The sequence below is a fragment of the Bos taurus genome, chromosome 20 (assembly GCF_002263795.3).
Source record: "Bos taurus isolate L1 Dominette 01449 registration number 42190680 breed Hereford chromosome 20, ARS-UCD2.0, whole genome shotgun sequence".
Lineage (NCBI taxonomy): Eukaryota > Metazoa > Chordata > Mammalia > Artiodactyla > Bovidae > Bos > Bos taurus.
In genome coordinates this window covers 31,752,830-31,813,777 of record NC_037347.1, presented here as the reverse complement: position 1 = coordinate 31,813,777, position 60,948 = coordinate 31,752,830, and the positions used below count along the sequence as shown (strand labels likewise).

The following is a 60,948-nucleotide window of genomic DNA, read 5'->3' as shown; positions in this document are numbered from 1 at the left end:
ATCTGCATGCAAACAGGAGACCTGGGTTTGATCTCTGGGTCCAGAAGATCCCCTGGAGAAGGAAATGGCAACCCACTCCAGTATTTTTGCCTGGAGAACCCCATGAACTGAGGAGCCTGGTGCAAAGAGTCAAACACAATTGAGTGACTAACAAAACAACAATTATTTTGAATCATCAATTCAAAAGGCCATTTTCAATATCCCTTTGTGTTGTTACTAATGTCAAAGAAAGCCTCTTGGATAGTCAGAAGTTTCATCTCTTGTAAGATCTCTAAAAATTAAACTATGTGTGTGTTTGTGTATGTGAATTTTGTGAAATCAATACAGTAAAGAACATGAGAAGATAACATTTTCAAAACATTTTGATGAGCTATGTTTTATCATAAGACAAATTTAAAATCTTAAAATTTTATCTGTTATTTAGTCCACTTTCCTTATTTCAAAGTGAAAAAAAAAAGACTTGGGAATCCCAATCTTTCCAAGATTACCAACTGGTCAGCAGCAGGAAGAGGTTCCCCCCCACCGCCCACATATTTCCCACTTTGATCTAGTTCTGTTGCCACCATGCTATAATACCTTTCAGATAATAATGTATTATTTATCCTGTTACACTTTACATTTTTCTGCTTGCCAATTTTGTTCATAGAAAAATCAAATTAATAAATCTTCCCTCTCCCACTCAAAAAAAAAAAAGTAGACAGGGAAAAGATGGCAGTGGATACACTTTCAAATGGTTATCAATTTTTTTTAATTATAATAATTAATACTTTTAACACTTAACCTTTGGCACGAAGTACATTAAACACTTTTAAAGTACATCATTTCATTTAAACATTACAACAGCTCTATAAAGTAGGCCTTAGCCTGCAGTGTTACTCATTCAGTCCTGTCCAACTCTGCAACCCCATGCGCTGTCTCCCGCCAGGCTCCTCTGTCCATGGAATTCTCCAGACAAGAATACTGGAGCAGGTAACCATTACCTTCTCCAGACGATCTTCCGAAGTCAGGGATGGGCAGTTTCTTTATGAGCTGCTGCTAAGTCACTTTAGTCGTGTCCTACTCTGTGCGACCCCATAGACAGCAAGAAAGCCCGTAAAGTAGGCATTAACTAATGTCTGTTTTTACAAAGAGACTGAAGCAGGTAGAATTTAGAATCTGCTCACTGATCACCCCCTTGGTAAATAGAAGAGTTGGGGTTTGGATCCACTAAAACCCATGCCATTAAACACTGAGCTACTAAGACAAAAACTCTGTACAAGGGAGATCATATCCATTAACTGACTCCAGACTGCACAGACTGTATTATATCCATGATTTCATCTCCATCACCTAGCACAGTGTCTGGTACTTTTATAAGCCTGCTGCTGCTGCTGCTAAGTCGCTTCAGTCGTGTCCGACTCTGTGCGACCCCATAGACGGCAGCCCACCAGGCTCCCCCATCCCTGGGATTCTCCAGGCAAGAACACTGGAGTCGGTTGCCATTTCCTTCTCCAATGCATGAAAGTGAAAAGTGAAAGTGAAGTCGATCAGTAGTGTCCGACTCTTAGCGACCCCATGGACTGCAGCCTACCAGACTCCTCCATCCATGGGATTTTCCAGGCAAGAGTACTGGAGTGGGGTGCCATTGCCTAGTTTATGTTATTAGAATAAACATGGATTACTATTTATTCAGTAGTGGTGACTCATTAATCACAACTTAATCCAATGTGATTTATTATTTGCTCAGAAAATAATTATTGATCTGATAGTCACTACGTGTTGAATCGTATTCTAGTATCTACATGAAAATACCTAAGAAGCCCAAGGAGGTAAGGCTGGAGGTGGGGCCCTAAGGGCAGGCTCAGTGGGGACTAGGAGAAGGGCGGGCCCATTGTTGGGGGAACACGCTTCCTGAGCAGGGGACAACAGTTAGGGCCGGACCAGTACCAGGAAGAAGCTGTGCGTGGGGAGGCTGTGGAAACCGCGAGCGACAACAGGTAACGCTCCAGGCTTTTCCTCCGCGAATTCGAAGTTTCCTTTTCCACAGGTATTCTTTACTTAGCACTTCTTAACACTATCCTGGTTTGAGACAGAAGTTTGACCCAGCCACCTCTCCCACCCCAGGGGATTTTTGTCGTGCTGTAGAGTTGAGCTCCTAGGGACACCAGAATGGGAGAGGAAACCTGGAGCCCTAGGCCTCAGGACTGAGGGTGAATTCACGCAGTATGGTGAAGAGGGGGGTTGGGGAGATAACACAAACCTATCCTGGGGTGCGGAGGGCCGGCCTGAGCAGGGTGGGGGCGAGGGCAAGAAGGAAATGGGGCTGCCGCCCACTGTGGGGGTGGTTGAATTTGGGGTTGTAGAGGTCAGGAGTCAGTCCCGGCTTCTCAGCAAGAATTTGCCAATCACTGAATCAGCAGCCTGTGACCTAGTTCACCGGGTGAGAAGACCGTACCAACTGAAGAGATCTTGCTCTTGTCCCTCCTGCATTGGAGGAGAGGTAATGAAGACATCTAGAAGCAATCAGATGGCTTGGCCAGTGTGACAAAAGTGATAGCATGTGTTGCTAGCCAGTGTAATATTAGTGATGATTTTATGAGGAAAAGCACCTCAAGGCTCTCATTAGGAGGAAAGAGTTGGGAGAAATCAAGCTCAAGTAAAACAAACTTAGTTCAGGAGCCAGATTCTGAGACAAAGCTGTAGTAAAACCTTTTATTTATTTAAAATGTTAGGAACTACAGAGAAGATAGGAACTACAGAGAAGACATACAGATGGCCGGTAGACACATGAAAAGATGTAGGTCAAAGCTATAATGAGGTACCAAGTCACACTGGTCAGAATGGCCATCATTTAAAAGTCTACAAGTAACAAATGCTGAAGAGGTTGTGGAGAAAAGGGAACCCTCCTACACTCTTTGTAGGAATGTAAATTCCTACAGCAACTATGGAAAACAGTGTGGAGCTTCCTCAGAAAACTAAAAGTAGAGTTACTATATGATCTAGCAGTCCCACTCCTGGGCATATACCCAGACAAAACTGTAATTCAGATACATGCTGTGAACCCCTATGTTCATAGCAACACCATTCACAATAGCCAAAAGATGCAAACAACTTAAATGTCTATCAATAGATGAATAGATAAAGAAGATGTGGTACATATGCACAATGAAATACTACTCGGCCATAAAAAAGAATGAACTAATGCCATTTGCAGCAACATGGATGCAACTAGCAAGTATAATACTAAGTGAAATAAGTCAGAAGGAGAAATAGAAATACCATACAGTATCACTTGTATGTGGAATCTAAAATATGGCATAAATGAACCTATCTACAAAAAAGAAACAGACTTGTAGGCATAGAGAACAGACTTGTGTTTGCCAAGAGGGAGGAGGGTAGGGGAGAGAAAGACTAGGAGTTTGGGATTAGCAGATGCAAACTGTTATATGTAGAAAAGACAAAGAACAAAGTTCTATTGTATAGCACAGGAAACTATATTCAATATCCTGTGATAAACCATAATGGAAAAGAATATATGTACATAACTGAGTCACTTTGTTGCATAGCAGAGCATGACTCAACATTGTAAATCATCTGTACTTCAATAAAAAAAAATTTTAAGTTAGAAATTAAGGAAAAAGTTATGAGGAAAGATTTTTCATCATTACTTCAGATTATCCTATAAATTAAACAAAAATATATATTGTGATGATTTCTAAATTTTGCCCCCAAAGGAATTTTACTGCATTTAAATATTTTAATAGCATCATGGGATGCTATTACAGTTAGTCTTCTGTCTTAAGGAACAAGTTTTAACTATTTTAGAGTTTTACTACTATATGTGATACAGAGGATAATAATTCAGTAAACTGAAAATACACAGCTAAAATTCAAACTTAAAACCACTAATAGTTGTTAATGCAGTATAAAATAAAAAGAGGAAGGAAATGGGGTTTCTTTATAAAGTAACAAATTGTCAAACAATGTCTATGTTTTGGAGTACCTCATTTTAAACAATATGTCCCCAAAATTACTTTGAGTAATTACTTTAGGAATTTTACTTACCTTTTACTTTGGACTACTTATCACTGCCACTGTCACACACCAGGCATTTGCACATGCCCTGTTGGAACCAGAAATCAAATTGCCAACATCAGCTGGATCATGGAAAAAGGAAGAGAGTTCCAGAAAAACATCTATTTCTGCTTTATGGACTATGCCAAAGCCTTTGACTGTGTGGATGACAATAAACTGTGGAAAATTCTGAAAAAGATGGGAATACCAGACCACCTGACCTGCCTCTTGAGAAACTTATATGCATGTCAGGAAGCAACAGTTACAACTGGACATGGAACAACAGACTGGTTCCAAATAGGAAAAGGAGTTCGTCAAGGCTGCTTATTTAACTTCTATGCAGAGGACATCATGAGAAACGCTGGGCTGGAAGAAGCACAAGCTGGAATGAAGATTGCCGGGAGAAATATCAATAACCTCAGATATGCAGATGACACCACCCTTATGGCAGAAAGTGAAGAGGAACTCAAAAGCCTCTTGATGAAAGTGAAAGAGGAGAGTGAAAAAGTTGGCTTAAAGCTCAACGTTCAGAAAACGAAGATCATGGCATCCGGTCCCATCACTTCATGGGAAATAGATGGGGAAACAGTGGAAACAGTGGCTGACTTTATTTTTGGGGGCTCCAAAATCACTGCAGATGGTGATTGCATGAAATTAAAAGACACTTACTCCTTGGAAGGAAAGTTATGACCAACCTAGATAGCATATTGAAAAGCAGAGACATTACTTTGCCAACAAAGGTCCGTCTAGTCAAGGCTATGGTTTTTCCAGTGGTCATGTATGGATGTGAAAATTGGACTGGGAAGAAAGCTGAGTGCCGAAGAATTGATGCTTTTGAACTGTGGTGTTGGAGAAGACTCTTGAGAGTCCCTTGGACTTCAAGGAGATCCAACAAAAGTCCATTCTGAAGGAGATCAGTCCTGGGTGTTCTTTGGAAGGAATGATGCTAAAGCTGAAACTCCCATACTTTGGCCACCTCAGGCAAAGAGTTGACTCATTGGAAAAGACCCTGATGCTGGGAGGGATTTGGGGCAGAAGGAGAAGGGGATGACAGAAGATGAGATGGCTGGGTGGCATCACCAAACTCAATGAGTTTGAGTGAACTTCGGGAGTTGGTGATGGACAGGGAGGCCAATTCATGGGGTCGCAAAGACTCAGACACGACTGAGCGACTGAACTGAACTGTCCTCAATCTAGAATACTGAAATGTCACATTTTTATTTTCTCCTTCGTGTTTGCTAGGGAAAAGTCTAAAGACAAGTATCTCATACATTTAGATTGTTTTAATCGTGATTCTTCTAGCTATTCTCACACCCTCGTATGTAAATACTTGCTGTTTTGCAAAAGTCAGTTTCCATCCTAACTAGATGAGCTTACCTCTGGAATTCTGCAGAATGTCTTATGACTGATTCCATAGAACTGAAACTGGAACTCTTATTCTTAACTTCAGCAGTTAGTTGGTTATACCCCAAAGTACTCTTATGTAAAATAATAGAAATACTTAGTGCTTGCTTTAAGCATATTAATTTCCTTATGTTCATTATTTACCAAACAGGTTGCCAGCCAAAAAAAATAAGAAAATTAATTGTATATGTCTACTCAGGCTGCTGCTATAACAAAATACTACAGGCTCAGTGGCTTAAACAACAGAAATTTATTTTCTCATAGTTCTGGAAGCTGAGAAGTCCAAAATTGAGGTGACATCAGTGTTGATCCTCGTGAAGACTCTCTCCTTGGGTTTCAGAGAGCCACCACCTCATTGTGTGCTCACAGGGCCTGTCCTCAGTGTGAATGTGTGGAGAGAGAACAAAATCACTCTCTTCCTCTTCTTATGAGGCCACAGTCTTATCAGATTAGGGCCACACCTTTATGATTTCATTCAACTTTAATATTCTCCTAAATATTCTATATACAAATATAGTCACAGTTGGATTTAGAGCTTCAACATGCAAATTTTGAAGGAGACATAATTCAATTCCTAGCAACAAGCAGACTACCAAGAAATTCTGCAAAAATTATTTGTGGCATGATAGTTAAATATTTTTAACACTTTAAATTGAGAATACATACAAGTGTCAGTCAGTCGTGTCCAACTCTTTGCAACCCCGTGGACTGTAGCATGCCAGGCTTCTCTGTCCATGGAATTCTCCAGGCAAGAATACTGGAAATGAGTAGCTATATTTAAAAGCCATGTATCAGACTTAGTAATGCATCAGATTTTAAATGCAGTCATATTGATGGCAAAGAGCTGAGTGATGAATGGTGACATAATTTTTGTGTAATAGGGACAAATAATTTCTACATATGCACATATCATTGCACTAATTATAGATTTGTTTAGAGAAAACTTGGCTGGAGTGGCTGTGTAGAAGAGTAGAGAAGCCTTAATTCATTTGATCGTTGTTAATAATGGGGGTATAATAAAAATTCTCTTGAGTGCAATGGAGCTCAAGTATGTGCTCTATGAGTGGAATACAGGAACTTTAGTATTTGAACTATTATCATTATTATAGTGCTTTGTATTTTGTTTGTTTGTTTTAACACTATCTACTCTTCACTAGTTTAGATATGAATCAAAACAGCGAAGGATGTATGAAAAAGATTAGCAGTGTGAATCTTGACAAACTTATAAATGACTTTTCACAGATAGAAAAGGTATGTAAAGATATCCAACAATTGTAGAATATAAGGGAAAGTGTAACAGATTTTGTCAATGGAGGGAGTTAGGAAAAAAAAAAAAAAAATATATATATATATATATATATATATATAAAGAAGCAAGATAAAAATAATGGAAATGTATTTTTTAAGCCCCTTCTCTCTCATTTTTAAAATCTGTATTTAGAATGTATGTAGTTGTAACTCATTAATACTAGTATCAAAATGTTTTGGGGGCAAGGGAGCAAACAATTGATATACTTTTGCTAAAGTTAAAGGGGAAATACATATGTATATACCCTGGATGTCCATAAACTCAAGAATGGTTTAGTAAGGATTGAAGTAGATTCAATCTTCAATCTCTTACTCTTATGACTAATTTCCTTTTTAGTCTTTCCTGTTCTATCTGTTCCCTTTTCTCTTTTGCCTAAAAGCAGACCTGTTTGAAGTCCCCCTCCCAAACTCTACACAAATTATATGTCAGACCATATCCCCAAGTATATACTAGGCTTTTTGTCTCCTCTGCCTGGGAGAGGAGTAGGAATATCTGTTGAGAAATGTAAGTGGATAAATCAGATTTGGGAAGTGGATTTGTGAAATAGGAATAGGAGGAAGAATAATCCCTACCTCTATTTTCTCTCTTTTTCTTATCATCCTTCTCTATTCCTTCTTTTCCTCTGTACAATGTAGTATTGCCCTCTTAAAAAACTTTTCATGATGATGGGTATTTTCATATAATGAGCTTTTTTCCAACAATGGACTTGTGTTTTTTTAACCAAGTGATTCTGACCAAAGTAAGAGAGGAGAGAGAAAGAAATAACACTTTGGTGGGAGAAGAACTGGTACAAAGCATTTGGAGCTTAACTTGGGATTATCTCTCATATTCTTAGATATTTTAAATTAGAAATATTGTTCTTTTTTAATGTCATAATGGTATTGTGATTGTACTTTTGAGTCATCTCTTAGAGAAGCATGTAAATGATAATATTTATCAATGAAATAATATAGTGTCAAGGAGTTGCTTTGAGATAAATTCAGAAGCAATGAGAATAGAGAATGGGTAGAAGTACAGATTATACAGGATAGGTTATGAGTTGATGATTTTTGAAGGTGTTTGAAGGGTACATGGCAGTTATTACATTATTCAGAAAGATATATGTTTGAGAATATTTATTCATTGACTGTAATAGCAAAAAATGGGAACAGCACAAATTTTCCTCAATAGGGAACTATTTAAATAAATTAAATTCATGAATGAAACTCAATGCAGCTGTTAAAAAGAATGAGGTAAGACTTTTACATGCTTATATGCCATCATCTCTGAGAAAGCAGTACTAAGTGGAAAATCCAAGGTGCAGAACAGAGTATAATGTGACCCTTTCCTATAGTTGTTTAGTCATAAAATATTTTGGAAATATTTATAAGGAATGGTTAGTTTTAGGAGTGGAGGTTGAATAGTTGGAAAGAAGGGAGTTCAAATTAGGTCATATTTTTACTTTTTATAACTTTTTATAACTATTCACCTATTCTAACTTTTTATTATGTTACTCTTTAAAGATAAATTAGGAAATTGACTTATTTAAAAATGTGTGCCAAACTTAATTATTAGACTTTCAGGTATTAAATGGTTTATACTTTCATATTCTTAGGTTAAAAAAAAATCAAAATAGCGGCATTGATTTGGTAATAAAATGTATTCTGTTTCTTCTGTAGAAAATGATAGAATCCAGTGGGAAGAACAATATCCTGGATATGCAGTTGGAAAAAGCTAACTGTTTATTAAGAGTAATGCAAACAAAAGAGGTCGCAATGAAACAAGGTTAGTTCTTTGCTACCTGTAGAAACAATCATTCTAATGAGTGTGCTTTTTGCTATAACAGTAATTTTACATTTGTAAAATATTTTTAATTCACATAGAACTTTTCAGATTATCATTTCATTTTGTCCTTAATATAGCCCTGAAAGACTATATAGATAGGACTGATGTTATTATTCCACTTTGATAATGAAGAAACATAAACAAAGGAGGGTGATCTATCTGCATCCAGTCAGCTAAGAAATGACAAATCCAAGGCTCAGTCCAGGCCTTCAAACACATGGAAGAAGTACAGTTGAATTCCTGCCTCACAGTTACACCAGAAGAAACTTCAGATGGGTCAAAAATTTTAGTGTTAGAAAGATGCTGTCCTAGTCCCACTCGCTTCTCAGACATCCATGCCACGTGCTCTGCTCAGCTCCCAGCTGCCACCATCCCTTCTTGTGTCTACTCTGCCCCTTCTCTGTGCACCCGTTAGCCCTCAGGGAGCGTGGGAGCCTGGGCACCCAGCCTGGCATGGTGCTACTCGTTGAGAAAGTGGCATTGCTCTGCAGCACAAAGGTCTGGGACTACACTCAGTTGAACAAGCTACCTGACAACTTCTCCCCAGGCCTGGTAGTGCTGGTCTTCCCATGCAACTCATTCCTGGCATCAGGAGAACGCTAGGTACAAAGAGAGCCTGAGTTCCCTCAAGTTCAGAGACTTTTCCAGAAGTGTATGGTGAGTGGCACGCAGATGCATCTGCTCTGCACCTTCCTGTGGAAGGCCTTGCCCTGGCCCCCTGACAACCACTGTTTTCAACAGATTCCAAGCTCATCAGTTGATCTCTGTGTGCTGCAGCCATGTTGCCTGGAACTTGGAGAAGTTCCCGGAAGGTGCATCTGTGCCCAACATGGAAACACTGCTGTCCTACGAACCCAGCTATGCCTAGGGCTCCCCTCCTACTTCTGCTGTTTGCCAATCACAGTGATACACTCTGTGTGGGTTTCATCCATATTTCCTCTAAACCTGCATGGAGAAACCACCTGATGACCAGGAAAATCCCCCTAGATGAATGTTAGTCCTGTCCATCCCAGCCTCCCCTTTCGTGGACCAAGCCTCCTTACTAATAAAGTGCTGGGCATCAGGAAAAGAAAAAAAGAAGCCATATACATACACTTCCTTGTTATGTCAACTGAGAGGGTACATAATCCATAGCAACAAGCAAAACTAGCACCAAGTTTCTAATACTATCTTATTACAAAAGGAACCAGGACTTCTTGAAGAAATGGCTGGTTCTAAGACTGGGGCAAGAAATATATAAGTCGAAAGCATCTTGTAGTACCAGGAAATAAAGTACTCAAAAAGGAAAAAACTGCATAATAATGGGGTATGTCAAAGATACAGGACTCAAGTGAAAAAGTACTCAATGACCAAAGCTGAAACAATTTGAGCAACAAAATAAAATAGTATTAGATTAAAACCCCAGGTATATCCATGAGTACATATTCATAAAAATAAATGAATAAATAAATATATGGGGTGAAGAGATAAATCTCTGCAGAATTCCAAATAGCGTATGTAAATGACTTGGCCTCAAGGAAATATAACACGGCACTCATCAGGTGTGGGCTGTGTACAATGATTTTTTTCACTATCAGATCAGATCAGATAAGTCGCTCAGTCATGTCCAATTCTTTGTGACCCCATGAATCGCAGCACGCCAGGCCTCCCTGTCCATCACCAACTCCCGGAGTTCACTCAGACTCACGTCCATCGAGTCAGTGACGCCATCCAGCCATCTCATCCTCTGTCGTCCCCTTCTCCTCCTGACCCCAATCCCTCCCAGCATCAGAGTCTTTTCCAATGAGTCAACTCTCTGCGTGAGGTGGCCAAAGTATTGGAGTTTCAGCTTTAGCATCATTCTTTCCAAAGAAATCCCAGGGCTGATCTCCTTTAGAATGGACTGGTTGGATCTCCTTGCAGTCCAAGGGACTCTCAAGAGTCTTCTCCAACACCACAGTTCAAAAGCATCAATTCTTCGGTGCCCAGCCTTCTTCACAGTCCAACTCTCACATCCATACATGACCACAGGAAAAACCATAGCCTTGACTAGACAAACCTTTGTTGGCAAAGTAATGTCTCTGCTTTTCAATATGCTATCTAGGTTGGTCATAACCTTCCTTCCAAGGAGTAAGCGTCTTTTAATTTCATGGCTGCAGTCACCATCTGTAGTGATTTTGGAGCCCAGAAAAATAAAGTCTGACACTGTTTCACTGTTTCCCCATCTATTTCCCATGAAGTGGTGGGACCGGATGCCATGATCTTCGTTTTTTGAACGTTGAACTTTAAGCCAACTTTTTCACTCTCCACTTTCACTTTCATCAAGAGGCTTTTGAGTTCCTCTTCACTTTCTGCGATAAGGGTGGTGTCATCTGCATATCTGAGGTTATTGATATTTCTCCCAGCAATCTTGAGTCCAGCTTGTGTTTCTTCCAGTCCAGCGTTTCTCATAATGTACTCTGCATATAAGTTAAATAAACGGTGACAATATACAGCCTTGACAAACTCCTTTTCCTATTTGGAACCAGTCTGTTGTTCCATGTCCAGTTCTAACTGTTGCTTCCTGACCTGCATACAAATTTCTCAAGAGACAGATCAGGTGGTCTGGTATTCCCATCTCTTTCAGAATTTCCCACAGTTTATTGTGATCCACACAGTCAAAGGCTTTGGCATAGTCAATAAAGCAGAAATAGATGTTTTTCTGGAACTGTCTTGCTTTTTCCATGATCCAGCGGATGTTGGCAATTTGATCTCTGGTTCCTCTGCCTTTTCTAAAACCAGCTTGAACATCAGGAAGTTCACAGTTCATATATTGCTGAAGCCTGGCTTGGAGAATTTTGAGCATTACTTTACTAGCGTGTGAGATGAGTGCGATTGTGTGGTAGTTGGAGCATTCTTTGGCATTGCCTTTCTTTGGGATTGGAATGAAAACTGACCTTTTCCAGTCCTATAGTGAAACATATACTGAATGGAAAAGGGGTTGATAAAGAGTAATTATATAGTGGGGAAATCTGACGTACACAACTTAAGGCACGAAATCAAGGTCAGCTTGATGTCATGTTGATAGTAGGTACCTGTGCTATGATGTGATGAAAATGGCACTTTACTTCTATGTTTTTTCTCCCTCTAACCTCATCTCATCATGAGATAAGCATCATATTCACATAGAGGGATATCTACAAAAGACCTGGCCAGTAGTTTGAAAAACTTAAGTGCATCAAAAACAAGAAAGCTCTGAGAAACTGTCACAGCAAAGGGGACCTGAAGAAGACACGACAACTAAATGTAATGTGGTATTGTGGATGGAATCAGAGAATAGAGAAAGGATATTAGGTAAAAATTAAGAAAATCAGAGTAAAGTATGCATGCGTGCTAAGTCGCTTCAGTCGTGTCTGACTCTGTGCAACCCTATAGACTGCAGCCCACCAGGCTCCTCTGTCATAAAGAGTCTCCAGGCAAGAATGCTGGAGTAGGTTACCATTTCCTTCTCCAGGGGATCTTCCTGACCATTGGCAGGCAGTTTCTTTACCACCTGTACCATCTGGGAAGCCCAAGTAAAATATAGATTTTAGTTAATAATAATGTATCAACATTGGTTCATTAATTGTAACAAACATACTGTACTAAAGTAAGATATTAATAATAGGGGAAACTTAGCTTAGGATATTTCACAACTCTCTGTAGCATCTTCCCAAGTTTTCTGTACATCTGTGCTCAGTCGTGCCCGACTCTTTGCAACCCTATGGGCTGTAGCCCGCTAAGCTACTCTGTCCATGGGATTTTCCAGGCAAGAATACTGGAGCAGATTGCCGTTTCATACTCCAAAGGATCTTCCCAACCCAGGGATCAAACCAGCATCTCTTATGACTCCTGCATTGGCAGGCAGATTAGCACCACCTGGGAAGCCCATCTATACATCTAAAACTTTTCTGAATAATAAAGTTAATTAAAGGTCAGAAAGTGAAGCCACAATAGAAGAGAATATAGGGAGTTTTGTTTTTATGTTTTTAAGACTGAAGAAAGCTTTTCCAAGTGTGACACCTATCAGTGGATATCTGGTTAAATAAATTACGGTATATTTTGTAATGAACTACTATATAACTGACAAAAAGAATGAAGTATCTTTATATGATATAGCATCAGTTCAGTTCAGTCGCTCAGTCATGTCCGACTCCTTGCGATCCCATGAACTGCAGCATGCCAGTCCTCCCTGTCCATCAACAACTCCCGGAGTTCACTCAAACTCACGTGCATCGAGTCAGTGATGCCATCCAGCCATCTCATCCTCTGTCGTCCCCTTCTCCTCTTGACCCCAATCCCTCCCAGCATCAGTCTTTTCCAATGAGTCAACTCGTCGCATGAGGTGGCCAAAGTACTGGAGCTTCAGCTTTAGCATCATTCCTTCCAAAGAACACCCAGGACTGATCTCCTTCAGAATGGACTGGTTGGATCTCCTTGCAGTCCAAGGGACTCTCAAGAGTCTTCTCCAACACCACAGTTCAAAAGCATCAATTCTTCGGTGCTCAGCTTTCTTCACAGTCCAACTCTCACATCCATACATGACCACTGGAAAACCATAGCCTTGTCTAGATGGACCTTTCTTGGCAAAGTAATATCTCTGCTTTTGAATATGCTATCTAGGTTGGTCATAACTTTCAATCTCCCACGTATAGTAAATGAAAATAATAATGTACACAGCAGAGTATTATCATTTTTAAAAAATATATTTTAACGCACAAACACCCTCCCCCCTGTATATTTGTAGATCCCTGGAAAGATAAACAGTGCCCTAGTAACAGTGTTTGCTTTGAGGGGAGGGAAACTGGTTAGTTTTGGGGCAGAGATTGTCAAGATATTCACTTATCACTAAACTTGTGTCTCATGTGTGTATATTATTTGAAAAACATAATCAAATACTTCCTTAAAAATTAGTTATACTTATTCTAAATCTAATGACCTTTTTCTGAATAATACACAATAGAAGTGAAAGAACAAGTGAGAATGATCTCTTAGAAAGCAAAGTGCGTACTAATTCACTTAGGAAGGGCAAACCATGTATGTGACTGGACTTGTTCAAAAGTAAATCGTGATATCTTTATATTTTCTTCTCTTGATATCAGATAAACAATGCCTTTGCCAGCTCAAGATGGTAACAATATTGATATTGAAGATCAAGTACTATAAAAAAAAGCCTTTTCATGCACATTTTATTTAATATTTCCAACTGATTTATGATATAGATATTAATACCTAAATTGCTTATAATGGTAGAGCCTAAATTTGACCTTAAAACAATCACTGATTTACTAAATTATACAATATAAGTGATAGCTTAATGTTCTGAGCTCTAGTTTTTAAGAATTGGATAGGATAGTTCTTCAAATTGTACTGTAAAGTCCAACAGAAATGATGCGTAGGAGAAGTTTTGCAAAGAGAATTAAAAGCTATTATTCTAAAATAATGAATGATCTTCTATTTTATGGGGCTTCCGTGGTGGCTCACATTTAGTAAAGAATCCGCATGCAATGCAAGAGACCCAGGTAAAATTCCTTACTGAGCCAGTTTCTGTTTTAAAAAATGTGTTTAGAGAGCCACCTTGTGTTCTAAATTTAAAAATACACAGTTTGGAAACATTCGGTATACTTTCAGTTTCAGGGTTCTGTTTTCAATTTGCTAATTACTGAGATAACATACTTTAAAGGCAATGGCACCCCACTCCAGTACTCTTGCCTGGAAAATCCCATGGACGGAGGAGCCTGGTGGGCTGCAGTCCATGGGGTCGTAAAGAGTCGGACATGACTGAAGTGACTTAGCATAGCATAGCATAGCATGCATGCTGGATTCGTGCTTCTAAAGGTGCAAGGACAAGTGATGGCAGGATCTGTGCCTCCATTTTTAATTGCAGCAGCTAATACAGTAATATACATGAAGTAGGTAATGTCAGTTGTCATTTAACCATCATTCTGTTACTAGGACTCAGCAACAGAACAAAATGAAGGATGGTGGGAACTTTGAGTTGGCGATAGGGGAGGTAGAGTGGGAAAAAGGAGGAGTAGAACCTTGTACTTGCATAAAGCTTTTAACTTCTACCGAATACTTTCATTTCTATTAATGTAGTTGAAGTACATGGAGACTGAGTTATAGGACCTCTAACTGAAAATGGGAAGTTTTGAACTCTCCCCTCACAGCATTGGTTCTCTCATTTAGTTAATAAATACAAAAACTATTGAAAACTTATGAAATAGTCATCACATTATGCCGAGGTCCAGCCCCGGCTGATCCAGGGTATTCGAAGGAGAGACGGCTTAGGTGACCTATTTATTTATTTATTTATTTATCAAAGATATAAAGAGTAATAGAATGAGGATAGCTCCGTAGGAAAATTCAGTGGAGAAAAGAAGCTGAGTAGCTTGGTTTACGCGGAAAATCAATATAACCCGTGACACCAGGTTAGCTCTGACCACGGAGGCCGCAGGCGCCCTCTCGAATAGCGGAAGGTGCCCCACCTTAGACACCTTCTCAAGTGGGTCTTAGAAGCCCAGGCAAATAAATGGTCGCAGAGGATATCCATGCTCCAGATGGAGACTCAGCTGGAAGTTAAGGGGAAGAATGACATGGGGAGACCAAGCGTTGGTGAGCAAGGCCCGTAGCTGTATTTTTAACAGGGGCTTATATACCCTAAGTTACACGTAGAGGATAATAGGGGATGCAAAGTCAGCAGTTTTTGATCCTTATCAAAAACCAGGGTTTCTTTCCTGCAAATTTATCGTATACAAATGGTTTAGGTGATTTACATCATCTTCTGGCCAGAAGGCTTATTAACATTTTATGACTCTTGACAAGGACTTATCAACAAAGACTTATTTTCTCTAAGAGTAATTATTTTAAGGTTTGGCGCCATCTTCCGAAGATAAAATTGCATTCCTATAGGGCGGATGTGTAATGGGTTTACAACAAAGGAAAGAATTTATTACCTTAAGGGTCTAAAGTTACTAACACCAAGGCCACTACTTATTTTTTCTACATACAAACTATATTAATTAATACACATTCAAGGATACAATACAGGGGATGTGGAAACTTGGCAACAAGCATTGGCTCATCAATGAAATCTTTTACTAGTTTTATTCTGACAGTTTCTAACTCTCTGAGAGGCTCTAAACTGTTTGAATATCTTAAGCTTCCCGTGCCTCTCGAGGCTGGAAGACTGTAAACAATCGTATGCATAGCTGTAGGAGTCCGGGTAAACTTGTCAGGCGAGTTAGAGAGCTATCTGAGGGGTTTGGATTTAAACACTCCTAGTTGCCCAGGAACTTTATTAATTGGAGCTGTAAGTTAACTCTTTGACAGAGAGAGCGAGATGGTGGTGGGGGACAGCCCCCAGTAAAGTCAGAGGTGAGAGCACAAAGCAATAAAGTAGGCAGACTCTGGTTTTTTGGGGGGTAGATGCTCGAGAATATCCGCGGGGACTCCTGAGGCTCGATCCCACCTTTGTGTATGCCGAGCCTCCTTCCTCATGACCTTTGTCATGAGTGGAATGTCTCTCGGGCTCCTGGCAACATTAGAAGTAAGGATTATCAAAATAAATATCTTTACCTGAAAGAGTTCACTGTCTAGTGGGAGAAACCATCTAACTAAAATGTAATGTGAACAATGGATAAAAGTAATATATACAAATTGTGGGACACAGAGGAGAGAAACAGTAACAATGTTAAATATCTGTGAATGAACTTAGAAAGTATATTTTTTCATTTGGTTGTCAGAACAACCTAATATAGGAGAAAAGTACATTACCCAGAGCGTCATAGTTACAAAGTAAAGAAGAAAAAAACTCTAATCCAGTTCTTTTGATTCCAAATTTCATGGTTTCATCAGCATGTTATACAATTCCTGAGGAAGTCTTGAATTAAGAGCACAGGATTTAAAATGTGAAAAACCTGTGTTCAAACCTAGACCTACCATGTACTGTGGAATCTTTGTTAAGTTACCAGATATCTATGGGTGACTTCCTCCTTTTGTGAGATCCAGATAATGATGCCAATTTCTCAGCATCAGTTTGAATACTGATTATAATGTTTATAATGTACTTAATGTAATGCCTGACAGGGTAAATATTCAATAATGTACTTTAATGTACCTAGACAACTTTTTACTGTTAGATAAAAGTATGTCACACTAATGCACAGTGGCTGAATATCCACTGTAGGTCTCTAAAACTGAAAGAAAGAGAATAAGGTTCAATGTTTAATAACCATTAAGCCAAGCACATAAGAACAAAATTGCCTAATCTTTCTTTTTAAAAATACTGTTACTCTTTGTGAAGTTTTCATCATTATATATTTAGCTACTATAATTGTAAACTTAAACTGGTGCAACCTGGGTTTCTCAAACTTATAGTAAAAATGTGATAGCAATAACTATCACTAAGTCTTTCTCTGGCTCTATTCCTGCCCTCTTTCCAGGGCCTCTCACCTATTCAGATTAGTCTGAAGAAGTGATCCTACGCCGATCTTCTTGGTATATTAAAGTAGTTAGAATCATTGGCGTTAGTGCTGGACTGCTTGAGATCATGTTGTAGCTCTACCATCTACTACTTTTAAGTGTGAGTTTGGACAATTTGCTAAACTTCTATGTGTCAATTTCCTGATATGTAAAAATGAGGCAAATACTAGAATCAATGTCATAGAGTTAAAAGGGTTAAATGAATAGTTGCAAAGCATTTAAAATAGCAGTGTGTTATTATTCTCATACCACTGTTTCTCCATTTACTCCTTACCGTTATAATGCCTGTCAATCAAATCACTTAAAAAATATTTAGGAAATGACTATTATGGACCACAACTCTTCTAAGTACTAGGGAGAAATGTTAAACAAGACAGAAGATAGCCCCTGCTATCCTGAAGCTTACAGCCAAGGGCTGCTTAAAGTTACAGAAGTCTCCACCACTGTTGCCCTGCTTCAAATGTTTAGCTGTTGCCGGTGATACCAAGAATATACATACTGAAAGCTTATTTGCACATTTCAGGCTTGATTGCACAGAATTCTCCCATTATTCAAGAAGACATTGGCACCAAAGTTGCTGATGCCTTGTAACCCAACACATTGAGTTTTTACTCTTTGTCGCTACTCCCTTGTCCTAGGACTCAGGCAAGAGGACAGGTTAGAGGACAATGAGGAAGAAAAGCCTTATCTTCTCCCAAATGACACTTGTTCACCAGCTCTGACTCTCTATCTTTGAATAAAACTTCATTTTCCTTGACTCTCTTTCCTTGGAATGTTCTGACTCTCTTTCCTTGGAATGTTTTTATGGAAAAGCCACTTGGGTACGTGCCTCACAGTTCTCCAGACATATCCAAATGTGCCTTATTTCTAGGGTAGCTGTTGCTAAAGGCACATAGAGGGAATCCCTACTTTACTGGGTTTTTCATGCCTTAGAAAACTCATAACTAAATCATGGAGTGCATTTGACTTAAAGACTGATTTAAAAAGTGTTTATTACAGATGGCTAACAAGCACATGAAAAGATATTTAACATCACTCATTATTAAGAGAAATACAAATCAAAACTACAATGAGATACCACCTCACACCAGTCAGAATGGCCATCATAAAAAAATCTACCAATAAATGCTGGAGAGGGTGTGGAGAAGAGGGAACACTCTTGCATTGCTGGTGGGAATATAAACTGATACAACCACTATGGAAGATGGTATGGAGATTCCTTAAAGAGCTAGGAATAAAACCACCGTATGATCCAGCAATCCCACTCCTAGGCATACACCCTAAGGAAAAAAAAATTGAAAAAGACACATGTACCCCAATGTTCATTGCAGCACTATTTACAATAGCTAGAACATGGAAGCAACCTAGATGTTCGTCTACAGATGAAAGGATAAAGAAGCTGTGGTACATGTATACAGTGGAATACTACTCAGTCATAAAAAGGAACGCATTTGAGTCAGTTCTAATGAGGTGGACAAACCTAGTGCCTATCATACAAAGTAAGTCAGAAAGAGAAAAGAGAAATATTGTATATTGACACATATATATATGGAATCTAAAAAGATGGCTTTGATGAATTTATTTTTAGGGCAGCAATGGAGAAACAGAGATAGAGAACAAACCTACGGACATAGAGGAGGGGAGGATTGAGAAGGGGAGGTGTGTGGAGAGGATAAAATGGAAATTTACAATACCATATGTAAAATAGATAGCCAATGGGAATTTGCTGTCTGACTCGGGGAACTCAAACAAGGGCTCTGTGACAGGCTGAAGGGTGGTAAGGGGAGGGAGATGGGAGGGAGGCTTGGGAGGGAGGGGATGTGTGTACCAATGGCTGGTCCTTATTGATGTATGACAGAAAACCACAAAATTCTATAAAGCAATTACCCTTCAATGTAAAAAAAAAAAGTGTATTATATAACTTATTTTGAGATACCTGGTTGCTTTATTAAGTCTCATAATTGTCAATTAAATATTATTTTAAGTATTTTTTAACTTTGAGATAATAATTCCAAAAAGAAAGTAAATATTCAAATAGATTTGTCTTTTATGTTTTAGAATGTGCTACTCTTCATGATATGATAAAAGGGCTACAGCATACCATTGAATATCAACATAATTTGAAGGGTAAGTTAGAAAAAAAGTAAAATCTAAAAAAAAAGGTTGTATTTAAGCATCTTTAAGAATAGAAAGTTTTTACATTGCTGACAGTAATCTTCTCTTAATCTGATCTTGTTAAATTTATCAGCTAAGAGCAGGATTCCTTACTACTCAATAATATCTTCCTAAATTATTGTAAAATAAGAAATGTCATGCTGAATAGAACAATTCAGTCATATTCTGACAAAAACATCAGGGTTTTATAGTTGATTATAATAATTCTCTTTATTACTTTAGAAAGGTTAGAAGTATATTTATTCCCAGTAGTATTCTTGGTCTTTAATAACCTTGTGTTCAGTTTTAAAGGATGGGTATTATGAGTAATTACTTCATGAGTATTCTGTTCAAACCTCAGAGATAGTTTAGTTTACTATTTAATTTCTGTCATTGAGTAAGGTTTTTATTTGTGTAAATTAAGCCAACATCTTCAGCCACCATTGAGAAAACAAGGCAACCAAGTGTTTTGTCTTGCTTTAATTTAGCTACAGTGCAATGTTAGTGGCATTTTCCTCTACTATAATTAATTAATTAATAAAAGTCACTCAGTCATGTCCCACTCTTTGCGACCCCATCACCATACAGTCCATGGAATTCTCCAGGCCAAAATACTGGAGTGGGTAGCCTTTCCCTTCTCCAGGGGATCTTCCCAACCCAGGGATTGAACCCAGGTCTGCCGCATTGCAGGTAGATTCTTTACCAGCTGAGCCACAAGGGAAGCCCAAGAATACTGGAGTGGGTAGCTTATCCCTTCTCCTAGGGTCTTCCTCCACTATATTAGAGTTTAAACTAAATTGCCTCCAAGATCTCATAAAACTGACACCAAACAATAAGAATTTTTTATCTTAGTCCTCTGCTTTTCTCATAATGAAACTACTTTACATATATAGGGGAGATACAATACTGACCTTTTATGGTATTTATTTGATGTGTTATTCCTTATAGTCTTTTAAGAACTACTATTAGTTTTTACTTTTCCCCCATTGGTTTACCTTAAAATATTTCCTCAAGTGTTAATGAAACAAATATAGGAATTGGATCAGAAGACTTCACACTTAAACTGCCGAACAGCTTCTGCAGTACATAAAGGATTCATTTCCATGTTGATACACCACTAAGAGCTGTTCTGGAGATCAAGAAGGGTAGTAGATAGGGAGCCATATCATCTCCAATATCTTTTTTTAAATTTTTTCCTGCAGATGTCTGATCACGGTATGTCCCATAGGTTTTTGCTTGGCTTAGTTCTAGCATCCTGCTCATTTTTTCCCAGTATTTGATCCCTATCCCACACCTGGTTTGGGCTTTCATTTTTCCATCTCAGTGCCAAGGGCTCAGAAAAACCTTTCCTTTCTCTGACTAAATATGACACCTAGCTGCATTTTTTTTAATGTATCTGTTCATAATCCTTTACAGGATTCAACTTTTTCCAGGAGTTTAACCCTTTCTAGGATTTTGTTCAAATAAAACATCTACCAGAGATTAACATTAAATACTTTGAAGTTCCAGAAAGTTGATTATAATTATAAACATGTTAAACATATTGCTTTATAAGAGGTTATCAAATATCTACCATAGTCAAGAATATTATATTTTCACAGATATGGTAGTACAGATCTTTTAATAATCCATTTCTGAAAAATGGATATCCTATGCTGCCTCTCAGGAAGAAATAGTGATTCACTGATTTCATTTGTCCAGTGCTCCTACAGGTTTTGCCCAACATGATAGATGTGAACTACCTATCTTTCTTCTCTTTGATCTGTTTGATTCTCAAGATTGTATGGATAATTTGCTTATCAAGGTTACAGTGGTTGTAAATGTCTGCCTCCCCAGAAACTATTTCCTTTTCTTAATATAAACCTGACTTTTTTTCTAAGATTCATTCTTAATCCACGTGATCATATGCCTCGGGAGAAGCTAGTTACACCCCAATTCCAAGGGAGGGCTTCTGAAATATTTTCCTCTCTCCCAAAAAACTGTTATTCTGGTTGTTGTTAAGTCTGCATATAATGCCTGAAATTGTTGCAGACTGTTTGCTTTCAACCTGAAAGTGATGACAGCATTGAGGAGAGCAGCAAGAAAAGACTAGAAGGATATGGTGTCTTGACTGCATTATTGAGTTACTGAATCAGTTGCCCTCTAAGCTGAAGAGTTTCTTCAGCCACTATGAGAGAAATGATAACCTCCCTTTACTCTCATCCATCAGTCTTTTCAGTAGGTGCTTATGGGCTGTGTAAAAGATGATCCATTGAGATGCAGAAAGAAAACAACACAATTCCTATTAATGCTTATTTTTTATTAAAAGTAGTCAGTCATGTACTGGAGAAGGAAATGGCAACCCACTCCAGTACTCTTGCCTGGAAAATCCCATGGGCGGAGGAGCCTGGTAGGCTACAGTCATGGGATCGTGAAGAGTCAGACACGACTGAGCCACTTCACTTTCACTTTTCACTTTTATGCATTAGAGAAGGAAATGGCAACCCACTCCAGTGTTCTTGCCTGGAGAATCCCAGGGACGGGGGAGCCTGGTGGGCTGCCGTCTATGGGGTCGCACAGAGTCGGACACGACTGAAGCAACTTAACAGCAGCAGCAGCAGCTACTTACAATCAAAATAATCCTTTCAAACTGGACAGTAGCTTTAAGAAATAAAATATGTTTGACAATAATACTAATAATGCAAGCACAAATCAGCAATAAAAAAGTAGCAAAAAAGTAGCAGAGCTGTCACTTCTACCCTTGTACAAGTTCAGAAACATTAAAAAGTTTAATGAAAAACTATCATAACTGATGAAATGTCAGCCAATGGTGGCCAAGTGTCACTGCCTTTGAAAAAATTAATCTATAGCAGGACTGTTTACAAATGAATATTTAGAAATGGTTCCATCATTAAGTGATTGGGGGCCAAAAATGTGTCAACTTTAAACATTCTTACATGCGTATTAAACTTGGCATAGAAAGCTAAATTCAATTAAAAATTCTTCAAACAATGATCTAACAATGATTCTCAACCCTTTGTTAAATGTTTGTTTTCAAAAATCTTTTGAGAGGCTTATAACAACATCAAGGAAGATGGATTTGACAGAATTTCAAAAACAAATCACTTTTGCCTAATCAGTGTTTGGGACTGAAAAATGAGTACAGTAGGCCCTTCATATCTGCAGGTCCTGCATCCATGGATTCAACCAACCCAGACTGAAAATACTTGAAAAAAATTTCAGAAAGTTTCAAAAAAGCAAAACTTGAATTTGCTAAGGGCTAGTAATGGCACCCCACTCCAGTACTTTTGCCTGGAAACTCCCATGGACGGAGGAGCCTGGTAGGCTGCAGTCCATGGGGTCGCGAAGAGTCAGACATGACTGAGAGACTTCACTTTCACTTTCCACTTTCACGCATTGGAGAAGGAAATGGCAACCCACTCCAGCGTTCTTGCCTGGAGAATCCCAAGGATGGAGGAGCCTGGTAGGCTGCTGTCTATGGGGTTGCACAGAGTTGGACACGACTGAAGCGACTTAGCAGCAGCAGTAACTATTAATGGCAGAAAGCAAAGAGGAATAAAGAGCCTCTTGATGAAGGTGAAAGAAGACAGTTAAAAAGCTGACTTAAAACTCAATATTAAAAAAACTAAGATCATGGCATCCAGTTCCATCCCTTCATGGCAAAAAGAAGGGGAAAACGTGGAGGCAGTGACAGATTTCCTCGACTGCTTCTTGGCAGGAAATCTATGACCAACCTAGAAAGTGTATTAAAAAGCAGAGACATCACTTTGCTGACAAAGGTCCATCTAGTCAAAGCTTTGGTTTTTCCAGTAGTCATGTACTGATGTGAGAGCTGGACCATAAAGAAGGCAGAGCACCAAAGAATTGATGCTTTCAAACTGTGGTGCTAGAGACGACTCTTGAGAGTCCCTTGGACAGCAAAGAGATCAAACCAGTCAATCCTAAAGGAAATCAGGACTAAATATTCATTGGAAGGATTGATGCTGAAGCTCCAATGATTTGGCCACCTGATATGAACAGCTTACACTTTGGAAAAGACCCTGATGTTGGTAAAGATTGAAGGCAGGAAAAGAGGGCAACAGAGGATGAGATGATTGGAGGACATCACTGATTCAATGGATGGGAACTTGGGCAAAGTCCACGAGATGGTGAAGGACAGGAAGGCCTGTCATGCTGCAGTCCATGGGGTTGCCAAGAATTGGACATGACTTGGTGAATGGACAACAACAAAAGTAACTATTTACATTGTATTTATAACTATTAACATAGCATTTACATTGTATTAGGTGTTATAAGTAATCTAGAGATTAAAAAAAATATTAAAAAGATATACAGGATGTGCATAAATTATATGCTAATACTACACCATTTTATGTAAGGGGCTTGAGTATCCATGAATTTTGGTACCCACAGCAGTCCTGGAACTAATCTCCAATGGAAACCTAAGGATGACTGTGTTGTGATTTAGTAAGTACAGCCAGTAATGCATTTGAACCCGCAAATCCAAGTATCAAGACAGCCTGAATATTAAAAAAATTTTCATAATCAAAGAGTTAAATCAACATTGTAAAAGCTACTGATGCATTTCCAGTGGCATTATCTCACTAAAATTTATCAACAATAATAGTGATTCAATAAAAAGTTTTATAACAGTGCTTTAAATAATATTAGAATAAATTAACATTTTTTTCCTCTTTAGTTCACCTTCTTAACTTCTACTTGTATCCTTTTTAAGAATTATATACAGTAAGAAAGTGATATATATATATATAATTTATAAATAGACAAGAATTGGGGTGTACATTCTCATTATTTTTATTAACAGGGCACACAATTATGAGAGTTTGGAGACTATTAGTTTAGAACTTCACTTTATCTGTTTGTCACTACTTTTTAGATTTTGTGATTTTGTTATTTATGTTGGCCCACCTATTCCCTCCTAATATTTACCAGTTACATGTGAGACAGTGGATGATCCCTCTTACCATTCCCTGATGGCTCAGTGGTAAAGAATCTGGCTGCCGATGCAGGAAACTCGGGTTTGATCCCTAGGTCAGGACGATCCCCTGGAGAAAGAATGGCGCAACCCACTCCAGTATTCTTGCCTAGAGAATCCTATGGACAGAGGAGCCTGGTGGGCTATAGTCCATGGGGTTGCAAAGAGTTGGACATGACTTAGCAACTAAACAACAACAAACCATTTATGGCAATAGCATTGGAATTTCATAACTTAAGGGAAAACTTGAGTCTCTCATTCTCATGAGTGATTGGATGATTAAGTTAAATATATTTTCTGAGATGTTCTCATTGTCAAGGACCAAAGAAGCTCTTCATTTATTACTGCTAACCTGACACAGAGAAGGAAAGTCATGAAACAATATTTAATGACATCTGTTATGCTGGAGACATCTATCAGGCTGGAGAAAGGCAAGGGCCCATTGTGTAGATTATGCAAAAGTGTTGGCAGCCTTTTATACTATGAGCCTTTGTTTTCTTGCTGCTTCATTACCCCAAAGAATGAATTCATTCTATCTTTGAAATAATATGTATTTGGAGTTCAGGATATGAACATAAAACAGAGTATGATTCATCCAATATATCATAAATGATAGGAATATTTTTATATTGTTTCTTATATTATTGTAAAAGTATTATTCTATATTCTACTTTAGGAGAATCTCAGTAATTCACTATATGAGAGATAGTGACATTATACCTGTTAACTTATCATCAGTGGTTATTACTGCCCAGACAAAGGAAACAAGATTCAGAGCCTTTTTTCCACTAGAGGAGAATTATTGCGATATAACCAGCCCTAGATCAATTGAATTTCAGGCATTTAAACACATGAGCAGTGAAAAGAGAAAAAAATAGAGACGTGAAATCAGCCGAATATTCAGAGCACCTCCAAAATCAGTAGAATTCAAACATATTTGCCAATTTTCTCTAAATAATTTATTACAACTTAATATTGCTTTTTTCCTGTCTGAACTGAGCCTGAATAACTTAAATTTATTTGAGCCCTTATACTCTAAAAGAGTGGATTTTAAGGAAGACATTGTTATGGACAGTGCAGCTTTACTGTACAAAATTGTTCTAAACAAAATGATGTAGTCAAAACTGATCACTGATCAGAATGTTTTGAAAAGAGCAAAAGCATATATTCAGTGTTATTCTATAAAAGAATTGTATGAGAAACTAAGCTAATCCATGATCAACTACTACTTAAGAAAAAAAATAATGCTTACATGAAAATTAGTTTGAATAATGTAGAAATACTTCTTTCAATGTAATTGTGAGAAAGACCTTCTTAAAATAATCAGACTTGTTCAGTTCAGTCGCTCAGTCGTGTCCAGCTCTTTGGGACCCCATGAATCGCCGCACGCCAGGCCTCCCTGTCCATCACCAAATCCCGGAGTTCACCCAGACTCACGTCCATCGAGTCAGTGATGCCATCCAGCCATCTCATCCTCGTCCCCTTCTCCTCCTGCCCCCAATCCCTCCCAGCATCAGAGTCTTTTCCAATGAGTCAACTCTTTGCATGAGGTGGCCAAACTACTGGAGTTTCAGCTTTAGCATCATTCCTTCCAAAGAAATCCCAGGACTGATCTCCTTCAGAATGGACTGGTTGGATCTCCTTTCAGTCCAAGGGACTCTCAAGAGTCTTCTCCAACACCACAGTTCAAAAGCATCAATTCTTCAGAGCTTATAGTATATCTTTTGAAGAATGCTATCATATTTATATAAAAATCTTTTAAGTATGGGGAAATGACTTCTTATGAATATGTACTGTAGAATCTTCATTATTTAAAAATTGCCACCTTCCAAGAGAGATTTCCTAAAGGAACATTAAAAGGAAGGTAAAGAACAAAACCTATAAATAATTTTGGCCACCAACATAATTTTCAGGGCACAGTGCAAAGTGAAAACATGGAGTCCATGTTCAAAAATTAGGGAAAAAAATAACATTAAAGGTTCTGAAATATAAAGCTTCTTCCTTTCTTTTGTGATCTCTCAGTTGTCAGGATATTTTATTTGTTGTTTAATATCACTCAATGAAAAATGCTTTTAATTTTAATTATGAGCATGAATTTTACTATTTACCTTTCTATTGTACAAACTAGTTTTAAATTCAAAGAACACAACTCATATGTGGAAGTACAGAAGTACACAATTAATACTTCATAGTTTATACATGTATATCTGTTTCATTCTTACCAGAATAGAGAAAATGCTACACAAAACTACCTCAACCATTTTTCATTCATTTTAATTCTTGAGACATGCACATTCTACCAACACTCTCTACCTTCTGCTTACTGATGAATAAAAAAAAGACTGAAATGAAAAATAACTATGAATTTCCCTATTTTTCCTTTTGTTCCATGTCATCATTTTTTGTCTGGCTAATAGAGAGAAGTAACAGAAGTAGTAAGAAAGGATATGATAGAGTTGCTTGGTCATTCATGTTTCTTAGAAGACCATTTCCTTCTTTCTGGATTTAAAGCAAAATCTAGCTCAGGTTAGACAGCAATTCCTTGTCAAATATCAGGACCAGGTGGACTCTACAGTGATCAAGATGCTATTTGAGTTTATCTCTGCTCCAGCCAGTGCAGCAAGAGCCTTATACCTTAAGGAAGTAGAGATATGTGTTTGAAAATCTAATGTAAAATCTGGGAAGATGATGAAAAAGAGCTGTGCCAACAATAATAATATAACATGGATTATAATAATAATATAACATGGATTATACTACAGATGAAAGCCAACAAAAAGCCAACTGGGGAGCACTATAAAATATTAAGGAGGTTAGCTGTTTCTTCAGTAGATGACTTTAATTCATAGGTAAGTTATGTGCCTCTGTTTAGCATAATTATAGATATGCCAAAGCTAGATACTAACATAACATTTAGATGGGTTGATCAATATTTCTTGCAGAGGGAAGACTTAACATCATTAAAATGTCATTTTCCTGAATTTAATATACACATTTCATGTAGTTTAAATTAAAATATTAAATTTAGGGGTAAAGGAGAAGATTGCATAAGCTAATCTTACAGTTCATTTGACAGAAGAAACAAATAAACAAAAACAGAAAGTATGAAAAATAAGAAGAACGTAAGGGAGGAGGACTTCCACTACCAGAAAATAGCATGCTCTGAAGCCATTGCAATGAAATCAATATGGTATTGGCATAGAAAGTGAAAAATACATCCATGGAAAGAATGATCTAGATTCTAGAGACAGGCCCCAGTATTTGCTAACTTAATGATTGATGCAAGGAATATTTCAATCTATTGAAAAAGAATGATATTTTAAAGTATGGTACTGACACAACTATCTTACCATCTGGAAAGTTTTCCAACCATATCAAAAATAAATTCCAGATGGATTAAAAAAAAAACACTTTAGTACAAAAAAGAACAATAGAAACTTAAAATCCAGGAAAAGCATACAACCTGGAGCTGAGGGATATCATCTTAACCAATCTGAGAACCTCAGTTACTATATAAAGAAAAAAAGACCCAACACACCTTCTTAACAACAATGCAACCAAAGTACAAACAACAACAATGCAAAAAGAACCCTACATGTTATGTGTAAAACAAAAGTCAAAAAGCAAATAATTTATTTGAAATAAAAGTGTTTTCAAATACCAACGTAGTTTATATCTACAATACAAAGAGTTCTACAAATTAATCAGCAGGAACAAAGAGAATTTTTAAATGGCACCTTTAATGTCTGGCTCAGGTACAGATCCTTGCTCTGTTTCAAACCCTCACCACACACTAAATCAGGACTGACTTTTTCCTGATCTAAGTATATGATTTTCCTTAAAACACCTAGTGGTTAACAAGAGTGAATATAGAAAAATGTGAAGCACCCTCCTTCTCCATCATGCCTTGTCAAGAGAAGAGTTTTGATTTAAAAAAAAATGTCAAAATTATGATAGGTATGAAATAATAGGGCAAATTGAAGATGCAAAACTGTATTTTACTTAAATTCATTTTTTCCTAAGTTTTCCTTAATAGGGCATTATATAACTATGGTTCTCAATAATATTGTTCAAAGATTAAACCTTCCTTTCCTTCTAGTTTAGCTTAGCTTACTATATCAACTCATCTTCTTTTTAAAAGTATTTATTTATTTGGCCACACCAAGTCTTAGTTGCAGTGTATGGGATCTAGTTCCCTGACCAGGGATCGACCTCTGACTCCCTGCATTGAAAGGTCAGAGTCTTAGCCACTGGACCCCCAGGGAAGCCCCTCATCTTTTTTGTACAGTAGTTTTGTTTCCCTCACCTATCCTAAAATACAAACTATACTAATCCTCAAATACAGACCAATCCAGCCATATACTTGCTTGACTCACAGTGCTATAGGCATAGGCACTGAAGGCTATTGGTAAACATAAATTGCAAAGTCATTTTGAGTCCCAGTTTCACATATACCCTTAATTTATCCAGGCTTTTAAATTTTTCATTCTTTAAGTCCCCAACTTTAAATATTTCTTTCTCATTAAACCTACTTTACTTTCTATTTCATAGAAAAAGCTGTCAGACATAAACTACCTGATTTCCTGTCACCCACTATCCCTTCTTCCCACTGCACTTCCTCCAGTGTATTCATACACAGACATATCCTTTCTTCTTCCTCCTTAGCTTTGAAGGAAAAAAATCCTTCTTCCTATCCAAAGTTATCTTTCCACTTAACTCTCATCTCTCATCACCTCTCTCTTCTGGGATGTTGCATCTTCTACTGTCCCTTCCTTTCTCATTTCCCTCTTTCTATTGGTCATTCCTCTCAGCTTTTAAACAACTCAGATCTCTCCCATATTTTCAATAAACACAACAAAGTGTCCTTGATTTTGTATTTATTCCCTCCAATTACTCTCACTCTTTCCTTTTGCAATGGAATCTCAAGGGAATAGTGTGCACTCACTATCTCTGTTTCCTTAGCTTCATCTAGTTTTTGGGCTTCCCTGATAGCGCAGTTGGTAAAGAATCCGCCTGCAATGCAGGAGACCCCTGTTCGATTCCTAGGTCTGGAAGATCCACTGGAGAAGGGATAGGCTACCCACTCCAATATGCTTGGGCTTCCCTTGTGGTTCAGCTGGTAAAGTGTCCACCTGCAATGTGGGAGACCTGGGTTCAATCCCTGGGTTGGGAAGATCCCCTGGAGAAGGGAAAGGCTACCCACTCCAGTATTCTGGGCTGGATTAGTCATACACGGACTATACAGTCCATGGGGTTGCAAAGAGTCAGACATGACTGAGCTACTTTCATTTCCACTTCACTTTTCATCTAGTCTTCAACTTAGAACAATTGGGCATCTCCCAAAGATTTCAGATTCAAATTTCTCTCATTTCACCTTTTTATTGCATTTACTGCCATGGATTATAACCCCCATAAACTCTCTTCTCTTAGTAACACCCTCTCCTGCATCTCTGGACACTTCTTAGTCTCCTTTATAGGATAGTTTTCCTTTAGCCACCTCTAAATGTTTCTCAGCCTACAAGAAATATTCTCCTGGATATCTCAAGCATTTCAAATTTGGCATGATAAAGATAGAGATCCGTCATTCTAAATCCTAAAAATCTTCCCCTTTAAAATCTTCCCTAATTGATTAACAGTTTTCATCCACTCAAATCAGAAACCTAGAAGGCAAAGGTTCCCCTTTTGCTTTTGCCGCTGCTATCCAATCAGCATTAAGTTTCCTGATAATTCTATTGTCTATATAGTTATCTTTATTTTCCATTGTCTCTTACTGCCAGTGACCTACTTTAGGCTCCCATTATTTCTTACTTGATCTGTTACTGATGTATGGACATCCTCTGGGTTCAACCCCTTCCCTATTCATCTTCTGCACTGCCAGATAATCTTTTTGAACATGTAACTAATAATTTCATTTCACTGTTCAGAATTCTTTGGTGAGTCTATAACCTATAAAATAAAATTCAAAGTTTTTCATCTAGAATCTGTCTACTTCCTATAAAGTTACTTCCCCAATCTATTTAACACATTCTCCTTATAAATTTACACTCCAACAATACTGTACTTGAATTGTAATTTTCCCAAATGTGCTATATTGATTCAAGCCCAAAGTCTTCTGGATATTTTTCTGTATCTCTCTCCAACTTACTATTTAAGTCTCAGATCAAGTGCTCCCTCTTCTACAAACCTTTTCCTGACTTAGAACTGACCTAAGCTTTTCTTCCATATCACCCCACCATATTTCAGACACACTGCCATTACCAAACAGTTATCACAGCATTATCATAACTGCTTACACATCTATCTGTCTTACCACTAGGCTGTAAGTTCTTTGAAGAGCAATAATTTTTTTGTTTCAGCATTCCCAATGTCATTCACAGAGCCTAATGTGTAGTAGATTTTGTATTCACATGTTTAATACATACATGAACGAAAACTTGATGGGTTAAAAATATTCCCATATTAATTGAAAAGTTCTATATATTATAATACTCTTCATTGACTTTTACACAGGTGAAAATGAACAACTAAAAAGAAATGCTGATCTTATGAAAGAAAAGTTTAAAATGCATGAACAGGTGAGTTTATGTGTCTTTATATTCTATCAAATACCTGTGGAGCATTGTCTTCCCAAATTAGGAGGGGGGGAGTCATTTTTAATTAATCTAGGCAGCCAAAAAGATACAAGTTTTGCAGACCCTCAGTGTTTTACAAACTAATGTAATAGTATATTGCTTGCATTACTTTCTTTCAAACAAAAAGGGATGCAACAATTTTGCCATTTATTTAAAAAGTTATCTTAGAGTTTTTACTCTTCAGTATACTCTTAATTAGCACTTTATAAAAGCTTTTTTGTGATAAAGTGAATGCCTTCAGTATTTTATGATTTGAGTGATCTATTGAAATTTTATGGCACCATCCAAATGAAGAGAGCATTTTATGTGGGTCCCCAATTTTCTCCCAAGAGCCAGCATACACTCTGCTACTTTTTCTTATCTCCTATAAAAAGAGCATCATGATAATAATTATAGAACATAAAACCTAGTGCCTAGAACATAAAATATCCTCAATGAATATAAGTTCCCACCCCTCTGCCCTTTGGGAGGTTTATTATGCTTGTTTTTTCTCATCTCCCAAGAGCCAATATGTCAAACTCTGGCAGATCTAAGATTTCCAAAACTCAGCTTAGATCTGTATCCACCTTAGAACTTCAACTTGAAGGATGATCTCTGTTTCAATCTGGTTCTTAAAGAGCCTTTGAAGAAACACAAGCTAATTCTGTAAACATGCTGGGGCTTCTAGGTAATACTCGGGAGTAATGAATGGTATCTCATGTACTCTTGGAAAATTTAGCTTCTCATCACCAATTTTGAAATAATTTAAATATCCCTGGGTTATATCCCATTCTTTATATTTCCTTTATATCTTTACTTTATTTTTCCATCCCTTTCATATCTTTCCTCTACATTTCAACAATAAATGTAGTCAGGGTGTAATTGGAACAGAAAGGGAGAAAACTTTTGCCTCCTCTTCTAAAATGTCAGATTGTAGAATACTTCTTTGTCTAAAATAATATGAATTTTCAGAGGGGTGGGAATGACAGAAAAAACACCGTAACCCAAGATTCTGAGCTTATTAACTGCTGTCCAAAGCAAACTAAAGATTACCTCAACCTAATGAACATTCTCTAGTACAACACCTCCAGGCACATCCAAGACATACGGAGAACCACTCCCTAGAAATAAACTTTGGAGTTACTTACCAGCCATATTTATGAGACTGGAAGATTGGTAACTTGTATGTGAAGAATGCTTAAGTTTTATAAGAAGATATAACCAGAAGCTGTCCCTTGGAATTTAAAGTTCTCAAGAAAGCAAATGAAAAGAAGGCAATCAACAAGAACCTGTTGGAATTTTGTCCCCTTAAAAAGAAGAAAGGATTGGACTCTTTGGGGCTGTTACAGATTATACTAGAGGAGAAGAACCCAGTGAGATACAGCCTGGTACCAGCCCAGACGTTTAAGATAGGCTTCATGCCTCGAGACTACAGTGAAAATTCTCAATCTTACCAAACTAACGGCAGCATGTCAGGTGGGAAAATCAATGGAGAATGAAAAGACATGTAGATTTGTCTCCTAGAGTTTCCCAGAGCAACAACTGCTTAGTGCACCAATTTGAGTCAGGAGTCATTTATGAAAGCCATTGTGTAGTTGTCCATCTAGAAATCTAGATTCAAGCATAGGAAAAATATCACAGTCTATGAGATTGACCCCTTCAGTCACCTACCTAACTTTAATCAAAGGCAATGGTTGGATAGGTTCAGCCATTCCTGTAAGTTTTCTGGCAAACTAAGTAACACAAGTAGGAATCCTGACTGTATCCTCTTGAATTTAAGGAAATTTTTAATTATATATATAAATTAATCTTTATTTTTAATTATAGCTGCTTAAACCAGTGGATCTTGACTTTTTTTCATCTCCTCAAATACCTGAATATACTGAATATCTATTAAAACCCATGAACCCTGATAAAAAAGTGCTCAAAAGGGCACGTGCATGCATACAATTTCAGGAAGTTAACAGACCCTTGAAAACCCTTTATCTGGGTCTAGGGTAAGAACCTCTAACTAATAATTCTTATTAGCATTCTCATTCATTGAATACATATCAAGGGATATACACCAGGAGATAGGAATACAACAGTGAGTAAAAACAAAGTCCCTGCTTTTACAGTGCTTAACACACATGCGTGCCCAGTCATGTCCAACTCTTTGCAACCCCATAGACTATAGTCCACCAGGCTCCTCTGTCCATGGGATTTTGGCAAGAATCGTGAGTGGGTTGCCGTTTCCTACTCCAGGGGATCTTCCTGACCCAGGGATCAAACTCTCATTACTTGCATCTCCTGCATTGACAGGTAGATTCTTTACTACTGGTGCCACCTGGGAAGCCTTACCATGTTTATTAGAAGATTTTTCTGGGCCTCCTGCCTGCATCATTGTCTCTTTCTTACTATCCCACTTCACTTTTATTCTTCCTTCTTTCCTTTACTCCTCTCCATCTAGAAATATACCTCTGGAAAAACTGAAAATTTAATCTCTCTGGTGGATTTCTCTTTCCACACTTCTCTCAACACCTCTCTCTAGGGACTTCCCTGGTGGTACAGTACATAAGAGTCCACCTGACAGTACAGGGGACGTGAGTTTGATCCTTGATCTGGGCGGATTCCACATGCCACAGAGCAGCTGAGCCCATGCACCACAACTACTGAAGCCCATGTGCCTAGAGCCTGTGCTCTGCAACAAGAGAAACCACCACAGTGAGAAGCCCAGGCACCCCACCTAGAGAGTAGCCCCTGCTCTCTGCAACTAGAGAAAGCCCTTGTACAACAATGAAGACCCAACACAACCGAAAAAATAAAATAAATACTTTTTTTAAATGCTACTCTCCTTATGAGCATAATAAATCACTTCTCTGCTTCAACAACCTATAAAACTAACCTCAGGAGGCTGTTGACCACTTCTCAGATCCCAAATTCATCCTTCTTTAGCCTCCTCATAAAGCTGACCCTTACCATAGATAATGCTTAACCTCCTTCTGGAAATTAGGGATGTTTATATAATTGTCAGAAATGGAAAATTCAGGCTACATTCAAAGAGATTGACCCTATGTTAAGGTAAGTTTGCTGCTGCTGCTAAGTCGCTTCAGTCGTGTCTGACTTTGTGCGACCCCATAGACAGCAGCCCACCAGGCTCCCCCGTCCCTGGGTTTCTCCAGGCAAGAACACTGGAGTGGGTTGCCATTTCCTTCTCCAATGCATGAAAGTGAAAAGTGAAAGTGAAGTTGCTCGCTGGCTATCAAATGATACATAAAGTTGGCTCTACAATATACTTTGGCTTTTTTGAAATATTTTAATGTTCATGCCATTTCTGCACACACTTAAAATATTTTGAGCATCTATGATAAGTTATGGATATGGTGATGAGAATTCAGGAGGCAAAGATAAAAATCATTGTGTCTAGATGATCTATCTACTTGAACAAGAAATTGGTCCTTCTCAAAGTTTAGCATTCAAACAACGAACAATATCTTTCCTCTCTAGATATAATTATATATCAAAAATTAATATAAACTTTGAAAATTTCATCTAATCAAAAGATGTGAACACATACTTAAATTGAACAATGAATATATGTTTTAATCTATAGGAACATAGGAATAATATTGCCAAACTTATGAGTGAAATGAAAATCAAAGAGGAGGGACATAAGATTGAAAAAACAAAACTTTATCAAGATATGCAGAAAAAAGGTAAGTTTTTATTTTTAATTTACTGAATTCTAAGATACCATATATGCCAGAAAATTTGGAAAACTCAGCAGTGGCCACAGGACTGGAAAAGGTCAGTTTTCATTCCAATCCCAAAGAAAGGCAATGCCAAAGAATGCTCAAACTACTGCACAATTGCAGTCATCTCACACGCTAGTAAAGTAATGCTCAAAATTCTCCAAGCCAGGCTTCAGCAGTATGTGAACCATGAACTTCCAGATGTTCAAGCTGGTTTTAGAAAAGGCACAGGAACCAGAGATCAAAGTGCCAACATCCGCTGGATCATGGAAAAAGCAAGAGAGTTCCAGAAAAACATCTATTTCTGCTTTATTGACTATGTCAAAGCCTTTGACTGTGTGGGTCACTGTGGAAAATTCTGAAAGAGATGGGAATACCAGACCACCTGATCTGCCTCTTGAGAAACCTGTATGCAGGTCAGGAAGCACCAGTTAGAACTGGACATGGAACAACAGACTGGTTCCAAATAGGAAAAGGAGTACGTCAAGGCTGTATATTGTCACCCTGCTTATTTAACTTCTATGCAGGGTACATCATGAGAAACGCTGGGCTGGAAGAAGCGCAAGCTGGAATCAAGATTGCCAGGAGAAATATCAATAACCTCAGATATGCAGATGACACCACCTTTATGGCAGAAAGTGAAGAGGAACTCAAAAGCCTCTTGATGAAAGTGAAAGAGGAGAGTGAAAAAGTTGGCTTAAAGCTCAACATTCAGAAAACAAAGATCATGGCATCTAGTCCTGTCACTTCATGGGAAATAGATGGGGAAACAGTGGAAACAGTGTCAGACTTTATTTTTGGGGGCTCCAAAATCACTGCAGATGGTGACTGCAGCCATGAAATTAAAAGACGCTTACTCCTTGGAAGGAAAGTTATGACCAACCTAGATAGCATATTCAAAAGCAGCGACATTACTTTGCCAATAAAGGTCCATCTAGTCAAGGCTATGGTTTTTCCAGTGGTCATGTATGGATGTGAGAGTTGGACTGTGAAGAAAGCTGAGCACCGAAGAATTGATGCTTTTGAACTGTGGTGTTGGAGAAGACTCTTGAGAGTCCCTTGGACTGCAAGGAGATCCATCCAGTCCATTCTAAAGGAGATCAGTCCTGGGTGTTCATTGGAAGGACTGATGCTGAAGCTGAAACTCCAGTACTTTGGCCACCTGATGCAAAGAGTTGACTCATTGGAAAAGACCCTGATGCTGGGAGGGATTAGGGGCAGGAGGAGAAGGGGACAACAGAGGATGAGATGGCTGGATGGCATCACCGACTCGATGGACCTGAGTTTGAGTGAACTCCAGGAGTTGGTGATGGACAGGGAGGCCTGGCGTGCTGCAATTCATGGGGTCGCAGAGAGTCGGACACGACTGAGCGACTGAACTGCAGATACCATAAAAAAACTTACATGCATATATAATTTTTTTCAGTAATTACCAGTATTCTTGAGTAAACACTGCCTTTACACATCTCAATTTAGGTTTGTTGCTTTCTTTATATTTATGTGATATAAATTACATTTATAAATTGGACTCATGGAGTTTGAATTTAACATTTATGTGAGATAGTTAATATTATTGTAAAATTAATATAAAATGTAAGTTAGCTTTGATATTTATATACTCATCATATTGAATATAATTTCACTAAGAAATTATATTCACTATTCACTAAGAATGAAATGTAATTTCTCTAAGAAATTATATTCAATATTCAATAAGAATGAAATATTCTTCCTTTAGCAAAGTAGGTCTCATGAACTAATGTTGAGAGTTAACTGGTTTCATAAAGGTATTTAAAAGTTTCTTAACAAGCCTAGATGCACACCGTATGCAAAAATTAACTTGAATAATAGATCTGAATGTAAACCTATATCTATAAAACAGCCAGAAGAAAGCATAGCAGATAATCTTTGTGACCCTGAGTTAGCCACAGTTTCTTACAAAGAAACACAAAGCACAAACAATAAAGGAAAAAATTCTAAATTGAACATCAAAAACTATTAACTTCTGTCCTTCAACACAAAAGAAAATGAAAAGACAGGCTACAGACCAGTAGATAATACTTACAAACGCATAACTGATAAAGAACTTATGTTCAAAAATCTATAAGGAACTCTTAATTCAATAATAAGTCAAACAACCCAATAAGGAAAGGAACAAAATACTTGGACACAAATAATATATACAGATGAAAATAAACACATGAAAACATATTCAACATAATTGGTTTGTAGAAAAATGCAAATTAAAACCACAGTGAGATACCACATTGCACCTTCTGTTGTTGTTCAGTCATGTCCGACTCTCTGCGACCCCATGGACTCAAAACCTCAGTGCCAAGTGTTGGTGAGGGTATGGAGCATTGGAATTCTCATACATTACCAGTGGGACTGTAAAATTACACAACCACTTTAGAAAAGAGTTTTGCTGTTTCTTTGGGTTCTCTGAGAAGCAGATGCCTAGATAGAATTAGACATTCAAGAGATTTGTAAAGGAAAACATTTGTGAAGATAGGGAGGGAACTGGGGGAGATGGGTTAGCTGTTACAGGTTGAACCGATGTGAAAAAGAGAAGGAAGAAAGGTGTGCTGGACAGGAGAAGTCAGTCTGTGACACATTTATAAGAAAAAAGTCAGCAAAGTTGGGCCAAAGTTGCCCATCAACCAAGTTCTACAACTCTCAGGAACAACTCTGCCTTAGTATCCATGCCAAGTTCAGTCAGTGGCTAGGAGCAGCTCTTGGGAATCGTGACCTCAGCATAAACATGGTCATGAAAAGCAATGAGTCAGTTACGGTCCCTGAAGTTGGAGATCTGAAAGATGCATTTTCATGGGCACAACAGTTCCCTCCTTATGCTACACGTACCTCCTTCTCCATTGGAGTTCAGGCAGCAGGTTCTCCATACTTCTATGGACGTTTCTTCCTCAGGAGAAACCTAGAAGAGGGGTTGTTGAAGTGTTCTTCCTCCTAGGGACCTAATTGTGTATTTTCAGCCAGCAGGTTCTAGGTCAAAACCTTGGTTCAGGTTAGGGAACTGAGCAAAAAATAATTTTTAATGGGGCCATGTGCCCTCAGCCTCCTGTTCCTCCATTCTTATTTCTTTTGTACTTGTTAAGCAGCATTTACTGCTCATCTGTTAACTAACTCTATGATTCTCAAAAATACCCCTTTGGCTGCTTTCTGACCTTTCTGGTCATTATAGTAATTGTGGCCTCCTGGCTTCTGGCAGTTAAACACCATCATCTGGCTTCTATAACTTGGTGGGGGAAGGGGGACACCATTCATGAATATTAATGAGCCCAACTTTATAACCTCTTACTGGCAGCCCTAGCTTGCAGATAAGAGTGAAAGTTGAACTTCTTGGTGATGCTGGTTTGTCTCTCACCAGCACATTCCCTGTGGCTTGATTAATAGTGTGCCTTCTGTGTCCTCCTAAGGAACATAATCCTTTGGTGCGTTTTCTTGCCTCACAAGATACATCTACTCAAGCATGCCAACTTTTGAGAGCCTCCTTATACCTTTCTCGCTAGCTGTCAGGGCATCTCAGGTGTTGCCACTTCACTCTGTTTTGGCCAGTGCTTTCTCTAGAGGTCTAAGGCTACTCCAACAGAATTTGCCCCATATCCTGGGTCCTTGCTAGGGTATTATGTCCCCTGACCCTAAAGAGTATCTTCAAGTCTATTAATTCTTGCTTACCTAAGTCTTAATTTCTGTCGTCTTCTATCCAGCACCCTCAAAAGTGCCTTCTCAAAGGTATTCACATGGCTCTTCCCAATACAACCTAGCTAATTCTTGCAGCTCTTTGGGGTATATTCACTTTCCCCACTTACCAGCCCCGGTACTCCCCCAGCCAGGTGATACTGAGCTTTAACCCTAGTTATTAGCCTAGCCACCAAAAGAAGAGGCTGGGGCAGTTTTGGAGAAGAGCCTCTGTAGCATCTTTCATCAGTTAAGCTAAGGGCTAGCTCTTCCTAGGAAAAGGTAGGTCACTTCTGCCAATTCTGAGCATTTAGGGGAGCTGTCAAAGCAGTTTCCTCATAGGCATTGATCCAGATACCCCTGTCCTATTTTTTAGGATATTAGGTGTTTCCAACCAGGATTTAGCATGGCACACCTGTTTCTGCTGAGCATTTAAACCTCTCTGGAGTTCTGCAACTTTAATGATTAGATTCTGTTGCTCAGCTGTGCCTGCGCTTCCACTAGAGTTTGTAAGAGCCTGTCTATGGGCTTCCAAAGAGACCCTCTGACTCTCACACCTGTTCTTTAAATCTTTACCTTCTAACAGCTCTGTTTCTTATTATCCCAATGCAGGTAGATGTAAGAGACGTGGGTTCGATCCCTGGGTTGGGAAGATCCCCCAGAGGAAGGCACAGCAACTCTCCTCCAGTATTCTTGCCTGGAGAATCCCAGAGACAGAGGACCCTGGTGGTCTATGGGGTCACAAAGAGTCAGATACAACTGAACCAGCTGAGCATACACACACAGGAAGTCAATTTAATTTAGCGATAAATAACTCTCCTGTCTTTGTGGGCTTTGTTTCTCATCTTTCAAATGTCTGAACTATTATACCTACAAGGCATTCACCTCCACCAGGACATTTTCCCAGATAACTGCTGATAAAACCTTCAGTGGGCTTCCCTGGTGGCTCAGTGGTAAAGAATCCGCCTACCAATGCAGGAGAGGTGGGTTCAGTCCCTAGGCTGGGATGATCCTCTGGAGAAGGAGATGGCTACCTAACTCAAGTATTCTTGCCTGGGAAATCCCATGGACAGAGGAGCCTAGCAGGCTACACTCCACAGGGTCACAAAAGATTTGGACATAACTTAACGACTAAACAACAACAACAAAATCTTGAGTAATCAGACCCCTGTGGTGTACTAGGAACTCCCAGTCCTCCACATACCACTGATGATGGCGTCCTCTTCCTCACAAAGTGGTAAGTGCCCATCCTAACTGTTTCTTGTGCTGATTCAGATCCTCCAAGGAACCACCGAGATGGGAGTAGAAACTCAGAAATTTACTGGACAAAAATGCCTATGAAGGGAAATAGTGAGGGAGCCAGAACAAGCTGGTATAGCTCTAGTCATCCTGTGATGTGAAGCCCTCTATACATAGGAACCCAGGCTTTGTGTGTCTCTTTAACCAATAAATCTCCTATTCTCCAGGCATTCAGAGAACATTATTCTCTAGATATTTAAGAGTACAAATTAGTTTACTTATTCAAAAGCATTCAATGGGCAGCCCTTTTGTTTCAATCATTTTTAAGGGACTTGTTAAAAATATATAAAAGCTACCCTGCACATAAACAGTTTCTAAAATACATTTTTATTAATAAATTGTACTTTCTTGTCATTTTTTAAAATACAAAAAAGTAATCTTCTAAGATTTTTGAAATGTTACGGTGAATTTTTTTTATTCAGTCAAATTAAGCGAAGAAAAGAATAAAGAACTGATAGAGAAAAAGGAGTTGGAAATTTCCGAGTTAAATGCAAAGTTAAGAACTCAAGAAAGGGAAAAACAAAATGAAATGATCAAACTACAGCTAGAGGTAAGTGTTTAAGGCTCTGCTGAATTTGAGGATGCATCCCTTAGACTAGGCCATTCTTTGTCATCACAGTGAGATAAATTTCAGGATTAGAAACAAGCCTGTGAGACAGTTTCACACATGCTTATTCTTCATCCATAGCATGCAGTGCTCAAACCCTGCACAGCTGTTACACTGCCTTTCAGCACTTGGCCTCACGGTGGGACTCCAGTCGTTCAAAAGGTGCTGATTTCCACAGAGGGTCCTATCTCCTCTGCCTGCAGAGACAGCTCAAAGATTACCTACATTTGACAGCTGAGTCAATGCAGCCAAAAGGACTACTGTTCTAGCAGTAGGGAGAGTGTTTCTAATCCTTAACGTTACTCTCTTCTCAGCAGTAATTGTGAAACCCTGATGAACCAACTGGAAGTTTTTCATTTACAATAAATAACTATTTTTTTCCTAATAAATGTGTAGAAAGATAGATGGTGAAGAATCTGCCTGCAATGCAGGAAACCTGGGTTCAGTCCCTCGGTTGGGAAGATACCCTGGAGAAGGGAACGACTACCCACTGCAGTATTCCGACCTGGAGAATCCCATGGACTATACAGTCTATAGGGTCACAAAGAGCCGGACACGACTGAGCGACTTTTACTTGCTATTCATCTTCATTGTAACTATCCATTCTCTCCCCAAACCAGAACACGATCTCACTGAGTTTATTCTTAGTTCACACTATAAACTCAACCTGAAGGAAAAATAATTGAAGATTTTGCAAAAAAAACATGACCTGTAAGAATGGCCCATGAGAATTTTTTTAACCTGATACAGCTTAATGTCAAACCAGCAAGCATTCAAACTAAATCAGTAAAATCATATCCAAATTCTACTATTTAGCCTCACAGTTTCTATAGAAGGGTATTTAAATGTTTTCCCATGACTGTTGATTACACTACATTTTCTTTACAAAATACACTCATAGCAACATGAAAGTATTTTTATCTACCTTTAAGTTCATGAGATTCTCAACCCTAGTTAACTAGATTCTTAACCCTACATGATAGAATCAATGGATGTCTTGAGGAAAAATGCTCCTGACCCCAGCCCAGAATCTCTAAGGTAGTATCCAGGTATTCGGTTCTTTAAAAAACCTGCCCAGATAATTTTATTTTTATTTTTTATTTTTTCCAGATAATTTTAAAGTGCAGCTGGGGTCAATCTTGTTTGGGTAATCCTTGTTCTGAAGACTTTTCTATCTTCTGTTATACAGTGAATACAATTGAACTACAGATGATACATCTAAGAATATAGTGGATTATATTTATAGAAACAATTGTTTCATTTAACTAGAATGTTCTCAACTTTCTTTTTAAACTTGATTCAGTTTGATGCCAAGCTAGCAAGAGTTCAAACTAAAACAAAATCATATCCAGATTCTACTGTTTCACCACACAGTATCTACAAAAGGGTACGTGAGTTTTTCTTCCATGATTGTTGCTCAAAAAATTCTTAATGTGTTTCCATAAAAGTTATATTTAAAACAATATACTTAGCAGTTTTCCTGAAAATATATTTATCCCACTATGAGACATTAAATTTTTAATAATCTTTGTAAGTCACTTTCAATTTAAACTAGTAAATCTTAGTAGTAAATTAAAACATTAGACAAGTCCTTTGACTCTTTGGACTATCTCAGGAATTCCACAGTGTATTTTGAACTAAAGCTGACTTACTATTCTGAAGTTGTTTAGATACTCAGATAGCATATTTCTTCTTGTTCAACAAATAGTGCTAATGTGTGTTTTTTGTCCTTACACCAGTTTTACCCTGTTAATGCCTACATAAACAAAATTATAGACCTTTTAAAATATGGTATCTTTTTAAATACCTTCTTCTACTTAAACCAGAAGCATCGTTTTTGCTGTTTTGTTGTTCCTTGTATTAATACTTAGTTGTATTATTTATGAACTGCAATAACAAAATTGTTCTGCTCCATTTAGAAACTTCAACATCTTCAGGAAGAAAAAGACAAGGAGATTGCAGTTCTTCGTAATACCGTTCGTGATTTAGAACAACGCCTCTCTGTCAGCAAAGATTCTCAAGTTAAACTTGTTGGCAAAGATCCTCGCTTTAAACGTAGACGGTTTTGAGTAGATTCATTAGTTGCTATTTAATTTCTTTAAAAGCAGTTGAAAATTAATTTTGATTGTCAATATAACATACTACCTAAGTAATAACAACAATGAAAACAAAAAGCTTTAAACTTTTTTATTGAATTTAAACATCCACATTTTTGCCAGTCCTGTTCTACATTTCTGCTTAACAGTATTGACCATAAAAAAAATTCAGGTTTATAGGACCTGGTTTGCCTATTGAACCATCATTGACTATGGAAATACTTTCTAAGCAATCAAGAGTTAGACAACATTCTTTTATCTTTTCCCATCTATCTTTCAAGATTGGCAAAAAAACAAGATATAAAGGCTTCATTCATATATGATAGTAAAAATCAAGATATGAGTCTTAGATATAGAAAAGTATAAATGAATATCTAAAATGTAATCATAGCAAAGTATTCATGTGTATTTCTGGGTCTGAAAAGACAGAATTCACTTCTTGCTTTAAAGGTTTAATCTGTTAAAAACCTAAGATTAAAAAGACGAAGATAACATTGTTTTGAGAAATAAGAAAGTGGAGAACATGTCTTTGTTGTTCTTCCTCCATTCTTAGTTGCCAACCATCCAACAGAAACCCCTAGGTTATAGTTTACGTTTCTGTTCTCATTAACGCAAGTAGAATACTGGAAAAAGAAAAAGAAAGACATGCTAACCAAACGCTGCAACCACCTCTCAGCTGAATAAAAATATGGTTTGGGTCAAAATTTCTTTGACTTAAATTTTATGGAAGTCAATTTCTCCATGTTTGCACAAATCCAATTCCTATTTTTGGATCACTGTTAATTAGGTACCTTATACAAATGCTGGAAATGCAATTGTGTAGATTGACTTGGGGAATATATCCAATTTCATATATTTAATTTGAAGGTCATTTTCACATTTTGGCCTTATTTTTTCAGCTTCACTTGGTGCTGGCTTCTGTGGGGTTGAGCTGCTGACCTGCTGCCTGTCAGGCAGCTGGAGGCAAACGTCACTGTCAAGATTCAATGACATTCTCCTCCGCCAAAAGGCCCTGTCAGCTACACAAAGAGGGGAGCTTTTCTGTACACTGTCAGGTGATTGCAGACCCTGTTTTTTCAAATACCAGATGTCGACAGTGGCAACAGCAGCTACTCAAAGCAGATTCTGAATCTTTGGGAAACTGTCAGAGTAACTGATTTATGCATCTCTTTCGTCAGAGCTTCTTTTGTGGAAGAGAAGGTTGTAAACTTTCACTTCCTACTGGTGTATCACAGTTATCTGAGTGACCCTGTCTTTGGGGACCCTTGTGCCTGTGGTGGTGGTGATGAAGACCTGAAGGAGGGGGATTCTCAGGGGTATCTGGTGTGTCTGGTTTTGGAGACTCTGAAAGATGAGCATTTTCATGAAGCTGATGCCCATGATGGGGATGGGGGTGGGGGTGGGGATGGGGATGGGGGTGGGGGTGGGGGTGGGAGTGGGGGTGGGGGTGGTGATGTCGCTGTGAAGCCTCAGCTGTTTTCTCCTTGGTAGCCAGAAATACATTTTTACAGACGTCTTCATCTTCCAGTGCCTGGAATACATTTTATAAATCATTTAACAAATTTATAGATTTAGCAAGAATGCATGAAAAAATGAATTCTGGAGTTAACATATATGAAAGTCAAACTGCTTAATTAGATTTGAACTGGTTTTGTGTTTCCAGCATCATATTAATAAGAGAAAAAAAAATTTATCTCAGCCTCAACGCCTAGACTTTTTATTAAATTTGGTTCCCATCCATACCTAATTATAAAGTGCTTCTTGTACAAAGTTTGCATTTAACTAAAGAATCTTCAAACATTTTGCAAATAAATCAATGTAAATGTTTTGAAAATAGATTTTTAAAAATGTAAGTTAAAGCTTTAACAATTAAGCTTCTATACTAGTTAAATCAACAGCAGAATTCAAATTTTCCTTTCCTTATTAAAAGCATTTCCTAAATTTTTAAGAATTCTGAGGAAGAATAAAACCACTATATTTATATCTGCAGAAGCAAAACTAAACTAACTGGTTAAAAGAACTTAGATCGACTGCAGTAAAATCAAACAACTATCAAATCCTAAAATCAGTTTACCAAACGGAACCTTTCACACCAGTGTCAACAAAGCATTGAATATAATATTATTTTCTGAAACAAACTAATTCCTCTGATAACTCAAAAGAGCCAATAAAATTAACTCTGCTAATATTTATAATTACTATTACTATTTATAATTACTAGGCATTTTCCAAATTTCAAAATACTGAAACAAATCCCAAAATAGGAATCAACATAGCTAACATTCATCAGGCACTGAATATAAGTTAGACACTGAGTTAGTACTTTACTTGCTTTACTTCAGTCTCATCTGTAAAAGCAGTAAAATAACCCTCACAGTATTATGCAGATTAAAATGTGAAGAATGACACAACTAAATTAATTAAACTGTTGGTTTTCTTATTAACTTAAGTGAGTCATTAGAATGTGAATGGCTTTCTTTAGAGTTGGGAAAAATCTAAAGGAAGCAGAGCTCATAAATAAAAATTTTAAATTATTTTTGAACCTGAGTTCAAATTTTGCCAACTTGGCTCTGTCAAGGAAACATTGTTTGGAGTTATTTTCCTTCTCAATCTGAGAGGAAAAGAAGTTTATTTAACATAAGAAGTTTAGTTAATATAAGTTAAAATCAATTCTCTAAGTATCTTTTTTATAAATCATACATACATATAGTGTTTCTCATAACAAGGAATAAATATTCTAGTGGTTGTGAAGAAGTAAAAAATAAATAAAGTTATTAATTTTAAAAATAAAATGATTTTTTAAAAAGTATCAGTAATTCCAAGTGCATTGTGTAACAGCGTCACAGAAAAGCTGACAGTCTTACATTCTTGGTGAATTAAGTAGTTATCTGGGCCTGTTCCACTTCAGGTAATGCCATGGATAATCTTTGCTATCACTATGTACTTACATGAGCACATTCATAATATTGCAATAGTGTATTTTATGTTGGCTGAATTCTTTAAGCACTTAAAGTCATGCAGTATCATTTGGTGGTAATTATAATACGTTGCTGCATTGATTTTTGTTCTCTAAACTCCTCCTAGATAAAAGCAATATGAATCTTGAAAAGATGTTTTAAAGTGTATGTTACATAACAGGAAGTGTAGGTAATTATAAAAATGACTATTGTAGTTTATTTCTAGTATATCAAAAGAAATGCTGATTTAGCTAATTAGTCATGAAACACTAACTTAGATAGCTCTTTAAAGATTTCCTCTTCAAAGAAAAATAATTGAGAAAAATACCTTGAGAGAGCAGTTTCCACATTTATCTTCACAGTAAACAGTCTTAATGGAATCTTCTACATATGTGAAAGTTAGGAAGGAATAAGGCAAACCAAGATGATATACAAGGCGGCCACATCTGAAAAATATAATAGCCATTACAATACTTTGGCTTAAAACTCAATATTCAAAAAAACTAAGATCATGGCATCTGGTCCCATCACTTCATGGCAAATAGATGAGGGAACAATGAAACAGTGACAGACGCTATTTTGGGAGGCGCCAGAATCACTGCAGATGGTGACTGCAGCCATGAAATTCAAAGATGCTTGCTCCTTGGAAGAAAAGTTATGACCAACCTAGACAGCATATTAAAAAGCAGAGACATTACTTTGCTGACAAAGGTCTGTCTAGTCAAAATGTGAAAGTTGGACTATAAAGAAAGCTGAGCGCCAAAGAATTGATACTTTTGAACTGTGGTGTTGGAGAAGACTCTTGAGAGTCCCTTGGACTGTAAGATCAAACCAGTCAATCCTAAAGGAAATCAGTCCTGAATATTCATTGGAAGGACTGATGCTGAAGCTCCAATACTTTGGCCACCTGATGCAAAGAACTGTCACAAAGAGTTGAACACAACTGAGTGACTAAACTGAAGTGAACAATATTTTCAGTGTCATGATCCTACTCATGCACCATCTGGCATGAGACTGTAGGTTTAATGGTCTTATAACTGTTTTAAGACCCTTTCATAACTTTAGTAAATTTCCCTGAAGGGGATCTCAAGCTTCCTGGCACTGCATACCAGGTCAGGTCATGAAAAGACTATAGTGAGTCTGATATGGTTGCCAGGTGGGAGGGATAGTAAAGGAGTTTGGGATGGACATGTACACACTGCCATAAAGTGGATAACCAGCAAGGAGCTACTGTATAGCACGTGGAACTCTGCTCAATGTTATGTGCAGCCTGAATGGGAGGGGAGCTTGGGGAAGAATAGATACATGTGTATGTATGGCTGAGTCCCTTCACCGTTCACCTGTAACTACCACAACATTGTTAATCAGCTGTACCCCAATACAAAATAAAAAGTTTCAAAGAAAAAAAAAAAAAGACTACAGTGAGTCCGATACTAGCATTGTGAAAAATGAAATAGATATATGTCACAATAAATAAAGTCAAAATTATGTGGTTATTTTGATTTGGTCAAATACAATTTTGTAATTGGCTCATAAATTCTATCAAAGTTCAAACCACTGACCTCATAAATCAGGTCTGCAAATCACATGATCTTTTCATAACTGCTAAGGCAGCACAAATTCCACACAATAAGAAATCACAGCATAATGAGAAAGATCCTCAAGTCTTGGCCAGTAGCCCACTGATTTAAATAAGAATCTGATGCAGCAAAAATTTCAGCACAATGAAAGAAATGGAAATACACTTGGCATTTTCAGAAACGGTGGAGTTTAAATGTCCTTCTTGCCCCCATTTTATCCTGTATATACAATTTTATATGAATATCAAAAGGTTAAACTTTGCGACAGATTAAATTAGAAGCTCGCAGTCCTGAAAGAATAACATGTAATATTAAAAACACTTAGAGTAAGACCAAGTAGGTCTCAGACCTAGGCAGAGTCTGGCTTACCATCCCTGAAGAGCCAAAAAACAAACAAACCAGCACCAACTAGAAATGATGATAGCAAATAATGTATGCATTGAAGTTCTTTCATAATACAAACATTTTATTCATTCATGGAATCAAAAGCAGATTCATACAGATTATGCCTAAATGATTAACATACTTTATAGTTAAGAAATGCAGATATATAACCTTAAAATGTATTAATAGTAATTTTAGAGATAAGCCAGTAGTCTGCAAAGTACGGTTATTCGTCTGCAACATTTTTAAGTGAGAATTGTACGAAAGGTACAAATTGATTTTTCTTTTTATTTAATCAGAATGCTAATGTACAGAGGGAAGAAAGTATAGTCAATTTTCCTTATTTCCCTATTGGAGTGGTGAATTCTTTTGTGTAAAAGGAAGTCATCTGGCAAAACCAAACATTCTAATGGGCTCACTTTGAGTATTTGGTAACAAGATGAAAGCAGATGTCTTGTTTTAAATCACTTATTACCTTAACTATGAAGCAGGTATACTGTAATGTGGGGGTGGGTGTGCATGCACGTGTGTATAAAGGTGGGGACACACCTGTCATATATGAGGAAGTCATCTTTGTTTCCATTTAAGAGAGTCCAGACATCTGGTTGGTTTTCTTCTTGTTGGTAAACAGGAATATGTTCTGAAACCTTATTTTTAAGATGCACATATTTTAATCGAGAAGAGATTCCTTGATGATTAACAACAACATAGGAGATGTTAGAATATCCTTCTTTCTCCAGTTTTACTCGCAGGTCCTCCAATCTAACATATTTGGAAAAAATACAAAAAAAGGAATAATTAGTGACTTCTCCCTTTCTCCTCTATTTTCCTACATGAAACTCTTTTGTTATTTTTTACTTACTCAGACCTCTTTTTTATATTTTTTTAAAAAACTAAAACTTGTATTTTTCTAATTATTTATTGAACTCTTTATACTCAGTAAAAACTATACGCCAAGTGCTTGCACAAACAGTCCATATGGTCCTCAAAGGAATCCTATGAAGTGTGTATCTTTTTAATCCATCTCCCACTTACAGAGAAATTGTACCCAATAAGTATTTGGCAAATAACCCAACAAATATATATATTTATAAATTCATTACATGACTCAAGACCTTTGGTGGCAAGTATAGTGTTTGTTCTACTCTGGCAAAGCTCTCATATCTACTTCCTTTATTGAAATAACTAATCCATTTGCAGGAGTACAATTTAAAACATTTTCCTTACACAAGTAATATTTAGTAGGCTACTACAAAATATAGGTACACAAAAAGAAAAAAAAAATTACATAGCTCCAGGAAAGCCACTGTAAACATCCCCCTAGTCTTCTCTCTTCTAACATGTTCTAGGCCAACAAATATAGTTTTTTTTTAATGCAATTTAGTAAATATATCTTTTCTATTTTTATTGTTTCATGCATGTTATCTATTGAATAGCTATCCCCCTAAGAAATTGTAGACCACAGAAAGACTACCTTACCTAGATGCCTGCAGAATGCACAGGTATCAGCTGGCTTGAAGAAGAGCAACCACAGTCACTGAACCGTAGGAGTTCAGCATAGGGTCTTGATCCTTTATGCTCCAGGGTGGAGGTTGCTTACAATAGGAGCTTTGGCCCTGGCTCTCTGTCCCTCCGGTTAGGAGGAGGCAGAGAGCCAGAGCCAGCCCCAGGCCTCTCCACATGGCTGGGGTTGTCCTGTAAAAGAGAAAACCTTTCTGTCATCTTCACAGTTGTAACAAGGAATCTCTATAAACCAGCAGGTATAATTCTACTTTCTACAAATACCTAGCCAGTGGATTCTGTCTCTGTGTTGTTGGGTTCTTTGTATTGGGCATCTTAGCACCAAATCTCCCTGTAAAGGGGAAAGATCAGCCTGAGTCAGGGAAGCTGCCTAAGCACCTCTCAACTATCTGGCTTAGCGAGATACTTGAATAAGCCTGCTATGAAGATTAGCCTGAACAGGCAGTCCAGTGCTTCTCTAGTAGAAGATATATGTCCAGGAGAAAATACATGTCTAGGGAAATTCTGAGAATATGGCCTCTACAGCCAAGTAACATTCTGTAGACATGATTTGATTTTTGAGACACAAGTTCTGACTGCTTCTTTCTTTTCTCTACCAGTCTAAGCACATGAAGGGTACATAGGGAATTCTGCATAGAAATGAAAAGACATCATGGGAAGAGAACTTAGGAAGAAAGGAGGTGGCAGTGAGGGAAGTCTGCCAACATGAGATTCAGATGTTATTGCCAGCCAAAATATTGCTATTATAGCCAAGACCAATACGGACCAATGATAAGACACCTGGCCAAGAAGAAATACTACAAATCACTGGGCCTTGTACCATTTAAGATTCACTGAAATCTACACTCTTATGAGTCTACTTATTGGCTACCACTACTTTCAGGAAGTTCCTGTGACTAGATGGCATGTTCTTGGGTAAAAAAAAATGACCCCTCTGAGTAGGGAAGTTAAATAACATGATGAGAAATATTCCCAAAACAAGGGCCAGAGCTCTCTGCAGAGAGGTACAAATAAAACACATGAACTGTAGATAGGTGGTGGAAAAAAGAACATATTCAGCAGAGAAAGAAAAATCCATACATTTAATTTTTAATTTCAGACACACCAAGTGAATCAGGTCATCAAGATAAGCATGCTTATTTTGATATGAAGGTCGGTGGGAGACAGATCAAGGCAAAATTCCAGAACTAGGAAGTCGGCACATGTTTAGACACTGATCTATGATTAAAAAGTAAAAGTACTTTGGGGACGGGGTGGTTGGGGGAGAGGAGGCAGCTAATGATAAATTACCTAGAGTGAGCCCAGAGTTAAGAGGGGAGCAGAGAAGCTAAAATCAGACTGATATGGGCTCTATTGCACTAGTAGCTGTGGATAGAACTTTTAAAAACCTGATTACAACTATATGACCATTATCTCTTTTTGCAGCTGAGAAAACTGGCTAAGTGTGAGTTTAGGCAGCTTGCCCAAGTCCCACACAGGTACTAAGTCACAGGGAAACTGAATTCAAACCAGTTCTACCGATTCCAACACATGACCTCTTACCTACAGCAATATATTGACTCTTTTCAGATAGGTCACCTTTAGTAACTACAGTAGCCAGAATTTCGGGGTTTTAATTTATTTATTTATTTGCAGTATAACTGCTTTACAATGTTATGTTCGTTTTTGTGCTTTCCATCACATACAACAGCATGAATCAGCTGTATGTACAATATACCCCCTCCCTCGTAAGCCTCCCTCTCTTTCCTCCACCCCACCCCTTTAGGTTAGGACAGAGGGGATTGAGTTTTTTATGCCCTAAAATGACAAAGAAAACATCAAAATTATTCAGGCTTTTTTTGTTTCTTACTAGAATGACTAGATTTTCCCCACTTTATAGAATATAAATTCAGTAGTTACAGACCCTTCAGCATAAACTCGGCACCTGGCACCCTCACTCTGCACAGCATTCCAACTAGCTGAAGAGTGAATATAAATGAAAAGGTTATTTCACTCAGTTTTTTGATGAAAAAATAACTAAAGCCATTGGCAGAGGGTAGTGGATTACAGAGTTCACACTTCCAGATTTTCCCATCACTATAATCAAGAAGCTGTTAACTTTGTTTTCTTAAAATCACTTTTTACATAAACTTTTGATTGATTGCAGCTGTCAGACAACTACATAAAATAATGAGGATAAATAAAATTAGATTTACTGAAAGGTCTTATGGCTCAGATGGTAAAGAGCCTGCCTGCAATGCAGGAGACAGGGGTTCAATCCCTTCAATCTTGGGAAGATCTCCTGGAGAAGGAAATGGCAACCCACTCCAGTAATCTTGCCTGGAAAATCCCATGGACGGAGGAGCCTGGCAGGTACAGTCCGTGGGGTCACAAAGAGTCGGACACTATTGAGAAACTTCACTTAATGCAGTAACAATTAAAATGTAGTTGTGAATTTCACTAATCTCATCACTTTACAATCACAAGCCTGGATTCTTGACCACAAACAGACCTATATTTGTTTAAAATTCCCCATTTAAAGGCAAAATATGCAGAAACATTTTCCACCCTCTTCCCCTACCCTGCATCCTCAGACCCACTTCTGAGGGTCCCCTTCTCATTCTCCTAAAAGCACCAATAACCACTGATTTTGACATGGGTTTTAACTCTTTCAAGAATGACTATTCTCCACAGTGAACCAAACCTGCTTTCTCTTTTTTTACCTTGAAATTGTTCACAATATCCCTGGACATTTCTACAGCACCCTCTACACAGACCAGATCTCAGTCTCTGCTCCTCAAACCCACCAGCTGTTTTGCCATTAGAGCTCTCACTTTGCATTTCAGTGGGAAATACTTAAGCTTGAACACACAGTATTGCCTATATAACAACACAACTTTTTGCAGAGGAAAAGTATTCCACTTCTCCAGCCTCCTCTGCCCCTATCTTTATCCTCCACTGTGCAGAAGGCAGGGCAAAAATCAGCTAGAACTGATAATGTCCCCACTACACTTTGTGTTCAGACTCTTGTGTTCTTTATTTTCTTTACCCATCTCTTTTTTTCAAATCTCTTCTAAGGACAAAAACATTTTATCAAGACCCGAAAATCAAATCATTTACCAAACTCTCAAAGAATCAAGTTTGGAAAACACAAAGTTCCTACTTACACAACCCCTTCCGACCAGCTTGCTTCCTTTCTCTTTGCTCAGCTGGGCGGCTCCACAAAGCCACAGAGAGAAACTCGGATATTTATAGTCCTGTTGTTTACCTCACCCCCTGAGCGAAAGTCAGAAGTTTAATGCATGCTCAGCCTGTGACCTTGCAAGGAGAGATCAGCCCTGAACTGATTATTACCATCAACTTTTAAAAGTAACAAGCGCTGGCATGCATAAAATGGGGGGAATTTGGGGTAATTACTGGTATATTCCCTATCGTTTTTAGTCACCCTGTTTGCTAGGATTTAATGGTACAGTCGGGGGCGGGAGGAAGAGCTAAGAATAAAGAAGGCTTCCAAGTTACGTTCTTCTCCAAACAAACTATAATAGGGAAAAATATTTGCTAAGCCAGTGAGGTAAGCTGTCACTTTAAAAAAAGAAAAATAATTTTTTTTTTCTTTAACGTTGTAGTGGTCAGGTGATAGCCCAACCCAAACCGTGTGAGCTTTGTTAAGTCTCCTGCTGTTAAGGACCTGCTTGGGTTATTTTGCGGCTTTAAAACTTGAATCTCTGGGATCTCACAGGACTTCTGCTCTTTTTTTTTTTTTTTTTTTTTTAATCATTTAAGGGAAGGAATAAGGAAACAGAACTTCTGCCTGAGAGAAACGAGGCTTCAGTTTTCTCATCACGGAAGTCCCACTCCCTGGAAGACATATGTATCCCATAGAAGTTCTTAAGAATCTACTGTAAAATCGTTACCAATTTAAGTACCATGCAAATAAGTTAACTGTGATAGTAGCTGCATATGGAAAAGAATATGGACATTTCAAAGTATACAAATATATTGAGAATTACCACCCTTTCAGACAGTGATACACTCTTTCTATTAACTGCTGCCAATGAGCACATCCATGACAGGTAAGGCAAGTGGCAATTGCGCCAAGAGATGCCGGCCCTGGATAGTGATGATTTTCAGGTGAGCCTTGCTTTCCCTACCAGTGCGCTTTGTCCAAGTGAACCCCTATGGATTGGTGAGCTGGGTACTGCTTTACAAGGTGCAGAGAGTGCAAAGAGGCTCAGATGTGATCTTTTCTGTAAGGAAACAAATTATCAAAGTAGAAGCTTTGCGTTTGAAAGCCAAATTCTATTTACTCACACCAAGCAGTAACCTTAATCTTTCAGGGTCCCTTTGAGAATCCAGTAAAATGCTTAGTTTCTCCTCGGGGGCGGGGGGAAATGCACATATACATCCTTGTTTTTAAAAGAATCTTTTGGGGGAAAAAAATTTCGAAATAAAACAGATAATTCCCCCTGTGGTTCATTTGCTTAAGAAATTTAAATAGTCATGTTGGGTCTTTCTGCAACAGAGTATTAAGTATATTACCATCACCTCCTTCCTTTACATGTGGCTTAGCATTTGCCTCCTGTACCAAAGAATTCCCTGCAAGCATGCAACTGGCTCCAAAGCCAAGCACCCAGGACTGTGTGTGTCCAGGCGACTGTATGCCTAAAACCCCCAAATGGCCAAAGGAGATGATGGGGAGTTTGCAGTATTTGAAGGGAATCCAGGCTTTTTTAACTGAAGTATAGTTAACTTATTGTGTTAGTTTCAGACATACAGCAAAGTGTTTCAGATATAGTTTTTAGATTATTTTTCATTATAGATTATTACAAGGCATTGAATATAGTTCCCAATGTTGCCCAATAAATCCTTGCTGCTGCTGCTGCTACTAAGTCGCTTCAGTCGTATCCGACTGTGTGCGACCCCATAGACGGCAGCCCACCAGGCTCCCCCGTCCCTGGGATTCTCCAGGCAAGAATACTGGAGTGGGTTGCCATTTCCTTCTCCAATGCATGAAAGTGAAAAGTGAAAGTGAAGTCGCTCAGTCGTCTCTGACTCCTAGCGACCCCATGAACTGCAGCCTACCAGGCTCCTCCATCCATGGGATTTTCCAGGCAAGAGTACTGGAGTGGGGTGCCATTTATGTATAGTAGCTTGTATTTGCTAATCCCATACTCCTCTAATTTACTACTTCCCCGTTTCCCTGTTGGTAACCGTAAGTTTGTTTTCTATGTCTGTGAATCTGTTTCTGTTTTGTATATAGATTAATTTGTATTTTTTTAGATTCTACATATAAGTGATATCATATAATATTTGTCTGATTTCATTTAGTATGATAATCTCTAGATCCATCCGTGTTGCTGCAAATGGCAATATTTCATTTTTTCTTTTGGCTGAGTAATATTCCACTGTATATATGTACCACATCTTCTTAAACTGGTTATCTGTTGATGGGCACATAGCTTGCGTCCCTGTCTTAGCTATTATAAATAGTTCTGCTATGAACAGTAGGGTGCATGTATCTTTCCAAGTTAAGAGTTTCCACCTTTTCTGATGCATGCCTAGGAGTAGGGTTGCTAGATTATATGGTAGCTCTAGTTTAGTTTTTTAAGGACCCTCCATACTGTTTTCCATAGTGGCTATACCAATCTACATTCCCACTACAGGGTAGGAGGGTTTGAAGGGAATCCATTTTTAGTAGCCTCTTCTGTGCTGGGCAATCTAGGTCTAGTCAGGTTCTTAAAAAAGCAAAGGTTTTGAACAGACTTTTAGTGAGTATTAAATTATATTAAATCAAACAAAATCAAACATTTATTAGGGGCTTATGCCAGACACAATGTTGAGTTCCTTGTTCTGAAGGACTTCAAAATCTAACAGAATTGACAGACTTACGTAAGCAGTGAAAAGACACTAGAAAGTGTGACGATATCTAGAATGCCTGTAAGCACAAGGTTCTGTTGGAACCCTGGAAATGAAAAGAGCAGCATTGTAATGCAGCCTGGAGACAGGGCCAACAGGACAGTTAGCACGAGTTCAACAGGCACTTCATCTTAGGCTTCTCACTCTACTTCCAAAGTGCCCAGTAACACTGATCATAGGACTGTCTAGAAAATTACTTTGTTTCAATTTTTAACGAATGATTAAAATCTCCTGATAGCTTGTTCCAGGTACCACCGTACAGTGAACATTAAGATGACTGACTGTATCCCATCAAGCTGAACTTCATCCTAATGATCTCATCTCCCATAACTTCCAGCCCTGGAGCCAAGATTCTATCTTTCTTCATACTTTCTCATTCTTCCATATCCTTATCATTTTTCCTCAGAATGTTTATGTAAATGTGTAAACTATGTTTTTAATAAGCATTCTCAACTTTTTAATGTGTCTTGGGTGATTTTCATGGAGAATAGGGCCCTAAGAATCTGAGTTCATTATAGACTTGAAAGAGGACTATGAACTGTGATTTTAGAAATCAGTTAGCTGTAGCAGGTGATAATATGACATTAGCATTTAACATTTGTAAGACACTGATGTCTCAAATAATTAACAAGGGAGTGTCATAACCATATGAAGGAACTATATAAAATATTAACCCCCTTAGCTTGGTTGTCAGATGGTGTTTTAAAAGCAAAGGTAAATGAAGATTTTTTTCGCAATATTTTGAGAAATGGAACCCTTTGACCTAAATTCTTTTTCCTCCCTTTTCAAATACATGAAGGTGCCCTATACCTCATGTTATGCATTATACCCAATATAATACTTTTTGAACATCCATGTTGAAAGGTAAGTGACTGAGTATGCAAGGGTTGTCCAGGAAAAAACAAGATGCTTTCAAAGTAAAAAAAGCAAAATAAGAACAATGGCCAGAGGAAGGCATGGACCAGAAGCTTAGATTAGATAAGGAGTAATATAAACCTTTGAGATTCATGTGAGCTGAAATAAGCTTTGAAGGGAGCTCTTCAGGCTCAGAAGTTTGACAGATCTGAGAACTGTTTGCTATATCAAACATGAATGCAATTGAGGGAGTGACTGCATAGAGTGCCAAATTTCATGCAGGACTGAGCACATTCAGAGAGTAACAGACAACAGAAGAATTTCTGTTTGAAATAGGCTGTTATTAATTTTTTTTTAATTTAAAAGCTTGTGTAAAACAGCCAGCACCAGCAGCTCCTCAGAGGACACGGCATCAACATACAAGAAGCAAGGGGACATCAAATAGCCCCTTGATGACACATAAAGAAGGAAAAATGATTTTCCCTCTCCCCTTCTAGGTTCGTGGCTGAGACCCCCTATGTAATACAAGGTACAGTAACAAGAGAAAACGAACAGATGTTTGATGACAAGTGTTGTTGTTGTTGTTGTTGTTGTTGTTGTTGTTGTTCAGTCGCTCAGTCATGTCCGACTCTTTGCAACCCGTGAACTGCAGCATGCCAGGCTTCCCAGTCCCTCACCATCTGCCAGAGCTTGCTCAAACTCATGTCCATTGAGTCGGTGATGTCATTCAACCATCTCATCCTCTGTCAGCCCCTTCTCCTTCTGCCTTCAATCTTTTCCATCATCAGGGTCTTTTCCAATGAGTCAGTTTTCACATCAGGTGGCCAAAGTATTGCAACGTCAGCTTCAGCATCCGTCTTTTCCTCGAATATTCAGGATTGATTTCCTTTAGGATTGACTGGTTGGATCTCCTTGCAGTCCAAGGGACTCTGAAGAGTCTTCTCCAACACCACAGGTCAAAAACATCAATTCTTCAGCGCTCAGCCTTCCTTATGGTTCAACTCTCACATCCATATATGGAAAAACCATACCTTTGACTAAATGGACCTTTGTCAACAAAGTAATGTCTCTGCTTTTTAACATGCAGACTTTTTAATATGTAGAGGTTAATATATAGGTTTGTCATAGCTTTTCTTTGAAGGAGCAAGAGTCTTATAATTTCATGGCTGCAATCACCATCTGCAGTGATTTTGGAGCCCCCCAAAATAAAGTATCTCACTCTTTCCATTGTTTCCCCATCTATTTGCTATGAAGTGATGGGACCAGATGCCATGATCTTAGTTTTTTGAATGTTGAGTTTTAAGCCAGGTTTTTCACTCTCCTCTTTCACCTTCATCAAGAGGCTCTTTAGTTGCTCTTTGTTTTCTGCCATAAGGGTGGTGTCATCTCCATATCTGAGGTTATTGATATTTCCCCTGGCAATCTTGATTCCAGCTTGTGCTTCACCCAGCTCAGCATTTCTCATGATGTACTCTTCTTAGAAGTTAAATAAGCAGGGTGACAGTATACAGGTTTGATGTACTCCTTTCCCAATCCGAAACCAGTCCATTGTTCAATGTCCAGTTCTCACTGTTGCTTCTTAACCTGTATTCAGGTTTCTCAGGAGGCAGGTAAGATGGTCTTGTATTCCCATCTCTTTAAGAATTTTCCACAGTTTCTTTTGATCCCCACAGTCAAAGGCTTTAGTGTAGTCAATGAAGATGAAGTAGATGTTTTTCTGGAATTCTCTTGCTTTTTCTGTGATCCAGCAGATATTGGCAATTTGATCTCTGGTGCCTCTGCCTTTTCTAAATCTAGCATGAACATCTGGAAGTTCTCAGTTCATGTACTGTTGAAGCCTAGTTTGGAGAATTTTGAGTATTACTTTGCTTGCATGTGAAATGAGTGCAATTATGTGGTAGTTTGAAAATTCTTTATCATTGTGCTTCTTTGGGATTGGAATGAAAACTGACTTTTTCCAGTCCTGTGGCCACTGCTGAGTTTCCCAAATTTGCTGGCATATTGAGTGCAGCCCTTTAGGAACATCATCTTTTAGGATTTGAAATAGCTCAGCTGGAATTCCATCACCACTAGCTTTATTTGTAGTGATGCTTCCTAAGGCCCACTTGACTTCACATTCCAGAATGTCTGGCTCTAGGTGAGTGATCACACCATCATGGTTATCTAGGTCATGAAGATCTTTTTGTATAGTTCTTCCGTGTATTATTGCCACCTCTTCTTAATATCTTCTGCCTCTGTTAGGTCCATACCATTTCTGTCCTTTATTATGTCCATCTTTGCATGAAATTTTCCCTTGGTATCTCTAATTTTCTTGAAGAGATCTCTAGTCTTTCCCATTCTATAGTTTTCCTCTGTTTCTTTGCATTGAACACTTAGGAAGGCTTTCTTCTCTTTCCTCGCTATTCGTTGGAACTCTGCGTTCGGATGGGTATATCTTTCCTTTTCTCCTTTGTCTTTCACTTCTCTTCTTTTCTCAGCTATTTCAAAGGCCTCCTCAAACAACCATTTTGCCTTTTTGCATTTCTTTTTCTTGGGGATGGTTTGGATCACTGCCTCCTGTACAATGTTAGGAACCTCTGTTCATAGTTCTTCAGGCACTCTGTCTATCAGATCTAATCCCTTGAATCTGTTTGTCACTTCCACTGTATAACTGTAAGGGATTTGATTTAGGTCATCCTGAATGGCCTAGTGGTTTTCTCTACTTTCTTCAATCTAAGTCTTAATTTGGCAATAAGGAGTTCATTATCTGAGCCACAGTCAGCTCCCTGTCTTGTTTTTGCTGACTATATAGAGCTTCTCCATCTTCGGCTACAAAGAATATAATCAATCTGATTTTAGTATTGACTGTCTGGTGATGTCCATGTGTAGAGTCTTCTCTTGTGCTGTTGGAAGAGGGTGTTTGCTATGACCAGTGTATTCTCTTGGCAAAACTCTGTTAGCCTTTGCCTTGCTTCATTTTGTACTCCAAGGCGAAACTTGCCTGTTACTCCAGGTATCTCTTGGCTTCCTCCTTTTGCATTTCAGTCCCCTATGATGAAAAGGATATCTTTTTTTGGTGTAGTTCTAGAAGGTTTTGTAGGTCTTCACAGAACCGTTCAACCCCAGCGTCTTTGACATTAGTGGCTGGGGCACAGACTTGGATTACTGTGATATAGAATGGTTTGCCTTCAATAACAAGTGTACCTCCTGAAAAATGGGAGAGACCCAGGAAAACTGAGTAACTCCCAGAAATGGCCCACATCACCACCTTAAATGCCATCCTAAGCTAAAGACAAAAGAAGGTGTTGGGAGCTGGTTATGAGAGGCTACTGGGGAAAGCACAGTAAACAAAAGGTAAGGTTATTACACAGATTTAGGTCATTGTCTTCTCCACTGATAAGTTTCTAGAGATTTGGTCATTCTCCTCTTCCTGTATCAGAGGCAGAGATACTCTTACAGATGGAGTTTTCCCTTATAAATGTAAATATCCCTTATAAAAGGATAACTTCTATTCCATTTTCAGAGCTTCTCCTGTGTCTATACACACACATGCTCAGTCATGTCCGACTCTTGAGACCACATGGACTAGCATGCCAGGTTCCACTGTCCATGGAATATTCCAGGCAAGAATACTAGCGTGGGTCACCATTTTCTTCTCCAGAGGATCTTCCTGACCCAGGGATCAAACCCACATCTCTTGGCATCTCTCGTACTGGCAAGCAGGTTCTTTACCACTGTGCCACCAAAAACAAGGTGGAAGGAAGTTCTAGGAAGCCCCACTATGTCTGCAGTTTCTCCAAAATAGTAGCCCAAAGTAACTTTTACTCCAAAGAGATATAAGAGTAATTCTTATTGCCAATGCAGTTCAAGTGATTATTCATTCCCTCACATATCCTAGACATGGAAAACAGAAGTCAGTCTGATGAGTTCCTTCTCAAAACTAATAATGCCTTAGACTAGCCACCAAGAGCCCTTTATGCCCATTTTCTTTGAAACTTAAAGAGATTTTTAGTGTGTGTCTGTCATGCTAACCAGTTTACAAAGAGGCCAGATTTATACAGTTGAAACATTTTCTCTAGAATTACTGCCATCATCTTAATTAAATGGATATTTCAAGAAAACCTACTTTCATTTTCTGGAAGTCTTAATTTGCCACTACCATGTGTAAAACAGATAGCTAGTGGGAAGCTGCTGCATAGCACAGGGAGCTCAGCTTGGTGCTCTGTGATGACCTAAGAGAGGTGGGATGGTTTAGGCGGGAGGATCAAGAGGGAGGGGATATATGTATCATATAGCTGATTCACGATGCAGTACAGCAGAAATTAACACAACACTGTAAAGTAATTATACTTTGAATATAAAAGAATAAAAAAATATAGTTCAACTTTTCAAAAAAAGAAATATGGTCTTAATTTGTATCCCATACTGGTGGAAAAGAATATATATGCTCGGTATAAATAATTATAGTCATTCTCTATATAATTGTTTCACAACTATTTGTAATTTAATAATATATCATGGGCATCTTCCCAAGCCATAGACATCTTTTTCTGTCAATATGTACAAAGTTACCTCATTCTTTTTAAAAATTGCACATTATTTCATTCTATGAATAATCCATAATATGTATTCTATTTTAATGTAAGCTTTGCTTCCAGCTTTCAAAATGTAATTGATTATGTGTATATATTTATATCTTTATGAGTGGTATATAATTTCTGCTTGAAGTAAAATTGCTGGTAAAACTGAATACATATTTCAAATTTCAAATGATACTACCAAATTGACCTTTCAAGCATACCAAATTATATTATCACTCAGACGTACACAGCAGTACTTATTTCCATTATCAAATTGTTGTTTAATTTGAGTTTATATCATTATTTTCAAGTTTATTGATTGTGTTAGTTCATTAGGGCTGCCATCGCAAAGTTCTACACATTGGGCGGCTTAAATAACAGAAATTTATTTCCTCACAGTTCTGGAGGCTAGAAGTTCAAGATCAAGGGCTGGTTTTGTTTGGCTCCTAGATGGCCATGTTCTCTCTGTGTCTCCACGTGGTCTTCCTCTGCATGTGCCTCTGTCCTAATAGCCTTTTCTTATGAGGACACCAGTCATATTTCATTAGAATCATCCATATGACCTCATTTTACCTTAACCACTTTTTTCAACAAACTGAAAAACTCTTCAAGAGATGGGAATACCAGACTACCTTAACTGTCTCCTGAGAAACATGTGTGTGGGTCAAGAAGCAACAATTAGACCTGGACATGGAGCAACTGACTGGTTCAAAATTGGGAAAAGAATATGCCAAGACTGTATATTATCACTCTGTTTATTTAACTTCTATGCAGAGTACATCATGCAAAATGGCAGGCTAGATAAATCACAAGCTGGAATCAAGATTGCCAGGAGAAATATCAATGACTTCAGATATGCAGATGACACTAATCTAATGGAAGAAAGTGAAGAGGGACTAAAGAGCCTTTTGATAAGGGTGAAAGAAGAGAGTGAAA

General features: G+C 38.0%; 2 protein-coding genes and 1 non-coding gene across 7 annotated transcripts; 1 reads left to right on the top strand and 2 right to left on the bottom strand.

Annotated features, from left to right (window-relative positions):
- Nucleotides 1-1,886: 1,886 nt before the first annotated feature.
- Nucleotides 1,887-42,903, top strand: CCDC152 (coiled-coil domain containing 152). 5 transcript variants are annotated; one of them, XM_005221562.5, is made up of 9 exons: nt 1,887-1,976; nt 6,615-6,708; nt 8,425-8,530; nt 19,130-19,198; nt 30,732-30,796; nt 34,425-34,527; nt 39,981-40,108; nt 41,469-41,552; nt 42,085-42,903. In XM_005221562.5, exons 2-9 carry the CDS (start codon nt 6,622-6,624, stop codon nt 42,232-42,234), a joined length of 792 nt encoding a protein of 263 aa, XP_005221619.1. In that variant the 5' UTR covers nt 1,887-1,976; nt 6,615-6,621; the 3' UTR covers nt 42,235-42,903. The 5 variants fall into 5 exon arrangements, with proteins under 5 accessions (XP_005221619.1, XP_024837248.1, XP_024837246.1 ...); XM_024981480.2 differs by having other exon boundaries at nt 1,908-1,976; nt 6,620-6,708; XM_024981478.2 differs by having other exon boundaries at nt 1,921-2,026.
- Nucleotides 42,335-52,008, bottom strand: SELENOP (selenoprotein P). The gene is made up of 5 exons (NM_174459.3): nt 51,850-52,008; nt 48,662-48,877; nt 47,732-47,944; nt 45,547-45,664; nt 42,335-43,792 (listed from the first exon to the last, which is right to left on the bottom strand). Exons 2-5 carry the CDS (start codon nt 48,862-48,864, stop codon nt 43,118-43,120), a joined length of 1,209 nt encoding a protein of 402 aa, NP_776884.2. The 5' UTR covers nt 48,865-48,877; nt 51,850-52,008; the 3' UTR covers nt 42,335-43,117.
- Nucleotides 48,795-48,846, bottom strand: MIR12004 (microRNA mir-12004). The gene has a single exon (NR_162333.1). It is a non-coding gene; the product is annotated as a microRNA mir-12004 (primary transcript).
- Nucleotides 52,009-60,948: the final 8,940 nt, after the last annotated feature.

Coding starts and splice junctions, on each gene's coding strand:
- CCDC152 (XM_005221562.5), top strand. CDS start 6,622: ATGAATCAAAACAGCGAAGGATGTATGAAAAAGATTAGCAGTGTGAAT. Junction 40,109..41,468: donor TGATCAAACTACAGCTAGAG/GTAAGTGTTTAA, acceptor AACTTGATTCAG/TTTGATGCCAAGCTAGCAAG. Junction 41,553..42,084: donor CACACAGTATCTACAAAAGG/GTACGTGAGTTT, acceptor TGCTCCATTTAG/AAACTTCAACATCTTCAGGA.